The following is a 72,089-nucleotide window of genomic DNA, read 5'->3' on the forward strand; positions in this document are numbered from 1 at the left end:
AAAAGAAAAGAAAAGAAAATTGGAAAACTTTTAAATAAAGAAGGGTAAGGAGAGAGTAGAAAGTGATGGAGAGAAGATGAAAGAGACAGAGAGAGGGAGAGAGAGAGAGAACCATGTAAGAGGGCCTACAATCCAAAATATAAATATCCATAAAGATAATTGAGCCCTCCCCCTATAAAACAATATTAATTCATCCTGGAATAAATTAAAATATTAGAAAATCTGAAGGAATCTTTAAATATATTTGGGATGTACAAAGAAATAAAAGGTTTAACTTAAAAACTCATTGATTTTTATTCTTCATGTTTTTTATTCTTTTGTATTTATTATTTATTTATTTATCTATTTATTTATTTATTTTGAGACAGAGTCTCACTCTCACCCAGGCTGTATTACAGTGGCATGATCTCTCATCTCACTGCAACTTCTGCCTCCTGGATTCAAGCAATTCTCGTGCCTCAGCCTCTCATGTAGCTGGGACTTGAGGCGTGCACCACCACGCCCATCTAATTTGTGTATTTTTTGTAGAGAAAGGGTTTTGCCATGTCAGCCACACTGGTCTTGAACTCCTGACAACCAGTGATCCACCTGCCTGGGCTTTCCAAAGTGCTTGGATTACAGGTGTGAGACGCCGCAATCGGCCTCTTTGTGTTTTTAAATGAATGCATTGAAGTTTCTAAATATACCTCTGTGTGCCTCTTTAGCTGCTGACCACAAGTTTCGATGGGTAGTAATTTCCCTGTTGTTTCTTAATAGTCTGTTATTTCCAAATGTTTTCCTTCTGAACCTATGGGTTGCATAAGAGTACAGTTGTAACTTTTCAAATGTAGAGATATTTAACTAACTTTTTATAGTTAGTTTCTAATTTAATAGTTATTTTTTAGAGAAGGTGACCTCTCTTTTGATTTTGGAAATGTGTTGGAAATTCCATTAAGTCATCACTCTTTATAAATGTTCCTTGTGTACTAAAAAAGAATGCACATCCTCTTGTAGGAAGCATGACTCTATAAATATTATTAGTTATAATCTGACAACATTCTTCTTAAAATATTCTATATCCTTATTAATATTTTGGCCCCTCAATTGATCAGTTTTAGGGGAAAAGTGTGTTAAACATTTTAATTTTGATTGTGAGCTTGTCAGTTTCTCCTCATAAGTCTGCTTATTTTTTAAGGAGATAAAATTCCAAACATCAAATTAAAAACTTTAAAGTGCACAATTCAGTGGCATTTAGTACATGCACAAGGTTTTACAGTAATTACCACTATATAGCTCCAAAATATTTTCATCACTCAAAAGGAAACCCTGTACCTATTAAGCACTCTCTTCCCCCAGGTCTCTGGCAAACACTACTCTGCTGTTTGAATGTATGGGTTCACATATTCTAGATTGTTTCACATAAATGGCATCACACAATATACAACATTTTGTGTCTGGCTTCTTTCCTTTACCATGAAGTTTTGGAGGTTCATTCACGTTATAGTATATATCAACACTTCAATTGCTTTAATGGTTGAATAATATTTCTTTGTATGTATATACCACTTTTAGCATATGCATCCATCTGCATATGAACATTCGTGTTGTTTCCACCTTTGGCTATTGTGAATAATGTAGTTACAAATATTCATGTGAAAGTTTTTGCTTGAATACCTGTTTTTAATTATTTCGTATATACATCTAGGAATAGAATTTCTGGGTCATATTGTATTTCTATGTTTTCTATTTGAGGAACTGCCAAAATGATTTTCACAGTGGCAGAACCATTTTACTTTCTTATTAGCAAAGTATGAGTGTTCCAATTTCTTCACATCTTCACCAACTCTTGTTAAAATTTTTTATAATATAGCCATCCTAGTAGGTGTGAAGTGATAATTTATATTTGTGATTTTCATTTCTCTAATGTCTAATAAAGTTAGGTATCTTTTCATGTGCTTATTGGCCATTTGTGTATTAGTTTGGAGAAATGTCTATTCAAGGCTTTTACTCATTTTAAAATTAGGGTTGCTTTTCTTTTCATTCTTGAATTGTAAGACTTTGGATGTCCTGGATACTAGACTTATCTGACATATGATTTGCAAATATTTTCTCCCATTCTATAGGTCATATTTTCCACCTTTGTAATGTTTTTTGATGCACAAAAGTTAAATATTGACACAGTTTAATAAGTCTAACTTATCTGTTTTTTGTGGCTTGTGCTTTTAATGTCATATCTAAGAATCTATTTCCAGTAATAAAGAGATAGATAGATAGATAGATAGATAGATAGATATAGATAATAGAAAACATGGCAATGTTGTTAGTTGCCTTCAAGTTTATAAACTTCTAAGTTTGCTTAGAAGTTATACATTGTATAATTATTATTTCAGTTGTTAAGTTTAAACATATATTCCTATTAATTTTAGCCTATATGCTTATCAATGACTTTACTATTCTGCTTCAAACATGAAGCAGGCCATAGCACATTTTGACTACTCATTTAATAACCCACAATCCATCTTCCTACTATGACATGAACTTTTAAATTATCCTTTTAAATATGTCAAATGATACTTGTTTAGTGTAATAATTACAATTGTCAACATATTTTACCAATTTTTCTACTCACTGCTATTTCTTGGATCTCCACTCTATTTTCTAAATTTCCTATTATTTTTGTTAGAATATGTCCTTTAATATATTTTTTTTTCAGAATCTATGAGTGGTAAATTCTTCTAGCTTTGGGGATATCTTTAAAATCTCTTATTTTGACTTCATACTTGCATACTAGTTTAGCTAAGTGATTACAGTGTTTGTAAGTAATTTATTAATTTTTTTGTTAGCTTTTAAGACGTCACTTGTTTTACTGCAATACTTCTAGATATGGATTCATCTTTAATTGTTAATATAATGCTTAGTAATTGAAGGACATTTAAATTGTTGATTTTTCTATGATTCTGGGAAACTATTTACTATTTTCAAATACCACTATTCTGCCATATTTTCTATTTTATTATTTTTTCCCCAATTTTTCAGTATAAATTTGTTTCAAATATGGCAGTGATCACTAGTAAAAGCTTGTTCTTTCTTTGACATTGACTTTTACCTTTTGTTTCTTTACTATCTCTTGTAAGAGGAATTTTTGATAAGATTAAAATCAGGCACATGGAGAGGGCTATGTGTCACAATGGGCAAACACTCAGATGCTGAGTTTCCTGCATCTGTGAAACTAACACACTGTATAGTGACATACTTGCATCAATAATAATACCAGCAAAGTTATCAGGCATTCTTTCCTTTGGCGACTGTTCGTACTCTTGGAGTATCATGGATGTCGCTGGCATTGCCCCAGAAATCAGCTCCTGGCCTGTTGCTGAAGCAGTGTCCTAATAATCAGAAAGATGCTTGTGTAGCTGATGGTGTTTTCTGGACTTCACTTTACTCATGAGAGGTGTGGATATATCCTTGCAAATTCCAAAGTGCCAGGAAATCCAAAAGGGATTCGGTTGGAATCTGCTTATTACCTTATCTTGCACCCTGGCCTGGTTCCTGCTCCATGACTTGACTCTGTTGGATCTTGGCATTAACTCTGGCCAGGACCTGGTGACTGTTCCCTGTAATGACCTTCAGTTTCATTGGAAGGGGAAACTACAGATAATAGACATAGGAACCTAACAGCTCCCAGAAGCCAGACTGAGAAAGAAAAGCATAAAGGACACGCAACAGCATGATGCCTGAGGTAATTGGATTGTTGCTTTACCACCCTGGGCCTGTAACCTTTAGGAGTAAATACATAGAATAGGGATTTTATTGTACAGCATTTTGCTTGGCATATAACAGAAGAATTGAAGACATTTATTAAAGTATTTACTGAGAGTGCAAAGCACCCTAATAGTACCTAAATAACATCATTTTGTGGAAACTCTTTCATTTACATCTTACCCAAGCATTTTATCATTTACTTTGAGCAAATGTAAACATAATTAAACAAAAATAATAGCAACAAAAAATCATTTGTCATGAAATTTACATGTTTTGAATAGACCTTTAAATATGCCTAAATTTGTATTTATTCTCCATAAGTTCTTACTTTTTTTGGAATTTATTTTAAATTTGATATATATTTTAGTGAATATTTAGTGATAAATATTTTAATAAAAAAGAGATACTTTTTAACATACAAAAAATATACTCAGTTGATTTTTAAGTTATCTTATTTGCCTTCTTTAGTTGTGCAAAAATAGGCCCATCATCTTAAAACTTTGCTTGGCTTAATTCCTTAGTTATTCAATTGTCTCAACTGTTTGTGAGGTTAACAATTAGGAATGTTCAACAGAATAAGGCAAGATAATTGGGTCAATTCTACAGTTTGAGTTCCTCTTCACCCATTTGGATGCCCTTTATTTCGTTCCATTGTTTGATTGCTCTGGCTAGGACTCCCAGTACTATGTTAAATAGAAGTGGTAAAAGTGGGCATCTTTGTCTTGTTCCAGTTCTCAGGGGGAATGTTTTCAGCTTTTCCCTGTTTAGTACAATGCTGGCTGTGAGTTTGTTGCAGATGGCTTTTATTACCTTAAGGATGTGCTTTTTATGCCGATTTTGCTGAGGGTTTTAATTATAATGGGATGCTGGATTTTGTCAAATGATTTTTCTGCATCTATGGAGATGATCATGTTATTTTTGTTTTTTAATTCTGTTTGCGTGGTGTGTCACATTTATTGAATTATGTATGTTAAACTGTCATCGCATCCCTGGTATGAAGCCCACTTAATCATGGTGGATTATCTTTTTGATATGCTGTTGGATTCAGTTAATTAGTATTTTGTTGAGGATTTTTGCATCTATATTCATCAGAGATATTGGTTTGTATTCTGTTTTTGTTGTTGCTGTTATGTCCTTTCCTGGTTTTGGTATTAGGGTGAGACTGGCTTCATAGAATGATTCAGGGAGAAGTCTCTCTTTCTCTGTCTTTTGGAATAGTGTCAATAGAATTGGTACAAATTCTTCCTTGAAAATCTGATAGAATTCAACTGTGAATTCATCTGGTACTGGACTTTTCTGGTTGGCATTTTTAAAATTACTGTTTCAATCTCACTGCTTGGTATTGGTCAGTTCAGAGATTCTATATCTTCCTGGTTTAATCTAGGAGGATTGTATATTTCCAGGAATTTATCCATCTCCTCTCGGTTTTCTAGTTTATACATGTAAAGCTTTTCATAGTAGTGTTGAATAATCTTTTGTATTTCTGTGGTATCAGTTATAATATTTCCTGTTTCATTTTTAATTGAGCTTATTTGGATCTTCTTTTTTTCTTAGTTAATCTCACTAATGGTATATCAATTTTATTTATCTTTTCAAAGAACCATCTTTTCATTTTATTTATCTTTTGCATTGCTTTTTGTTTGTTTGTTTCTATTTTATTTAGCTCTGCACTGATCTTCATTATTTATTTTCTTCTTCTGGGTTTGAGTTTGGATTGTTCTTGTTTCTCCAGTTCTGTGAGGTGTGGCATTAGATTGTCTATTTGTGCTCTTTCAGACTTTTTGATGTAGGCATTTAATGCTATGAACTTTCCTCTTAGCACTGTTTCTGCTGTATCCCAGAGGTTTTAACAGGTTGTGTCACTATTATTAAGAATTTTTTAATTTCCATATTGATTGCATTGTTGACCCAATGATCACTCAGGAGCAGGTTATTTAATTTCCATGTATTTGCATCGCCTTGAGTGTTGCATTTAGAGATGATTTCCAATTTTATTCCACTGTGGTCTGAGAGAGTACTGGATCTAATTTCGATTTTCTTAAATTTACTGAGACTTGTTTTGTGGCCTATCATATAGTCTGTCTTGGAGAATCTTCCAGGTGCTGATAAAAAGAATGTATATTCTGCAGTTGTTGGGTAGAATATTCTGTAAATATCAGTTAAGTCCATTTGTTGTAGGGTATAGTTTAAGTCCATTGTTTCTTTGTTGACTTTCTATCTTGATGACTTGACTAGTGCTGTCAATGGAGTATTGAAGTCCCCCAATATTATTGTGTTGCCATCTGTCTCATTTCTTAGGCCTAGTAGTAAATTTTTTTTATAAATTTAGGAGCTCTAGTGTTAGGTGCATCTATATTTAGAATTGTGATATTTTCTTGTTGGACTAGTGCTTTTATCATTATATAATGTCCCTCTTTGTCTTTTTTAACTGTTGTTGCGTTAACATTTGTTTTGTCTGATATAAGAATAATTACCTCTGCTCTATTTTGGTGTCCATTTGCATAGATTATCTTTTTCCACCCCTTTACCTTAAGTTTATGTGAGTCCTTATATGTTATATGAGTCTCCTGAAGGCAGCAGAAACTTGGTTGATGAATTCTTATTCATTCTGCCATCCTGTATCTTTTAAGTGGAGCATTTAGGTCACTTACATTCAATGTTAGTATTGAGATGTGAGGTACTATTCTATTCATCATACCATTTGTTGCCTGAAAAGCTTGCATTTTTTTTCATTGTGTTATTGTTATATAGGTCTGGTGAGATTTGTACTTTAAGAAGTTTCTATTTTGGTATATTTTGAGAATTTGTTTCAAGATTTATAGCTCCTTTTAGCAGTTCTTCTAGTGCTGGCTTGTTAGTGGTGAATTCTCTCAGTATTTATTGTCTCAATAAGACTGTATCTTTCCTTCATTTATGAAGCTTAATTTCCCTGGATACAAAATTCTTGGCTGATAACTGTTTGTTTAAGGAGGCTAAAAATAGGACCCCAATCCCTTCTAGCTTGTAGGATTTCTGCTGAGAAATCTGCTATTAATCTGGTAGGTTTTTCTTCATAGGTTACCTGATGCTTTTGCCTCACAGCTCCTAAAATTCTTTCCTTCATCTTGACTTTAGATAACCTGATAACTATGGTCTAGGTGATGATTGTGATGAATTTCCGGGGTGTTCTTTGAGCTTCTTGTATTTGGATGTCTAGATCTCTAGCAAGGCCAGGGAAGTTTTCCTAGATTATTCCTTCAAATATGTTTTCCAAACATTTAGATTTCTCTTCTTCCTCAAGAACACCAATCATTCTTAGGTTTGGACATTTAACATAGTCCCAAACTTCCTGGAGGCTTTGATCTTTTTTTAAAAAAAAAAAATTCTTTGTTGTTTTTGTTGGATTGGGTTAATTTGAAAGCCTTGTCTTCGAGCTCAGAAATTCTGTCTTCTGCTTGTTTGATTCTATTGCTGAGAATTTCCAGTGCATTTGACATTTCTCTTAAGTGTGTTGTTGATTTCCAGAAGTTGTGACTGTTTTTTACTTATGCTCTCTATTTCACTGAAGAATTTTCTTTTCATATACTGTATCATTTTTTTAAAAATTTTTTTAAGTTGGATTTCACCTTTCTCTGGTGCCTCCTTGAGTAGCTTAATAATTGACCTTTTGAATTCTTTTTCTGGCAATCCAGAGATTTCACCTTGGTTTGGATCAATTGCTGGTGAGCTGGTATGATTTTTGGGGGGTGTTAAAGAACCTTGTTTTGTCATATTACCAGAATTGTTTTTCTGGTTTCTTCTCACTTGGGTAAGACTATGTCAGAGGGAAGGTCTGGGATTCAAGGACTACTGTTCGGATTATTTTGTCCCATGGGGTTACTCCCTTGATGTGGTGTTTTCCCCCTTCCCCTAGGAATGGGGCATCCTGAGAGCCAAACTGTAGTGACTGATTTTGCTCTTCTGGGTCTAGCCACCCAGTAGAGATAACATGCTCTAATCTGGTACTGGGAAGTGTCTGCAAAGAGTCCTGTGATGTGATTCATCTTCGGGTCTTGCAGCCGTGGATACCAGCACCTGTTCCAGTGGAAGTGACAGGGGAGTGAAGTGGACTCTGTGAGCGTCCTGTGTTGTGTTTTTGTTTAGTGCACTGGTTTTGTGTTGGTTGACCTCCAGCCAGAAGGTGGGTGCATCAGCTGCGGTCCCATAGGGAGGATGCAAACTTGCCCTAGGGACACCTGGTTAAGTATTCAGGTTTCTCAGGTGCTGGGCAAGGCCATAGAGCTCCCAAGAGATTATGGCCTTTGTCTTTGGCTACCAGAGCAGATAGAGAAAGACCACCACCAGGTGGGGGGCAAGGATAGGTATGTCTGAGCTCAGCCTCTCCTTGGGTGAGGTTTGCTGCACCTGCTGTGGGGTATGGGGGTGTGGTTCCCAGTCCCATGGAGTTGTATTCCCAGGGAGATTATGGCTGCCTCTGCTGAGTCATACAGGTTGCCAGGGAAGTGGGGGAAATGTGGCGGTTACAGCCCTCACCCCACTCCCAGACAGCCCATAGTCCCAAAGGCCAGTCTCACTCCCACCATGCCACACCAACAGCACCGAGTCTATTTCCAGTCAGCCAGTGGCCAGGGCTGAGAGCTTGCCCCAGAACATGAGCCTCTTCAATGAGAAAAAAAGCAGACTCAGTTTTTCCGTGTCTCAGCGAGCCTGCAGGGGTGACCCAGTTCCTTCAAAGGGTCTGTGGATTCTCTTCGCTTTTCTGGTATGTTCCTGCAGTAGTTCTTGGAGCAAAAGTTCATGATGTGAGTCTCCACATGCTGCTCTGTCCATGCCAGTGGGAGCTGCAAGCTACTTCTGCCTCCTATCCACCATTGTAACCTCTCCATTTTATTTATTCTGAACAAGTTTTGACACATGTTGAGATCTCTCACGCTAGCCTACATGTCTTTTAACTGAATTTTCTTATTTTCCTTTTCTGTCCCTTTATAAAAATATTTATTTATTCTGTTTGATTGGCAAGTAAAAATTGTTTCTTTGTATTGCATGTAACATGTTTTGAAATATGCATACATCTGAATGGCTAATTAACATATGTATTACCTGACATATTCATTATTTTTTTGTGGTGAGAACACTTAAAATACACTTTCTTAGTAATTATTATAAATGCTATACATAGGAGAAAAACTACACTATATTGCTGTGGGCAACAACTTTTTACATTTGACTCCAAAAGCACAGGCAACAGAAACAAAAATAGAAAAATGGGATTACATTAAAATAAAAAGCTCCTGCATGAAAAAGGAAACTATCAATGGAGTAAAATGACAACTGACAGAGTGGGATAAAATATTTGCAAGCCATTCATCTGATAAGGGGATAATACACAAAATATTTAACTAACTCAAACAAATCAATATCCAAGAAGACAAATAATCTAATTCAAAAGTGAGCAAGAGACTTAAATATACATTTCTTAAAAAATGCAAATGGCCATCGGATAGATAAAAAAAATGTTTAACATTACTAATCATTAGGAAAATGCAAATTAAAACCATAAGAAGATACTAACTCACACCTGTCAGAATGACTACTACCAAAGATGAAAGATAACTATTGAATATTGACAGGGATGTGGAGTATATGCATATACTCATATATATAATTTTTGTATGTTGATATTATATCTTTCCACTTTACTGAATTTGTTCAATACTTATAATATTTTGGTGGAATCTTTTGAGTTTTCTATGCGTGTCAGCATATCTGCACACAGGAACAACTTAACTTTTTCTTTTTCAATGTGGATACTTTTTTGTCTTTATCTTGCCTAATTGCCCTGGCTAGGACTTCTAGACCTAATATGAATAGAAGTGGTGAGAGTGGGCATCCTTGTCTTGATTCTCATCTTAGAGAAAGGCTTTCAATCTTTCACTGTTGAGTATAATGTTAGCTCTGCATTTGTCATACGTGGACTTTATTACGTTGAGGTACATTTCTTCTATACCTAATTTGTTGAGAAATTGTTTTAATCATGAAAGCAAGCAGAAGTTTGTCAAATGTTTTTTCTCCATTTATTGAGATGGTCACATGGTTTTTGTCCTCGATTGTGCTATTTTGGTGTGTCATATTTATGAATTTTTGTAGATTTGCATATGTTGAATCAAACTTGTATCCTAGGGATAAATATCACTTGATCAAGGTGAATGATCCCTATAATGTACTATTGAATTTGATTTTCTAGTATTTTGTTAAGGGTTTTTACATCTATGTTCATCACAGATATTGGTTTGTAATTTTCTTTTCTTATAGTAGTATCCTTACCTGGCTATGGTATCATGGAAATGCTGGCCTTGTAAAATGAGTTTGGGAAGATTTCCTCTTCAATTTTGTGAAGAATTTTGACAGGAATTGATATTAGTTCTTCTTTAAATGTTTGGTAACATTCAGTAGTAAAGTCATCAGGTCCAAGGCATTCTTTTTTTGATGAGAGAAGTTTTATTACTGATTTAATGTCCTTATTACTAGTCTCCTCAAATTTTTTTTATCTCATAATTCAGTCTTGGTAGGTTGTATGTGTTTAGTAATTTCTTCACTTATTTTAGGTTATCTAATTTGTTGGCATGTAATTGATGGTTGTAGCATCTTATGAGCCTTTGTATTTCTATGGTATTAGTTATAATGTCTCTTCTTTCACTTCTGATTTTATTTGAGTCTTCTCTTTTTTTCTCCTTAGTCTGAACATTTGTGGATTTTTGTTTTTCCTTTTACTAAATGAACACTTCGTTTCACTGCTTTTTCTATTGTTTTTCTATTCTCTATTTCACTTATTTCTGTTCTGATTTTTTTTAAACTTTTATTTTAAGTTCGGGGTATACGTGCAGGATGTGCTGGTTTGTAACATAGGTAAACATGTGTCATGGGGGTTTGCTGTACAGATTATTTCATCACCCAGGTATTAAGCCTAGTATCCATTAGTTACTTTTTGTAATCTTCACCTTCCTTTCACCTTCCACCATTCGATAGGCCCCAGTGTCTGTTGTTCTATTCTATGTGTCCATGTGTTCTCATTATTTAGCTTCCACTTATAAGTGAGACCATGTGGTGTTTGGTTTTCTGTTCCTGGGTTAGTTAGCTAAAGATAATGGCTTCCAGCTTCATCCATGTTCCTGAAGATGACATGATCTCATTCTTTTTTATGGCTTTATAGTATTCCATGGTGTATATGTACCACCTTTTCTTTATCCAGTCTTTCATTGATGGGCATTTAGGTTGATTCCACGTTTTTGCTATTGTGAATAGTGCTGCAATGAACATACATGTGCATGTGTCTTTACGATAGAATGATTTATATTCCTTTATGTGTATACCTGGAACCGACCCAACTGCCCTATAGGCTGTTCTTTTTGATACAGGCCTCTCATGAAAAGTATCAAAGAATCAAACCAGATTACTGCACCAGATGCCAGACCCTTCATCCACCATGATTGCTTCCTTGCCCCTCCCAAGTTTCTGTTTTGCTTACACATTGTTACATTTCTTACCTGCTATGTAAACCCCTGGTTGGATTTGAGACTGAGCTCCCATCTCCTCAGCTGCAGCACCTGATTAAAGCCTTCTTCCTAGGCAATACTTGGCTTTTCAGTGATTGCAGAAATGAGACTGAACCCCTGGTGTTTTGGTAACATACTCAGTAATGGAATTGCTAGGTCAAATGGTATTTCAGGTTCAGGTCTTTGACAGACTGTCACACTGCCTTCCACGATGGTTGAACTAATTTACATTCCCACAACAGTGTATAAGCATTCTTTTTCTGCACAACCTCACTAGCATCGGTTATTTTTTGACTTTTTAATAATCACCATTCTGACTGGTGTGAGACGGTATCTCATTGTGGTTTTGATATGCATTTCCCTAATAATCGGTGATGTTGAGATTTTCTTCATATGCTTGTTGGCCACATGTATGTCTTCTTTTGAGATGTGTCTGTTCATGTCCTTGCCCACTTTTTAATGGCTTTTTTTTTCTTGTAAATTTGTTTAAGTTCCCTATAGTTGCTTGATATTAGACCTTTGTCAGATGCATAGTTTGCTAAAATTTTCTCCCATTCTGTAGGCTGTTTACTCTGTTGATAGTTTCTTTTGCTGTGCATGAGGTTTTTAGTTTAATTAAATTCCTTTCGTCAGCTTTTGCTTTTGTTGTAATTGCTTTTGGCATCTTCATCATGAAATCCTCACACATGCCTATGTCCTGAATAGTATTGCCTAGGTTGTCTTCCATGGTTTTTATGGTTTTGTATTTTACATTTAATCCATCTTGAGTTAATTTTTGTACATGGTGTAAGGGAGGGGTCCAATTTCAATTTTCTGCACATGGCGAGCCAGTTATCCCAGCTCCATTTATTGAATAGCGAGTCCTTTCTCCATTGCTTGTTTCTTTCAGGTTTGTCAAAGATCAGACAGTTGTAGGTGTGCAAACTTATTTCCTGGTTCTCTATTCTGTTCCATTGGTCTATGTGTCCGTACTTAGGCCCACACCATACTGTTTAGGTTACTGTTGGTTACTGTAGCCCTGTAGCATAGTTTGAAGTTAGGTAGCACGATGCCTTTTTATTTTCTTTCTTCTACTAACATTGGGCTTAGTTTGTTTTTGATTTTCTAGTTTCTTGAGTTAAAACATTACATTATTTGAGAAGTTTCTTCTTTTGTGATGTAGGCATTTATTTTTATAAACTTTTATTTTACGACTACTTTTGCTACATCCCATATGTTTGGGTAGGTTAAGTTTTCATTTTGATTTGTATAAAATATTTTTGAATTTCTCTTTGATTCTTCTTTGATCCATTGGTTGTTCAGGATTATGCTGTTTCATTTCCATGTATTTGTTAATTTTCTAAAATACTTTTTCATTGATTTCTATTTCCACACCACTGTGGTTAGAAAATATACTTGATACAATTTCAAACTTCTTCAATTTGTTAAGACTTGCTTTGTGGTCTAACATGATCTATCCTGGAGAATCTTCTGTGTGTGCTTGAGAAAAATGATTCTTCGGTTGTTGTTGGATGGAATCCTCTATATATGTCTGTTAGGTCCATTTGGTCTAAAATTTAGTTTAAATCAGATATCTCCTTATTGGCTTTCTCTCTGGATGATCTGTCCATTGCTGAAAGTGGGATATTGAAGTCACCTACTATTATTGTATGACAGTCTATCAATCCCTTCAGATCTATTAATATTTGCTTTATATATTTAGGCACTCCAATATTGGATGCACATTTATTTACAATTGTTACAGTCTCTTGATGAATTCACCCCTAAATTACCATGTAATGACCTTGTTTTAAAAAAGTTTTTAAAAAGTTTAAAACACGGTAATTATATGGTAATACAGGGGTGAATTCATCAAGAAAATATAACTATTTCTTTTAAATTTTTTGACTTAGAGTCCATTTTGTCTTATATAAGTATAGTATTTCTGTCTCTTTTAGTTCTCATTTGCTGGGCATATCTCTTTTCATCTTTTCACTTTCAGTCTATTTCTGTCCTCAAAAAGTGAAGTCAGTTTATTGTAGGCAGTATATAATCTGCTCTTTTTTTTTTTTTGGCCATTGAGACACTCTGTAACTTTTAATTGGAAATATTAATCCACTTATATTAAGGTAATTACTGATAGGCAAGGACAGATTAGTGCCCTTTTTAAATTGTTTTGTAGATATCTATTCCTTTCATTCCTCTCTTGATGTCTTCCTTTTTGATTAGATGGTTTTCTCTAATGGTATGCTTTCATTTCCTACTTTTAATATTTTCTGTATCTACGTATATTTTTGCTTTGTGGTTACCACGATGCTTACATTCAGCATCTTATACTTATAATGGGCTATTTTAAGCTGATAAGCTCTCAGCTCTGATAACATAAAAGAAAATACTTTGGCTTCATCTTACCCACATTTTATATTTTTTAAAATAATTTACACCTTCCCGTATTGTGTTTTCCTTAAAATTATTGCACATGTTATTCTTATAATAGTTTTGTCTTTCAACCTTCAAACTAAAGATACAAATGATTTACACAACACCATCATGGTATTAAAGTATTCTCAAATTAACTTTTGCCAGCGAGTTTCTTACTTTAATGTGGTTTCATGTTGCTAATTAGCGCTCTTTTATTTCAGCTTTCAGAACTCCCTTTGGTACTTCTTATAAGACAGGTCAGCTGGCAATGAATTTCCTCAGCCTTTTTTTGTCTGGGAAAGACTTGATTTTTCCTTCATTTCTGAAGGACGGGTTTTTCAGTTAAAGTATTCTTGGTTGTAATTTTTTTCTTCAGCAGTTTGAATATATCTTCGTACAGTCTCCTAGCCTATAAGTTCCAGTTGAGAAGTCTGATGCTAGTCTTGTTGAAACTCCCTCATATATGGTTTGCTTTTTTCTTGCTGCTTTCAAGATTCTCTGTTTGCATTATATATTTAACAGTTTAATTATAATATCTACTGATACACTAGTTTAGATTGACTCTAATGATGACTTTTGACCTTTTTATACCTGGATATTTATATCTTTCACCAAATTTGTTTTTTTCTATTATGTCTTAAAGAATCTGTCTGGCCCTTTGTTTCACTCTACTTCTTGAATTTGTATAATTCAAATATTTGTTATTTTGCTGCTGCCCCAAATGTTCCTGATGGTTTCTTCATTTCCTTTTATTATTTATTTCTTCTGTGGTCGTGTATTTTTGAATAACCATTTTTAGTTCACACATTCTTTCTTCTAACTGAGCAATTCTGCTACTGATGATGTCTATTGCATTTTTTTAATTTATTGTACTACTTACTCCAGAATATCTGTTTCGTTGTTTTAAATTCCAATCTATTAAATTTATCAGTTTGGTCATTTATTGTCTGGCAGGCGTTATTGAATTGTTTTTTCTGTATTTGTTTAAAATTCAAGAATTAAAATAATTATTCTGAATTATTAGGTAATTCAAAAGTCTCCATTTTGGAGGGTTTGGTTACCCTATTAGTCCCTTTTCACACTGCTATAAAGATACTACCCAAGACTGGGTAATTTATAAAGGAAAGAGGTTTAATTGACTCACAGCTCCACATGGCTAGGGAGGCCTCAGGAAACTTACAATCATGGCAGAAGAGGAAGCAGTCACCTTCTTCACAAGGCAGCAGAAGAGAGAGTGAGTGCAAGCAGGAGAAATGTCAGATGCTTATAAAACTGTCAGATCTCGTAATATTCACTCATTATCACAAGAAAAGCATGGGGGAAACTGCCCCCATGTTTCAATTACCTCCACCTGGTCCCACCCTTGACATGTGGGGATTATTACAATTTAAGGTGAGATTTTGGTGGGGGCACAGAGCCAAATGATATCAGTTACTGGTGTATTTTTTTATTTGTATAAATTTCTGGGGAACAAATACAATTTTCTCACATTAATCGATTGTGTGGTAGTCAGGTCAGGGCTTGTAGAGTATTTATTACCTGAATAACATACATTGTGCCCATTAAGTAATTTCTCTTCATACATCCCCCTTACCCCCTCATCCTTCTGACACTCATATGTTTATCATTATGCTCTCTATGTTTATGTGTACACATTTTTAAAATCTCACTTATGAATAGGAACAAGTAATTTTTTTTTCTGTGTCTGACTTATTTCACTTAAGACAATGGTCTCCATTTCTGTTGATGTTGCTGCAGAAGACATGATTTCATTTTACTATGACTGAATAGTATTCCATTGTGTATCTAGACCACATTTCTTTATCCAATAATCTGTTTGTGGTCACTTAGGTTTTTTCCATATCTTCGCTATTATAAATAGTGCTGTGATAAGCATACCAGTTCAGGTGTCTGTTTGGTGCATAGATTTCTTTTCTTTGGGTAGATACTCAGTAGTGAAATTGCTGGATCAAATGATGGTTCTATTTTTAGTTATTTGAGAAATCTCTATACTGTTTGCTGTAGGGGTTGAACTAATCTACATTTCCAGAGACAGTGTATACACATTCCCTTTTCTCTGCATCCTTGCTAACATCTGTTGTTTTTTAAATTTTTTTTTTTTTTTTTTTTTTTTTGAGACGGGGTTTTGCTCTTGTTGCCCAGGCTGGAGTGCAATGGTGTGATCTCGGCTCACTGCAACCTCCGCCTCCCTGTTTCAAGCAATTCTCCTGCCTCAGCCTCCTGAGTAGCTGGGATTACAGGCATGCGCCACCATGCCCGGCTAATTTTGTATTTTTAGTAGAGACAAGGTTGCTCCATGTTGGTCAGGCTAGTCCCGAACTCCTGACCTCAGGTGATCCGCCTGCCTCAGCCTCCCAAAGTGCTGGGATTACAGGCATGAGCCACCGTGCCCGGCCCTTGAATTTCTAATAGCCATTCTGACTGATGTAAGATGGTATCTCAATGTGGGTTTAATTTGCGTTTCTCTGATGATTAGTAATGTTGAGCATTTTCTTACATGTCTTTTGGCTATTTGCATGTCTTCTTCTGAAAAAATATCTATTTAGGTCCTTTATCAAATTTTTAATAGAATTATTTGGTTTGTTACTGTTGTTGAATTGTTCGAATTCCTTGTGTATTTTGAATATTAGTCCTCTGTCAGATTGCAAATATTTTCTCCCTTTCTGCAGGTTATCTGCTCACACTGCTGATTATTTTGCTGTGCAGAAAATGTTTGATTATCTATTTTTCTGTGCAGAAGCTATCTAGTTTAATCAAGTCCTGTTTGTCTATTTTTGTTTTTATTATCTGTGCTTTTGAGGTATAGTCATGAATTCTTTGCCATGGCAAAGAAGAGTTTTCCATAAGTTTCCTTCTAGTATTTTTGTACTAATTGATCTTCCACTTAAGTCTCTAATCCATCTTGTGTTGATTTTTGTATATGGTGAACGTAGAGGTCCAGTTTTATTTAACCCAATTTTCCCAGATCTGTTTTTTAAAATGGGTGTCCTTTTCCCAGTGTATGTTCTTATTGCTTTTGTCAAAGATAAGTTGGCTATAAATACGTGACTTTATTTCTGGGTTCTCTATTCTGTTCCATTGATTTATGTGTCTATTTTTATACCAGTACCATAGTGCTGGGTTACTATGTTCTTGTAATATAATTTGAGATTAGATAATGTGATGCCTCAAGTTTTGTTATTTTTGCTTAGGGTTGTTGCAGCTATTCAGGTGTCTATTTGGTTCCATATAAAGTTTAAGATTGTTTGCTGTAATTCTGTGAAAAATGATATTGGTATTTTGATAGGGATTGGATTGAATATGTAGATTGCTTTGGGCACTATTGTATTTTATGACAAGATTAAGTTTTATAAATAAATATCATTTTAACTATTTTAATTCTTCCAATCTCTGAGCATAGAATGTTTTTCCACTTGCTTTTGTCATCTACAATTTCTTTCTTCAGTGTTTTGTACTTTTCATTGTTGACATCTTTCACTTCTTTGGTTAAATATATTCCTATGTATTTTATTTTTAGTAGGTATTATATATATGAGTGCCTGGTTGATTTTCTTTCCAACTGGGTTGTTTTGAAATATAGAAGCACTACTTATTTTTGTACATTCACTTTTATTCTGCAAGTTTATTGAATTCATTTATCAAATTTAAGAGATTTTTGCTAGAGTGTTTAGGGTTTTATACATACAAGATCATATCATCAGACAATAGGAGTAGCTTGACTTTGTTCAAATTTGAATTCCTTTTAATTCTTTCTCTTGCCTTATTTTTTCTGTCTAGGACTTTCAATACAGTGTTGAAAGTGGGCACCTGTGTCATGTTCCAGCTCTTAGAAAAAATGTTTTTAACTTTTGTACTTTCTGTGTGATGTGGGCTGTTGCTTTCTCATATATGGCCTTTACTGTTTTGAGGTATGTTCCTTCTATATCTAGTTTTTTGAAGGCTTTTGTGATAAAGAGATGTTGATTTTTTTCTACATTAGTTGAGATGACCATATGGTTTTTGTCCTTAATTCTGTTTATATAATGAATCACGTTTATTGCTTTGTGTATGTTGAGCCATCTTACATCCTGGTATAAAATGCACTTGATAGAAATGCTATCTTTTTTATTTGCTCTTGGATTCAATTTGCTAGTATTTTGTTCAGGATTTTTGGGCCCATGTTTATTAGGGGTATTGGTCTGTAGTTTCCTTTTTCTGTTTTGTTTTGTCCTTGTCTGCTTTGGGTTTCAGGGTAATGATGGCCTCATAGAACGAATTATCACTCCTCTTCAATTTTTTGGAACAGTTTGGAAAAAGTGGTACCAGTTCTTCTTTTAACATTTGGTAGAATTTGGCTATGATTCCATCTGGTCCTGATATTTTTCTTGTTGGGAGAATTTTTACTACTGATTCAATCTTGGGAGGCTGTGTATTTCCAATAGTGTATCTACTTCCTGTAGGCTTGCTAATTTTAAGCATATAGTTGTTCACATTAGTCTCTGATGATCTTTTTGTATTTCTGTGATATCAGTTGTACTTTCTTATTTTTCTTTTTGATGTTGTTTATTTGGATCTTCTACTTTCTTGCTTAGTTTAGCTAGTAGTTTATCCATTTTGTTTATCGTTTGAGCAAACTTCTCATTTCTTTCATCATTTGTATTGCTTTCCTTTTCTCTATTTCACCCTAGTTCTATTTTGATCTTTGTTATTTCTTTCCTTTTGCTGATTATGGGTTTGGTTTGTTCGTGCTTTTTTAGTTTGTTAATGTGCATAATTCTGTTTTTCATTTGTAATCTGGTTGATCATTTGTAACCTTTCTACTTTTTTTGTTGTAGGCATTTAATGCTATAAACTTTCCTGCTAGCTCTGATTTAGCTATATCTTTTAAGTTTTGGTATGTTGTGTTTACATTTTCATTTCTTTCAAAAATATGTCCAAAATTTATTTTAATTTCTTCATTGCCTAATAATCATTCAGAATAGTGATGCTTAGCTTCCATGAAGTTTCTCTTGTTATTAATTTTTTGTTTTGTTCCAATCTGGACTGATAAGATACTTGATATCATTATTTTTGAAAATTTGTTGATGCTTGTTTTATGTCCTAACATATGTCTTATCTTGGAGAGTGTTCCTCGAGATAATAAAAAGAATGTATAGTCTTCAGATTTGAGGTTATATTAGTCAAGGTTCTCTAGAGGAATAGAACTAATGGGATAGATATATACACGAAGGGGAGTTTATTAGGAGAATTGACTCACACATTCACAAGGTGAAGTCCCACAATAGGCCATCTGCAAGCTGAGGAGAAAGGAAGCCAGTCCGAGTCCCAAAACTTCAAAAATAGGGAAGCTGAAAGTACAGCCTTCAGGTCATGGCCAAAGGTCCAAAAGGCCCTGTCAAATCACTGGTGTAAGTCCAAGAGTCCAAAAGCTGGAGAACTTGGAGTCTGATGTTCAAGGGCAAGACGCATCCAGCATGGGAGAAAGATGGAGGCCAGAAGACTTAGGAAGTCAGTTTTTCCACGTTCTTCTGCCTGCTTTTATTCTGGCCATGCTGACAGCTGATTAGACTGTACCCACCCACATTGAGGGTGGGTCTGTGTTCCCAGTCCCCTGACTCAAATGTCAATCTCGTTTGGCAACACCCTCACAGATGTACCCAGGAACAATACTTTGTATCCTTCAATCCAATCAAGTTGGCACTCAGTATTAACCATCACAGGGGTAGAATGCACTGTAAATGTCTGCTAGGTTCATGTGTTCTCTAATTTAAGACGAATGCTTCTGTGTTGATTTTCTGTCTTGATAATCTGTCTAATGCTTTAAGTGGGATGTTGAAGTTCCTCACCGTTGTTGTATTGCTATATATTTATCTCTTTATTTCTAGTAATGTTTTATAAATCTGGGTGCATTGAGGAGTTTTTATCTATTATTTTATTATTAAGATTTCTAAGCTTTTTTAACCTCACCCCCCGGAATATCAATAATTAATATATTCAGTTGCTTTATGTAGTCCCACATGTCTTGAAGGCTTTATTATTATTTGTTTTCCTTTATTTTTGTCTGACTGGATTTTTTCAAAAGGACTACTTTCAATTTCTGAAATTATTTATTCTGCTTGGTCTAGTCTATTGATGAAGCTCTCAAATGCATTTTGTATTTCCTTCAATGAAATTTTCAGTTCCAGAATTTATGTTTGTTTTTTAATACATGTATCTGCTTGATAAATTTCTTATTCATATTCTAAATTGACTTTCTGAGTTCTTTGTACTGTTTTATAGTTTTTCTTGCATCTCATTGAGTTTCTTTAAAATCAATATTTTAAATTATTTATCTTGGATTATTTAAAACAAATTATTTTAATTATTGTGGGTACATAGTCAGTGTATATATTTATGGAGTACATGAGATGTTTTGATACAGGCACTCAATGTATAATAATCACATCATAAAAAGTGGGGTATCCAGCCCCTCAAGCATTTATCCTTTGTGTTACAGACAATACTATCTTGTATTTTGAGGGCTTCTTTTTCATTAGCGTCTACTGCTGTAGAATTACTGTATTCCTTTTGGGGTATCATATTATTTTGTTTTTCATTCCTCCTGTGTTTTTGATATCTGCACATCTGTTGTCATAGTTGCTTCTTTTATTTTTGAATTTACCTTTGTTCATAAGGGTAACATCTCTTTTGAAGATGTGAGTATGATATTTGTTGGGTATGGACTTTTGGCTTTGTTTCTAGGTGTGTGCAGTGATAAAGTCTCTGTAGGATTTCTTTGGCCTCAGTTTATTAGGGTGTGGCTATTGGTGGAGACTGGTGAAATTGTGCTGGGGACTGGACTGAAAGATGGGGCCTTCTGCAGGTTCCAAAGGTGGTGCTGGTGGGCTTTGTAGTCTATTCTTGTGACTTGGGGCAGTGTATGGTGAGACCTTTGTTGATGGTTCCAGGCAGGCCAATTCTTGGGCATCTGAGTGACTTTCTAAGATGCTGGTTGTAGAAGCAGTATACCAAGTGGGTGAGCAGGCTCTCATGCTCCTGGGAAGGCAGGCTGGCATAGTTGATGGTCGTAGCAGTGGTGGTTATATACTTTTCTGCTTCCCAAGTGCTGTACTCTTGTGTCGTCAGTGGTGACAGTGGTTGCAGTGGGCAGACCTCCAGGCCAGTAGGTGGCCCTTGCAGGTATGAGCCACCCAAGGTGATAGCAATAGGATGTAAATTCCTGACCTCTGTCTACCAGGAGACATGCTCAGATATCCCAGTTGGTAGATTGTGTTGTGGAACCCCACACTCTGTTTTAGGGAGAAGCAAAGCTGGGTGGATCCAAACTGGACAAGCTTGCACTCAGGTCCGCCAGTAGCAAATGCATGCACCAGCTGTGATGGAGGAGGCAGCAGGGAGGTATTCAGGCCTCAGGTGAAATGCTTGGGTGAGTTTTTACCACTGCTGCACTGAGGTCCTGCTACAGGCAGCATGTGGGCAGTCCCAGTGGCAACAGTTTTGGCCAGCGGTTGGAGGACTGTGTCCCTCTTCCACCCCGGTCCTTGTGGGGCTCCTTCACCTGTCCCAGCTGTCACAGTTGAGTTTGCTGTTTAGTCAGACCAGACAGTTTGCTTCTAGTCCATGTCTCATCCCTGTGCTATAGGAGCCCCCACCCAGCTCAAGCCCAGGCTCTGTGACACCTCTCATCCTGCTCAGTTCATGGGGATATGCTAGCAGCTGGGGTGCATGCCATGTTTGCTTCTTAGTCCTGGTTGTGAGATTCCATCCTCCACTCAAGCCCAGGCTTCATAAGCTGGTGCTCAAGTTTTTCTAATGCCTGGAATAGCACCACTGGTTCCCTGGACCATACAGAGTTTGTTAACAGCTAGGATCAAGAAAAATGTCTTACTGTAGCTGCTTAGGTTTCAGGGCATGAGCCAGCCACTCACTAAGTTAGATTCAGGGTTGAAAGAGTCAAGTTGCATTCTGGTGGCTGGATTTTACAATTCCCCAGGGGAAAAGTGGACTGCAGAAAGACACTCACTCACCCTCTCTCATAGTGGGGATTCACTCTCAGTTCCTGGTCTATCATGGTCATATAAGCTGCCTGTTTTTTTTTTTCCCCTTCTTTCTCAATTTTGGAGATTCCTTTGGCTTTTCTGTTGAATTCCTATGTTCCCTCTTGGATAATATATTCAAAGTGTGATTGCCTACCAACCATTTTCATTTTTCTAAAAGGATGAGGCATGCTAGAAATGCTTCTAGGCAGCCATCTTGGGAAAATTTTTAAAAAATTGCTGTTTTACTTTGTTTCTTTTGTTGTGTAGTGCTTCCCTGATTGGTGCTAATCTTTGTGGCTGTGTGCTGGTGTCTGTGGATTTGAAGAAGTCCCTATTCTATCTTTGCAGACTGGCTTTGCATGGGAAAGCCCTTAATTAGTCAGACTGTCTGGAAATTCTGGGGCTGCCATCTGGCCTGGTCCATGGATGGGCTTGCTGCTGGAGTTCAGGCAGGTTGACCTGGTGCCTAGGGCAGCAGCTTGGTGGGCCTGGTGCGTATTCCACAGGATTGGGTCTGGAGCCTGGATCCACTGTGGTGGTACTGGTTTGCAGGGGAGGGCCTGAAGCCTGTATTCATGAGGGCTGTCTTTAAACCTGTCAGGCATGGGCTGACCTGGCACTTGAGTAGGCCTTAAACCTGAGTCTGCAAGGATCAGCCGGGCATTGAGATTGACCTGGAGCCTGAGTCCATGGGGCCTGGCCTGGCATGGTACTGTGGTATGCTGGAGACTGAGTCCATGAATGTGAGCCTAGTTCCTTGGTCTGTGGGGAAAAAGACTAACCTAAAACCTGGGTCTTCCTGGGTATACCTGGATCCTAAGTGCTTGGGACAAGACTGGCTCCAGGGTCTATTGAAGTTGGCCTGGACTTTTGGTTTGCTGAAGCAGGCCCACTGGCACCTGGGGCCATGGGGATCAACCTGAAGCCTCTGGCTGGCCTGGTGCTGAGGCAGGTGTAAAGCCTGGGTCTGCAGTACTGGTATGGAGCTTGAAGTTACTGCTGCTGGTTGGCCTGATGCCCAGAGCCATGGGGGCTGGCCTGGGGCCCTGGGGCCATTGGGATAAGCCTAGAAGCTTGTTGTGTGGGTGCTGGTCTGAAGGCTAGGTACACAAGGGCTACCCTGGGTCCTAGGGCTATGGGAACAGACCTGGAACATGAGTCTACATGGGCAGTCCTGCATCCTGTGTCCATAGGGGCTGAACCAGCACTGGAGTCTACTGAGATGGGCCTAGCTCCAGAGTCTGCTGGAGGTTGGAGCTATAGGGGCCAGCCTCAAGAGTGGTGCTGCAGGGTCTCACATGACACTGGGCAGGCCTGGAGTCTGTGTGCATGAGTGTCAGCCTCATGCTTGAGGTCAGTGATGCCAACCTGGTGCTGGGGTAGACATGAAGTCTGGGGCTGTGAGTTAATATAACTCTGGACTGGTCTGGAACCTGGGTTGGTCTTGGAGTCTGGGGCTACAGGGCTTGTCCTGGTGCTAGGTGGGCCTGGAGTCTGTATCGGCAGAGGCTGGCCTGAAGGCTGAGTCTCCAGGTTCTGCTAGGGCTGAGTGGGTGGGACTAGTGTGGAGTGGGCCTGAAGTCTGGGGCCATGGAAGCCAGCCTGGTGCTGGGGACAATCTGGAGCCTGGGGTTTTGTCTGGCAGTATGTCAGGCCCTAAGACCAAGTCTGCCAGGCATGTGTGAAGCTCAGGGCTGTGGGATCTGGCCTGGCACCAGGGTAAGCATAGAGGCTCAGTCTACAATTACAGCCTGAAGTATTGGGCCTTGGGTTTGGGGTCTGCCAAGTGCTGAGTTTTACTGGCGCAGGCCCAGTGCTGGGATCTGAGGCAAAGTCCATTGTTCACTTGCATCTTCTTCCTTCACACAGAGGGTATATCTCTCTAGAATATGTTATCCAGGATTTAGGGGAAGTATGATGCAGACAATGTAAAACCGTCTCTCCTACCCTCTTCAATGCACTTTTTCTTATTTTTGTGCTACACCCAGGTGCTGTAATCTCTTGTGTTTATGTTTTCTGAATACCTATTATAGTTTCATTTCCACTCGTTTTGATTTTCAATTACTTTTTCTTTTTTAACTACTATAGCTATATTTATCTCTTCAAGAATGCAACTAATACATTCCATTATTTTGTCTTACTATTTAATGAAATGAGTTTTATCTGGAATAAATTTGTGTTCTAATTATTGGCTGACACTTCTAATATTATTTCATATGATTTATAATTTTTGTTTACACATTCATTTTGTGTGTGAGGTTTTATGTTTATGTTTTTTCCCTTTCTAGATCTACTTTACTCTTTCTAAACATTCCTTCCTTTCCAGTCATTTTTGTGTTTGCCTCTGCATGGCTCAGACCTTCAGTGCAAAACCATGTCTTGTAATCATTGTTAATATTTCCATTCTTGTAGTGATATTAAATTCCATAAATGAACCAGTGAAGAGTGTGATTTACTTTCTGGAACTTTACACATTCCCTATACCCATAGCTTCTAATCAAACATCTATCATGTCAAAAAGAAGTTTCTCAGCATCTTTGCATCTGTGAGGGTCCCTACTTTGTCTCCTGGCTTCAGGTATGACTGGCTCTAATATCCATATCTCAGATGCAGGACAGTATTTTTTCATTTCCCTGCAGAAACCCATCTGTTATAGGTCTGTGTATTTAGCCCGATTCTACATTATATTTCCATTCAATTTTTTTGTCATAAGGATGCTTATTTTACTTTCAGTCATAATTATGCTTTTTTAATTTTAAAAATTGTGTTATCCATGTATGTGAGACTTTTGTGTTGCTCAAAGCAATAAATATTGTTGTCTTCACCTTTTTCAATGCCTCAGCAGCTTTCATTAGATTTTGTTATTCCTCCTTTCATACAATACTTACCTCAGTTTTTACCACATACATGCCTGATTTTCTTCTCTCTCACTAGCTACTCCTCCAGCTCTGCTTTTGGCTTCTCCTCCAAAAGACCTCTATCATGTTGGAATTCCTTAAGATACAATTCTGGGTTTTCTTCTCTTCCCTAGCTATTCTCTTTCTAGGCGTTTTCAATAATTTCCACAGCATCAATTACTAACTATATGGAGATTCAGTTTTAAATGTATATCTCCAGCCTAGAAATTCCTCCTGGGCTCAAGATACCTATATCCAATATCTTATTTTACTATCTTTTATGCGTCTCACAGATATTTTAAATTGGATGTTAAAATTAAACTCTTGATTTCCTCCAAATTAGTTCCTCTCCAAGTCTTACTAATCTCAGAATGCAACAGCACCCTTCAATTACTCCCTCAAGCCAGAAAATATGAAGGCATCTGTGTTTCTATTATTTTCCTCATAGTTCACACACATATATACACACACGTACATACTTCTAACTCATCAGAAAATCCTAGTAATTCTACCTTCTAAATAGATTTGAATCCATATACTTTTCTCCGTGTCCAGTGTCACACTTTAGCACAGGCCATTCTTATCTCTTATATGGGTTGCCATGATAGCCTTTAATTGGTCTTCCATTTCTATTCCCCCTATTACCACCAGTTCACAGTAATTCATTCTAGACACAGTAACCAGGGTGATCTTTTTATGTAACCATGTAAATCTAATCATGTTACATTCCTGGTTAAACCTTTCAATGATTTTCAAATGCACTTGGAATAAAACTGAAAAAAGCCTTACCATGATCTACAAACTCTGAATAACCCTGCCCCTAAGTAACTCTTCTGTTTTACTTAGTACCATTCATTCCTTCATTCATTATATCCTTAATATGGCTTTTTATTTTTAGTTCCTAAGAGAAAACTACATCAGGGCTTTAGTTCTTGTTCTACAATCTTCCTTCAAGATTTTTTTTTTTTTTTTTACCAAGGAACTTGTATAACTGCTTCTTCTTGTTATTCCTGCCTCAGTGTATATGCTACCTGTACAAGGAGCCCTTTCATTTTAAATAATACCCCCCTTTATTCTGTTATAAAGCATCTTTGTTTTCTTCCACACATTTGTAAAATGCTGTTATTATTTGACTCACATATTTATTTAGAAAATTTTCCAGTCTTGTTCTTCATTATTATTGAATTCACACTGACCTCTAGCACTAAAATATCAAACACTTTCTATATAGTTTGAAAGCAAGTAATTGGTGACATATCATTTATATAAATAAAAAAGAGAAGCCAGTGGGTAAGCACCATATGAGGCTCCAAGTCCACACTCAGATTGTCAGAGAGAAGGTATGCCTAATTTCCAGGGAGACTTGCATGCCAACAAAAGAGAATATCCATTTTACATTCCTGTTTTCAAGACAATGTTTTATAGGAAGACTATTCTCATTTAAAAAGTTTATTAAACCATCGAACATTTGTGTCTACATTAACAAATATAGCATGCATGGCTACATTCAACATTATCTACTAAGTTTTGTTTGGGGAAAAATGTCCTTTTAACTCAAAAGACTATGCTTATATAACTGCTGTTATTATACACACACTTGACGTCTCTAAGAAATAAATTTAAATTCCTCTTCTTGTAATAGGTCTTTACAAAAACTTAATGGTACTTAAACTAGTAAATGACTTCCCAATATTTTGATTACTATGATTAAAATACCTGGCACACATAGCTTTAAGGTCAGTCAGTATCAAACTGTGAGCTGTGCAAGAAATATAGAATAGAGATCTATACGTGGACACTTTTTGTTTAATTGTCCTTTGAATAACATTCCAATGGCAATTGAATAGTGCAGCTGTTTGTAATCAACTTAGTACTGTGATCTCTTGAGAATGTATGATTTGTAACTGCTGCTGAATTTTGCATTTATGTTGGTCTAAATCAGGTTAGTTTATTTAAAAACTAGTGTGTTTTATAAGGGCAAAATATAAATAATAGCATTTATTAAAACTGCCTGTGATTTGTGAGCAATGTTATTCTAGAATTCCTTCCCACTCATCTTTCTGCTCAAAACAAGCTATTTTAAAATCATTTCCATGTAGCTAAACACGATGCTACTAACATGCTATCTGCAATATTCTAACTTTCCCAATTGAAGAGATGAACTTAAATGAGTCACATACATTCGATCAACTGGTGCTTTCTATGACCAAAAGCTTGCATTTGCCATATGTGTTGGGACGGGGAGGGAAGAGTAGAAAAAGTGAAACATCTATAAATAAAAGCTGTGATAGAGGCTGAATAAGGTTATAATTAACTTTTCTTAATCAATAAAACCACCTGTGAGTAAATATTATTGTTATTCTCATTTTAAATGTAAGGAAATGGAAACTAAGAGAAGTGAAATGGCTTGTACATCATCACACAGCTATGAGAGGCAAAAAGTTAAACCAGATCTGTTTCACTCTAAATCTTCACCTTTTAATGACCCTGCTATACAACTTCCCTAAGCTTTCAGAAGTTTAATGCATGTTTCTCACAAACATAAGACAAAAGTGGACAAGAAGCCAATATGAGGAATCCTTTTGGAAACTATTATATTATGCCAGGTTTTGAACTAGGGTGACCACAGTAAGAATGTTATATTTAGAAAATGAAGGAAAAAAATGGCTGATGGGAGGCAGGACTAACTTGCAGCTCCCATTCAGATTGACAGAGCAGCATGTGGAGACTCACTTTATAAACTTTTGCTCCAAGAACTACTGCAGAAACATTTCAGGAAAGCCAAGAGAATCCACAGACCCTTTAAAGGAAGCAGCTGGCTGCTACAGGCTCCATGAGACAGCTAAAAAACTGTGAGTGCCTGAAGTGTGAGAGAGGGAATGTCTGACCCTGAACACACAACCTCACTGGGGAACCTGAAGGTCCAGATCACAGGAGAAGGACCTTACCTGGAGCTGAGATGAATTTAGAGAGCCAAGTGAAATACAAGGGTAGAGGAAGCAGCAGGAAGAGCCCTGTTGGCACTCTCGTTCCCCAGGGAAGCCATTCCTGACTTTGTCTTGCAGGGCTCCTTGGGAAGGGATGCCAGTGGAATTAGGAAAAGACCACAGGGAGAAGGAAACTTCTAGGTGAACTTCGTAACAATTTTGACTAAATGCAAAGTTTCCTGGACACAATCTGGGGTAGGGAGTGAACCAGGAGTGCAGATATGAGCATAGAAACTGGTAGGTGGGGAGGCACAAAACCTGAAAGCCCTGCTTTCTTTCTCAGCAGGGAGGCTTGTAGTCTGGGGCAAAGTTCTCAGCCCTGCTCACTGGCTGCCTGGAAATAAACTTGGTGCTGTGGAGGGGCAGGGTCAGAGTGAGACTGGCCTTTCAGGCTGTGTGGGAGCTGGGTGAGGCCTGTCACTGCTCTTCTCCCACTTCCCTGGAGACCTCTATGACACAACATAATCCTCCCGGGGATGTAACTCCATTGGCCTGAGAACCACACACCTAGCCCCCACAGCAGCAGTACCAAGCCCTGTCTAAGGAGGGTCTGAGCTCAGACACACCTAACCATGCCCCCACCTGATGGTCTTTCTCTACCTGCCCTGGGAGCTAAAGACATAGGAAATAATCCCTTGGGAGCTCTACAGCCCTGCCCACTGCCTGAGAAACCCAAATACTTATCCAGGCAACTCTAAGGAGAGCTGGTATCCTCCCTATACTACAACAGCTGATGCTCTCTTGAAAGTGCCACCTCCTGGCTGGAGGCCAACCAACACAAAACCAGTGCACTAAACAAAAACACGACCAAGGACTTACACAGAGTCCACTTCACTCCCCAGCTACCTACACAAGAGCAGGTGCTGGTATTCACACCTGAGAGACCTGAAGATGGATCACATCGCAGGACTCTTTGCAGACACTCCCCAGTACCAGCCCAGAGCCAGGTTGCTAGCCACAGGGTTGCTAGACCCAGAAGAGAAATAACAATCATTGCAGTTTGGCCCTCAGGAAGCCCGATCCATAAGGAAAGGGGGACAGCACAATGAAGGAGCACCCTGTGGGACAAAAGAATCTGAACAACAGCCCTTGAGCCCCACATCTTCCCTCTAAGATAGTCTACCCAAGTGAGAACAAACCAGAAAAACAATTCTGGTAATATAACAAGACAAGGTTTGTTAACATGCACAAAATATCAAACAAGCTCACCAGCAATGGATAAAAACCAAGAATAAATCTCTGAATTGCCAGGAAAAGAATTCAGAAGGTTGATTATTAAGTTACTCAAGAGGCAACAAAGAAAGGCTAATATCAACTTAAATTAAAAAAAGATAAAAGATGTGGATGAAAAAATCTACAGAGAAACAGATAGCATGAAACAATCACAACTTCTTGAAATGAAGGACACACGTAGAGAAATGCAAAATACACTGGAAGTATCAGCAATCAAAGAAGTAGAAGAAAGAACTTCAGAGCTCAAAGAAAAGGCTTTTGAATTAACCCAGTCTGACAGAGACAAAGAAAAAACAATTTTAAAAAAATGAACAAAGCCTCCAAGAAGTATCGAATTAAATGACTGAACCTAAGAATAATGGGTATTCCTGAGGGAGAAGAGAAATCTAAATGTTTGGGAAGCATATTTGAGGGAAAAATCAAGAAAACTCCCTGGCTTTGTTAGAGATCTAGAAGCTTAAAGACCACTCCGGAAATTCATTGCAAAAAATCATCACCTAGGCACATAGTCATCAGGTTATCTAAAGTCAAGACAAAGGAAAGAATCTTAAGAGCTGTGAGGCAAAAGCGCTGGATAACCTATAAAGGAAAATCTATCGGATTAACAGCAGATTTCTCAGCAAAAAGCCCACAAGCTAGAAGGAATTGGGTTCCTATTTTTAGCTTCCTTATATAAAACAATTATCAGTCAAGAATTTTGTATCCAGCAAAACTAAGCTTAATAAATGAAGGAAAGATACCATCTTTTTCAGACAAATGCTGAGAAAATTTGCCAGTACCAAGCCAGCTATACAAAATTGTTAAAAGGAGCTCTAGACTGGGCGTGGTGACTCAGGCCTGTAATCCTAGCACTTTGGGAGGCCGAGGTGGGTGGATCACTTGAGGTCAGGAATTCAAGACCGTCCTGGCCAACCTGATGAAACTACATTCTACTAAAAATACAAAAATTAGCGGAGCGTGGTGGTGGGTGCCTGTAATTCCAGCTACTTGGGAGACTGAGGCAGAAAAATCGCCTGAACCTGGGAGGTGAAGGTTACGGTGAGTTGGGATCATGCCACTGCACTCCAGTCTGGGTAACAGAGAAAGACTCTGGAAAAAAAAAAAAAAAAAGCTCTAAATCTTGAAACAAATCCTTGAATACACCATAATAGAACCTCCTTAAAGCATAAATCTCACAGGGCATATAAAACAATAACACAATGAAAAAAAAGGTATTCAGGTAACAACTAGCATGATGAATAGAATACTACCTCACTTATCAATATTAAAGCAGTACAAATATGGAGCCAGCCCAAATGCCTATCAATCAACAAGTGCATAAAGAAAATGTGGTATATATATATTTCATGGAATACTACTCAGCCATAAAAAGGAACAAAATAATGGCATCCACAGCAACCTGGATAGGGTTGGAGACCATTATTCCAACTGAAGTAACTCAGGAATGGAAAATCGAACATTGTATGTTCTCACTCATAAGTGGGAGCTAAGCTATGAGGACACAAAGGCGTAAGAATGATACAATAAAGGACTTTGGGGACTAAGGGGAAATGGGTGAGGGGACTGAGGGATAAAAGGCTACACATTGGCACATTGGGTAGAGTGTACACTGCTCAGTGATGGATGCACCCAAATCTTGGAAATCGCCACTAAAGAAATTGTCTATGTAAAAAATACCACTTGTTCCCCAGAAACCTATTGAAATAAAAAATTAAAAAAATAAGTAAAATTAAAAAAAATCTTGTTTTAACAACAAAAAAAAAACACCAAATACATTCAAATATCCTTAAAAGAATAAATAAAATGAAAAACAAGCGAGATTACTAGAAGAGTACTTAGTGACTCATTGGACATAGAAGGATTGGACTGAGTCAATGATAAATGGGATAATGATAGTGACACTAGCAAAAAAAGTGAAGTCAAAAAGAAATGACCCTTAAATATATGAAGATATATTTATCACATATAATTAAAGAAATGCAAATTAATAATACACTGAAATACTCTGCTATCAGATAAGCAACAATTTGAAAATATGCCAAGACTCCGGTTTCAGCAATGACATGTGAAAGACCTTAGAAGTTGTCACTCTCATCCTTACAACAAGCAAAAAAAACCTGATAAACTGAAAATTAATGATTTTTCTTGGAACCATTAGAGAATTGAAGTAACGGAGCAAGTCAGCATCTGGAAATCTCTACAGATGAGAATCCAGAGAGTCATAGCAAAGATCTGCTTACCTAAAGCAAGAGTGGCTGGAACCATAATATGGTAGGACCACTTCAATGGTAATTTTGACTGCATTCATAGAGGATAAATGAAGAGGTGCAATAGAAGTGAGAATCTTATGGCAGCCCAGCTTTACGAAACTCCTACAAAATAATAATTTTACCTTCAGAAACCCCGGTAGGTTCTCACAGTAAGAATTCTGAGGAGTTCCCCTCCTGGCTTTAGCAGGAGAAGAAGAGTAATCATTGTGAAATATTCTCATGATGTCCTCCACAACAAAGAGCTGTTCTACAAGGAAAAAGACTACCAGAGCCTTATTCCGGTTGGCAGAAGGATATTCCTTTCGCTCCAGCCTTCCTGTCTCACCAAAGGACAACATGTGGTGGGAGGAGGTATACCACTGAATAAACACTTGTGAGGAGACATTTGGCCATTAAAATGTTGAAAATTAATCAAAATATTCTGGAAAGTTGTTCCTCTTTCATACCTAACACCACACTAACAAGGCCTAGAGAATAATTTATAGCCTTAAATAAATATATTAGGGAAAAAAATCTCATCTTAATGACCTAAGATTTCACCATAGAAAAATAACAAAAAATTTTAAGTAAAAAAAGGAGAAAATAGTGAAATTATAAAAATTAGAGCAAAAACCAATGAAACGGAACACAGAGAAACAATAGAAAAAAGAATGAAAATACAATCTGTTGTTATACAAATATTAATAAAATTGATACAAATCTAGCTAAGCTAAACAAGAATTTTTGACTTCACTTTTTTTGCTAGCATCACTATCTTAATGGGTCATTATTACTGATTGCATGTATTTTAAAAGGATAATAAAGAAATACCATGAACAATTTTTTACCACAAATTTGATCATTTAGATGAAACTGACAAATTCCTTAAAAGACACAAACTACCAAAAGTAATATAAGAGAAAAAAATAATCTGCAAGACTTGTATCTATTAAAAATTAAATCAATAATTAATAACTTACTAAAAGAGAAAGCAACAAACCCAGATAGTTTTGCTGGCAAATTCTATCGAATACTTACTGAGGAAACAGTATCAATTCTCCACAATCTTTTCTAAGAGATAAAAGAAGTAGGAACACTTCTTAATTCATTCTACGAGGCCACCATCCCCTTAATTCCAAAACCAGACTAAAGACATTACAAGAAAGGAAAACTATAGGCCAACATCTCCCTTGATCAGAGATGGAAAAATCCTCGACAAAATAGGAAATTGAATCCAGCAATGAATATATAAAATTATATACCATCATCAAGTAGGATTTCAGTTGTGTAACACTGGCTCGAGATTTAAAAATCAGGCCGGGTGTAGTGGCTCACACCTGGAATTTCAGGGCTGTGAGAGGCCGAGGCAGGTGGATCGCTTGAGCCCAGGATTTCAGGACCAGCCTAGGCTTTGAACAAAGCGAGACCCAGGCCCTGGCATGGTGGCTCACCCCTGTAATCCCAGCAATTTGGGAGTCTGAGGTGGACAGATTGCTAGAAACCCGAAGTTCAAGATCAGCTTGGGCAACATGGCAAAACCTCATCTGCACTAAAACTAAACTAAACTAACTAAATAAATAAATTGGACTAAATTTTAAAAAATAAATAAAAATTTAAAAAATCAATCTGTATAATTTCCTAAATCAACAGACTAAATAAGAAAAATCATACAATCACATCAATTGATACTGGAAAAATACATGACGAAATTCTTAAACTATTCATAGTTTTAGAAAATTTAATAAACTATTAATATAGTGTATTTTTTTCAGTGTGATAAAGAACATCTTCAAAAAGTTTATGGTTAACAAAGTACTTGATGGTAAGAAACTGGATATTTTTCCCTTAAGGTCCAGAAAAAGAGAAGGATATTATCTTTTATCACTCTTATTCAGTATCGTCTTAGCAGTGCCACATATTGCAATAAGACAATAAAATGAAATTAAAGTTGTATACATTAAAAAAAATAAAATGCCTTTGTTTACAGATGACATTATTGTACACGTAGAAACTTTTTTAAATCGACAACACGAAAATCTCCCAGGACAAATAAAAGACTATAACAAGGTCACAGGAATACAAAGTTAACATACAAAAGTCAATCTACAAAACTGTATTATACTCAGGTGACGGATACCCTAAATGCTCTGACTTTGATGACTATGTAATATATATATATATAAAGTATTATGTATTAAATACCTTTATACAAATAAAGGAAAGAAAAATAAATAAGAACTGATGGATAGATAGATTAGAAAGAAAGCTAGATTGATAGGTGTGTGTGTGTGCGTGTGTGTTTGTGTTAGTATATACCCACTCTGTATACCGTTTGCCTTCAGCAAGCACCTCAGTGGGTTGTGTTTTTTATTCGTGGTGGAGCGACCCAAACATTCATTCCTGAAGGGTCTAGGTCATTTGTAGTCCTGCCTGGATTTGGCTGTTGTAGTTTCCCATTGACCTGAATCACAGGGCATGGTAATACTAAAAGATGCCCTAAAGGATTTCCTGTATTCTACACATACTCTTCCTTACTTCCATTGCGGAGTAGTAGACTGATTTCATTTTGATAGTCTGGGTCAGTCACTCCAACCAACACTGTAACTCCTTTCTTAGCCTGTTGACTTAGAGGTAGGAGGAGCCCAAAGTAACTAGGTGACAAGCTTAACTTCAAGTTCAATGGAATCATTGTGTCTCCTGATGGCAGCATTCCCCCTTCTGGTACTAAGATGTCTAGGCTAGCAGAACATAATGTGGTGGGAACAGGAAGCAAAAATTTTGTTAATGGGTCATTAGGGGTGATGGTGAGTGGTGCCACTTCCACTTCCACCCCTTCATTAATGTACCCATGAATCCTGACTATGGGAGAAACAGTACCATATATTGGACACAGATTCAGGACATACACAGCCTTCTGGAGAACTTTGCCACAGCACTGCAAAGTATTGTCATCTAGTTAGCATTGTAATTGTGATTTCAAAAGGCCATTCCATTGTTCTATCATTCCAGCTGCTTCAGGATGATGGAGAACACAGAAAGACCAGTGAATTCCGTGAGCATGAGTGCACTGTCACACTTCTTTAGCTGTAGACTGAGTGCCTTTGTCAGAGGCAATGATCACTGTGAGCATTGGTGCCATATCAAAGGCTCAGTGTTGGTCTCTGCTGCCAGTAAAGAGGGCACTCAGTGGTGGCTGTAGCCAGATCAACCTTGGTGAGTGGAAGTCCATGTAGCTGAGCCCATGGGTAAACTCCATCCCTGCCACCATGGCCACTTTGTTCATGAGCCTATTGGGCAATGACAGGGGTGGCTGGGGAGAGAGACAGAGTGCTGTCCATAGAACAAGTCATCCTATCCGTTTGATTATTAAAATCCTCCTCTGCTGAGGTCACACTTTGGTGAGCATTCACATGAGATACCAATATCTTCACAGTTTTTGACCACTCAGGTCCATCCACATACCTCTTCCCCAAATTTCTTTGTCACCAATTTTCCAATTATGCTTCTTCCAAGTCCCTGACTATCCAGCCAATCATTGTCTATAGCCCATGAATCAGTATATGATCGCACAACTGGCCATTTCTCCTTCCGAGCAAAGTGAACAACCAGGTGCACTGCTCAAAGTTCTGTCCACTGGGAAGATTTTCCTTTGCCACTGTCCTTCAGGGATGGCCTAGAAAGGGGCTATAGTGCTGCAGCTGTCCACTTTTGGGTGGTGCCTGCATATCATGCAGAACCATCTGTGAATCAGGCCCTAGTCTTCTCTTCTTCTGTCAACTGATCACAGGGAACTACCCATGTGACCGTCGGTGCAGGCTGGGGGAGGGCAGGCAGATTGGCAGGAGCGGAGAACCTAGGCATTTGAGCCACTTCGTCATGTAACTTACTTGTGCCTTCCAGAACTGCTCGAGCTTGATCACATATATACCGCTTCCATCTGATGATGGAATGCTGCTGTGCATGCCCAATTTTATGAACAAATGGCTTAGAAAGCACCCAATTTATGATAGTCAGCTCAGGTCATATGGTGACTTGATGACCAATAGTCAAACGTTGTGTTTCTACTGTAGCCCAGCAACAAGCCAAGAGCTGTCTCTCAAAGGGAGAGTAGTTATCTGCAAAGGATGGCAAGGCTTTGCTCCAAAACTGGAGAGGCCACCACTGTTATTCACCTATGGGGGCGTGGCAAAGGCTCCAAACAGCATCTCTATCTGCAACTGACACCTCAACCACCATTGGATCCGCTGATCATATGGCCCAAGTGGCAGAGCAGCTTGCACAGCAGCCTGGACCCCTTCTGGAGCCTTCTCCTGTTCTGGACCCCACTCAAAACTGGCAGCCTTTTTGGTCACTCGATAAATGGGCCAGAGTAACACACCCAAATGGGAAATGTGTTGCCTCCAAAATCCAAATAGGCACACTAGGCCTTGTGCCTCTTTCTTGGTTGTAGGAGGGGCCAAATGCAGCAACTTATTTTTCACCTCAGAAGGAATTATCTCGACAGGCCCCACACCATTAGACCCCTAAGAATTTCATTGAGGTCGAAGATCCCTGAATTTTAGTCAGATTTATTTCTATCCTCTGGCACTCATATGTCTCACCAATAAGTCCAGCGTGTTTGGGACTTCTTGCTCACTGGATTCAATCAGCATAATGTCACCAATGTAATGGACCAGTGTGATATCTTGTGGAAGGGAAAAGTGATTCAGATCTTTGCAAAGAATATTATAACACAAAGCCAGAGATTTGATATGCCCCTGAGGTAGGACAGTAAAGGTATTGCTGGCCTTGTCAGCTGAAGGCAAATTGCCTCTGCTGGGCCTTATGGACAGGAATGGAGAAAAAGACATTTACCAAATCAATGGCTGTATACCAGTTACCAAGAGATGTGTTAATTTGCTCCAGCAATGAAACCACATCTGGTACAGCAGCTGCAATTAGAGTTACCACTTGGTTAAGCTTATGATGATCTACTGTCATTCTCCAAGATCCATCTGTCTTCTGCAAAGGCCGAATAGGAGAGGTGAACAAAGATGTGGTGGGAATCACCACCACTGCATTTTTCAAGCCCTTGATGGTGGCACTAATCTCTGCAATCCCTTTAGGGATGCGATATTATTTTGTATTTACTATATTTCTAGGTAGAGGCAGCTCTAATGGCTTCCATTTGGCCTTTCTCACCATAATAGCCCTCATGCCACCAGTCAGGGAGCCAATGTGAGGATTCTGCCAGCTGCTAAGTATGTGTATGCCAATTATGTGTTCTGGCATTAAGGAAATGACTACAGGATGAGTCTGGGGACTTACTGGACCCATTGTAAGCTGGACCTGAACTAAAAGTCCATTAATTACCTGACCTCCATAAGCCCCTACTTTAACTGGAGGACCACAATGACGTTTTGAGTCCCCTGGAATCAATGTCAGCTCAGAGCCAGTATCCACTAGTCCCTGAAAAGTCTGATCATTCCCCTTTCCCCAGTGCACAGTTACTCTGGTAAAATGCTGGAGGTCTCCTTGGGGAAGGATAGAAGTATTAACAGCATAAATTGTTGGTAGTGAAGTGGGGTCCTTCCTCAAGGGGACCCAGTCTCCCCTTGATTCAAGGAGTTCTGGGTCTGTAAACTGATTCAAGTCTAAAAATTGATTGAGGGGCTGTAATTCTCTATTTTTATAATTCAAATTACTCTTTTGTACAGTCAAACTCGAAGTTTTCTGCTTATTCAAATTAAGTAAGAATGCAGTAGGTTTCCTGTCAATTTCACTTCCAGGAACATCATGATTAATTAGCCAACGCCAGAGCTCTACACGAGTCAGACTATTCTGATTGCTTCTTTGCCTCTGCTGTCCATTATGGTAACTGTGCCCACCTTGCCTTTGACGGTTGAGTGCTGCCACTTGGTCCCTGCTGCCTCAGAATCCAATTATTCTCATTGCATTTAAATTTTCTAATTGAGTTACTGTGGTTCCCATTGTTAGATCTGGCATGCAGAGAAGAGCAATCACAGCAGAGCTCTTCAAGGATCCAGATGCTCACCTCATAAATATATTTCACAAAGTATTAGTGAAGGTTATGTCTTCTGGATGCCCCCCACCGGAACGAATAGGTCTGAAGTGACTAATCCACTTCAGCATCCCAATCTCCCTAAGCCTTTGGATCCATCCCTTCCCCTACATTAAACCACAGGAGATCAGGCATTTTCAGCTCGCTCACATGGACCATCTTTTGATCCATATTTCAGCTAACCAAGCAAATAAACTATTAGAACCTTTTTTAAATCCCTGAGCTGCAACATTAAATGCAGGATCCCTGCTTAGTGGGCCCATATCAATACATTCAGCCTGATCCAACTTTTGTTCCTTCCACCATTATCCCACACCTTTAATATCCATTCCCATGCCTGTTCTCCAGATTTCTGCTCATATAAATGAGAAAATTCAAGCAATTCTTTTGGAGTGTAGTGTACCTCCTTGTGGGTCACACTCTGTGTTTCACCTCTAGGGGCCTGCTGGGACTTTAGTTATAGGTCAAGAAGCAAACAAGGGTGTTGGGGGGCAGATCCTGAGGAGGATCAGCATTGCCTTGCTTGGCAACTGCCTCAGGGGAGGCCATCATGTTGCTTCAGGCAGTGCATGGTTAATCTCCTCAGACAAAGGTGCAAAGGCTGATGGCAGCCTGGACGGGGGAAGGGATGTTGCCACCACTGGGTGTGACGAGGCTGTTTCCTCTGGCAAATAAGGCTTATCAGAATTTAGGAGCTCAGTGCCCACAGCCTTATCAGGGTCCTCCCATACATCTCCATTCCAAGTTGCAGGGTCCCATTCTTTTCTAATCAATGCCCTCACTTTAACAGTAGACACCTCCTGAGGCTGATCATGCACCTTTTGTTGCAGGTCAGCCACTCTCATGATAAGAGCTTGTGTTTGATTTTCTGTAATTTTTTCCCTTTATCTACAGGAGATAAGACTCTCGCTCAGGGTAACCTTAGAAAGAATTGAGGCTCAGTAGGTGCTTCTGGAGCTGGGAGTTATTATCCCTGAGCTCATCCTTTTCTTTCTTCACTTTGTCCAGCAAACCTAGGTGCAACCAACTAACTTCATTATATTCCTTGGTTCTCCACATAGGGCCAAAGGTATTGTGTATAGAGCCACTAAACTTCTTGCCTCTCACCAGCGGTGAATCAGGAGTATCAAATGCATTTATTTTACATAACACTCTAAACAGTTCATGCCAAAGACTATCAGTGTTCTCCATACTATTAGAAGTAGAGTTCTTAGCATTTTGGGGTCTAATCACGTTAAGTGGCCAACTCCAGAAAACCCAAAACCAACTAAAGAAATCCATCCTTAAAATTCTCTTCCTTTAGAATGACTCCCAGTACCAAAATCTGTATTAATCAGGGTTCTCTAAAGGGACAGATAAAGTAATAGATGTATATATGAAGGGGAGTTTATTAAGGAGTATTGCCTCACAGGATCACAAGGTAAAGTCCCACAATAGGCCATCTGCAAGGTGAGGAACAAAAAAGACAGTACATGTCCCAAAACCTCAAAAGTAGGGAAGCTGACAGTGCGGGCTTCAGTCTGTGGCCGATGGCCCAAGAGCCCCTGGCCAATCACTGGTGTAAGTCCAAGAGTCCAAAAGCTGAAGAACTTAGAGTTTAATGTTGGAGGGCAGGAAGTATCCAGCACGAGAGAAATATGGAGGCTGGAAGACTGTGCAAGACAAGTCCTTCCACATTCTTTTGCCTGCTTTATTCTAGCCATGCTGGCAGCAGATTATTATGAGATAGTGACAACCCAGATTGAGGGTGGATCTGCCTCTCCCAGTCCACTGACTCAATTGTTAATCTCCTTTGGTAACACCCTCCCAGACATACCTAGGAACAATGTTTTGCTTCCTTCAATCTAATCAAGCTGACATTCAATATTAACTGTCACTAGGGAAAACTGGGTGTGAAGTATATGAGAATTTTCTGCACTATCTTCACAATTATTGTGTACATTTTATAACTCTTCTAAAATATGCAAAAACATTATTTAAAAATGTATGACAACTCATTCTATTAGTGAGGCTGTGAGGAAATATGCACTCATACGTACAGATTCACATTCTGGTGGGAATACAAATTGCTATAACTCTTATGAAGGGGAATTGGACGATATCTAACAAAAATATACATGGGTTTATCATTCAAGCCATCAGTTCGTCTTCTAGGAATTTACTCAGAAAATATACTTTCAACAGTACAAAAATACACAAGGTTATTTGAGGCAGCAATGTTTTGAAATACATAATGCTGAAAACATCCTAAATGACCTCACTTAAGACAATGGTTGAATACATTATGGCGCATCCACATAATGGGTTGTTATGCAACAGCAAAAAAGAATGAAGAAGAATAGATAAACTGCTATGGAGTAACATTCAGGATATATTATTAAATGAAAAACTTAAGTGCCAAGAGTATCTATGTTATGCTACTTTTGTGTAATAATTACATGAAAGTAACAGAACATTGTGCACAGATATCTGCTCATTTTTAGAAAAAAATAGGAAAGATAAGTTAGAAACTAAAAGGATTAGTTACTTATGAGGGGCGAATAAAGATAAAAGAAAGAATGGTAGATAGGAATGAGTTAGAAGGGATTGGGTGCAAGTTAGACTTTTCTAAGTATATCTTTCTGAATAGTTTTAATTTTTGCAACCAGGCTCATGTTTTACATACTAATAAATAAGTAGATATATGAAAACATAAACAAAAAATATATACATACATACATTTAACAAGGATGGGAGAGAGACTTGGAAATGAAGTACAAGCAGAAATAAATTAGACTGTTTGTCACATAAATAACATAAGCATAATCACATTGAAGGTAGGTAGGGAGATGGTAATTTACCCAAGTAATTCTTGAAGATACTATTTTGACTCTACAGCCTCAGGTTAAAGACATACAGAATGGTAAACAAATATTGTACTCCAAATAAGTAGGTTGACTTTTCATAGGAGCAAAGGGTTAGCAATTCTTAAACAAATTTATACATGTTCCAAGATTAAGCAAATCAGTTAATACATTGTGAAGAAGGAGAATCAATTTTCTCACTGTCTTTGAATGAATTACAAATGAGGAAACAAGAAAGGCTGGAATGAACCTTGTGATATTGGATTAGAATCAGTATGAATTCAGCATTTTAAACATATAAACACATAGCTATAGAAATAAAGATGTACATGGGTAAGTATATATATACTTATGTTCCCTAGCTCTGTCCATTAAGAGGGCCTAGAAGCAAGGATACTCTAGTACCAATGAGCACACCAAATGCCTAAGGAGGCTGAGTCTCAGCCTAGAGCCTAGCATAGTGCTTAGACCTGGATGTTCAATAAATGATAAATATCATCATCATCATCATCATCTCACTTTAGTATCATAAGGAAAGTTGACTGCATGTACAGAAAAACTTTAAACAAATGAAGGCAAGAGAATGAAGACACAAATAAAGAAAGGATAATTGAAGGGCCACACTTCTGATGGAGTAGGAAGGAATAGCCTTCCCTATGTAAGAAATTTTCACCTTGGAAAAAAAGTTACTTCTGCCTCTAAGAGAGGAGGGAGGAGAAGAAAATAATTGAAGACATATGTAGACATGTTAAGATTGAAAAGAAAATACCTTTAATTGCCTCAGAAAAAAATATGACTAAAGCCATCTAATTACAGCAAGGAATGTGGATGGAGAAGGGAATATTGGACAAGGTCAGGACCGCCACTTCTAGAGAAATGTGATACCGGGACAAGATATGACTAAAAATGTCTGCAGAGCAGCAGAGAGTGCCTACCTCAAGTTAAGTAACATGAATTTGCGGTGAATTCAGTGCATTTCATAATACTAGAGTTATTATTAAAAAGACACTGTTTATTATTTAATTGGTTTTGAATTGTTTCTTATGAATTAACTTTGTCTCTCCAATTATAACTTTCTTAGGCAAGAGGACATTTCTGACATAATGTTTATATCTTCCATTGCACTTATTACAGTGCTAGCGATATAACACATACCCAGCAGAAGGTTGATAGCATATAAACAACTACATTTTCAACTTGGCCTTTATGATGTCCCTGCTTCTGGATTTTGTTTAGTTCTTCTGCTATTTTCCAGGTAGGCCAGAGAGATGCATTAATTTCCTTATAGAAATCGGTTGATTACCAACAAAGTTCAGAGAGAAGAAAGGACAGCACAGACACTCTTGTGTTTACTAACAGTGGATCATATGTGGCAAACTCATCATGGGATAGCATCCGATAGTCCATGAATATATAGGATAATAAAATTTATTCAACATCCTCCTAAGAATAATGTAATTAAAAAAGAAATCCACTTCTCAAATACCCCAAATTTTACCCCAAAGTCTAATTGGCATTTGAATTATTCACTATCTTGAGTTACTCTTATCACCACTTCCTATCAGGGGATATCCAAGATATGACTACACCTTAAGTGCCAACCACTTCTCCAAGGTTGCGGACTAGTGATACCAGAGAAGCAAGTGCTCTCATCAGAAGAGGACATTTTGAACTGCAGCTTTTCTCCAGGCTCACAAGTTTAATTTCAGCCTAACAGCTGCACTGCAGTCCATGAAATATTTACATTGTTTCTTGCAAAATTATATACATTATTTACCATACCATCTATTAAATATTTACCACCTTTCCAAATACGTCATGTAGCACACTCCACTGCTCTTGTTTCTTTTAGCATTAAAATAGAAAAGGCCAAGCCCTGCAGGAGCCTGGAGAAAGTAGCTATGACAAAGAAGAAAGCAGAGGAGGAAAAATGTGAAAGGAAGCAGAAGGCAGCTATCTAAAAACAGGCTCAGTATTACACACTCCCTATTTTCTTCACTTTGCCTTCCCCTAACTGGAATGATCATTTCTTTCACTTGGAGAAGGTATTTTTCCCCCAATAATTTATATATACAAACAGCCTAATAGAAACTGTTCTGGAAATAAGCTATATTATCTTCAGGAGCCATATTCCAAAATAGCCAGGTATGTAAAATCATCTATTAAGAAAGGCTTATGGTGATATCAGAAGTCAAGACATCATCCCACCTTATTCAGAACTCTTCCCTACAGAAAACAGAATAATTGAATTAATTCGGTATAATATAATATAATATAATATAATATAATATAATATAAATGAAATACATTCAGCACTCCCTAAGCAATGCGATCTTTCACTCTCTGGTAAATATGAAAATTACTAATAGATGTGTTGTCAATAAGACATATATGGTACTTGTGATCAGTAAAAGGTGCCCAACTATGAAAACTGTTGATGGTGTCAGGGATGCAAAACAACAAAAGAACTAATTGGTTTCCAGTTAAGCAAGATTTTCCTTAACTTGCTCATTGTCCCCAAAGTAGGCTTTTTAGAGATTGCTAGTTAGCTACCAACTATGTATTCTCCTCTACTGAAATTAACAGAAACTTGATGTTTACAGGTACACACCAAAAGACCGTATTTTCCAGTTTTCCTGGCACCTGCAGGTAGCATATAAATATGTTTCCACCAATAGAAGTAAGTGGAAATGCTGTGTGAGACTTCCAGAGGTGCCTTTATAATGGAGGGATACATAGCTTGCTTGCTTTCTTCCTCCGTCCTGCTGTTTGAAAGCTGAAGATGATGACTGCTGCAGCAGTAGCCATCTTGAATCATAAAAATAAAGGCCATATCATCGGAATCAAACTGATAAAAACTGGACAAGTCTGGCGTTCTGATGATGGTGGAGCTGCCACACCATCCCTTAATGGTCTACCTCAACACTGGTTTCACATGAGAGAGAAATAACTCTGTCACATTTAAACTACTATAATTTAGGTCACTTCTACATGTAGCCAGACTTAAACTATACCAATACAACTAGGTGTATGCACTATTTCTCCCTCTCAACCATTTCAACCTACAAGTATTGTGTATCCTTATGTAGGTCTATTTGCTATCAATTTTTTTCTGAGCACAATTACTTACATCTTAGTGGTGCAAGTACTATGGGTAATTTCAGTCATGGTTATCTGTCTACTCAGCATGAAAGACTGTCTTTGTTTCTACTCATCTGAAGTCAGAGAATACCCTTCTATAGTAATTATGAACAACCTAAATTATTTTTCCTCCAATTTAGATTGGACTGGGTTACAAATGGGTTAGTGCTGCCAATATGCTGAAACATATTATTTATGTCCATATCCTTGGAGCTGTCAAGACCTTGCTGGTTAATTTTCATTTGTTGGATTGAGTAGTTATTTGCAACTACCATGCAGATATAAATGCATTAATACATTTGACTTAGACCCAGAAATTAAATTCCTAAAGCCTCATTTGTTTCCCATACAAAATAGTTTGAAAATTTTCTTAAACTACACTTCAGGTCAACAAACAATTTTTGGATGCTTATCATATGTTACCATATGTTAGGAAATATAAAGCATGCTTAGATGAGATTCAACAAGTCCAAAACACATAAGTAGAATCTCAAGAGGGAGAGGGGGCAGACAATTTGTTATTATTATCATTTTAATTGGTCAATAATATTGTGTGTTTTTATCACGTACAACATGATGTTTTGAAGTATATATATTGTGGAATGGTGCAATATCTCACACAGCTATCATTTTTGTGTAACATCACATAGCATCCATTCTCTTTACATCTTAATACACTATAACATTATTAACTATAGTCACCTTATTATACAATAGATCTCTTGAAATTTATTTCTCTAATTTAACCGTAGTTACGTATTCCTTGACCAATATCTCCCTATCTCTCCTCCCAACCAGCCTAGCTTCTAGTACACAGCATTCTACTCTCTACTTCTATGAGATCAACTTTTCTAGATTCCACAAATGAGTGAGATCATGCAGTATTTATTTCTCTGGGCCTGACTTATTTCATTTAATATAATGTCCTCCAGGTTCATCCTTGTTGTCACAAATGACAGGATTTCATTTCTTTTTATGGCTGAATAGTATTCCATTGTGCATATATACCACATTTTCTTTATCAATTAATCTGTTTATGGTCATTTAGGTTGACTCTGTGTCTTGGCTATTGTGTATAGGGCTGCAATAAACATGGGGGTGCAAATATGTTTTAGAGATCCTGATTTCATTTTCTTTGGATATATACCCAGAAATGGGATTGCTGGATCATATGGTAGTTTTATTTTTAATTTTTTGAGGAACCCCCATACTGTTTTTCATAATGGCTGTGCTAATTTACACTTGCAGACAGTTTTGAAGAAAGCATTTGAATTAAAATTATCCTTAAATGAATGGATACTGTAATTGCATTTTTGCACCAAATGTAGTCATCTATGGCATCAATACCTCTTTTTAAATTTTCTAGATTTTCTATTTTGCTTTTCTGAAATACATTGAATCACTTCATATTGCAGCTGGGATTTCCTGAATTCTCTACTTTTTAACATTGAAATTTCCCAAAGTGCATTGCAGGTGTTTTTATAAGAAGGATACTCTTTAAGATTGGATTGAATAGATCATAATAGCTTTTGATTAAGACAGATGGTTTCATAAACGTCTCCAAGACTATTTCTATACTAGCAACATCTTCGGAAGAATCAAGTAAATATCATTGACTTTGATTATTTTGATGTTTAAGGTGAACAGGTCTATTTTATGTCATTAATAATATAGACAATTGCCTGAGTTTTCCTCTTTGCAAGAGCGAGCAAAGCAAAAGTGTTCTCAAGGCTGCATTCATAAATGGTATACTGCTTTGTAGTTAACCAAATGCTGCAATATAAAACAAGATTGGTGAGAACATTAGCAATGAATGGCATTATTTTTAGATCTTGGCCAAATGTGATTTAGTTTGGTTTTGTTTAGCCTAATTTCTTGACTTAGACTGAGCAAGTCTTAGCTCTGTGCCCTCTTCAGTGTGGAGTTGGCCTTTATGCATTTGCATGTCACTTTTATAATTTTCTAATGTACAGACTTAATAGTTTCTGGCTCCCCATTGACTACTTTGGGAATGGGGACTAACTATCCAATCCTTGAATGAGAGTGTTAGAGATTCCAAGTCTACTTTATATATGTGAACACTGTTCTATTCTGTACCCCTTAATTGTATAACAGGATAGGCTGATGAAGGAAATACGGAACTTCGAATCAACTCAAAAGCCCAACCCAGTATACATTATACAGATGGTTTGCTGTATTCCCAGCCTGACCTCTGTTCTTGTCATTTGCAATCAATTATGAAATTGTGAATTACCTTACTTTAAATCTAGTGAAACTTACTTTAGAAAATCCATACATAGATCAGTATATTTTTGTTCAAAGAGCATCAAAAATACAGAGGATTTTCTTCTAATTTAAAGTGAGCTGTCATGTCACTTGATTCAAGTTTCTAATTGTGGGATGATTTTAAAATAAATTTTGGGAATTACTCAGTCTCCAAAAAGTATTCATCCAAAAGGATTGCAAAAATCCAATGTCTAAAATGCACTGGAATGGTCATACTCTCAAGATGAATTACCTTTCTTTTTATATCCTAGTTGTTGTGTCTCTGCAGTTCTTCCTCTCTGCACCAATATACTTTCAATTGTACCTACTTACAGTGTTTTGGAGAGGATCTGAAGAGAGAGAGAGCTGAGGTCTAAGGTTTTAATGGAGATTTTGTCCAGACTGACTTTTTTTTTACTGATATTTTACTGCTTGAGATTAGAAAAGAGAAATATCAAAGGGCAACTCTTTTCATAACACTATTTTTCTTACAGTTTATCCTATATAGAAATCTGCTCAGTTCACTAATTTTAGGCAATTTTAAATCTATTTTCTACATTGGCATTTAGGAGTTATTTGAGTGCCAAAGTATAAAAGGGGGAATTACGTTCCTATATGTAATATAGGAACATAATTAATTAAAACACAAGCTTTATCGGTTCATCCATAGAAAACAAATTTATTTTAGAAAATAAGGAAATCAAGTGCTATTTAAAAGTACAAGAACAGTTTAATTTCACCAAAGAAATAAACCAACTCTGGCATTCAACCAACTCCACCAGCTTCCTTGGGGACTAAATTCTGTCTGCACATCAATGAAAGAATCAGTATTTGAGACACGAAGTAACTTTTGGCAGACATTGAAAAAGGCACCAAATGGTCTCTGTCTTTGCTGTGATCAACTGTGAAATGAAAACCTACCATTTAAATCACTTCTACTGAAACCTAATTCGTTCTCCTTCAGCACAATACAGAATAAATCTCAGTGCCCTCTGGCCCATGGAATTTTTCTTAAAATAAAGCCAACAATATGAAGTTTCTGTGGTTGGAACATCGTCCCAATCTGCACGTATACTTGATATCTCAACCATAGTTTGAAATCTAGTTTATCAGTGCATTGTCTGGTGTGTACAGTGCCAACCTCATTTAAGTGCTGGTTCTACCACTAGCTACCTAGTCAGGTCATTTTTCTTCTATGGCCTTCATTTTCTTCAGTGATAAATTTTAAAAAATCAAACTAATTTCAAAGATTTCTTTCAGCTTTTACTTTTTAAACATTTTATTTTTATTGCTACATAACAGATGTACATGTTTTCCTTCCAGCTTTAGGGGCCTGTGAGCCCAGCTGATTTTTCACTATATAAAACAGTTATTTGGTGGTATTTAGTCATGGATTTAAATTGTCTTTCCCTCCTCTCTCCAACTTTCAACTATCAAACACAATTTTACAAAAGAATTTAGCTACTGATATGTGAAATAGGACTGGTCTTACTTATTCAAGGAGTAGATATTTACCTTCATAAGGCAATATGCTCGTACTTCATACAAAAGCCCTCTGCAGAGAAGCAAGCCTCCAAGACACTTCATATTTGTGTTTCTTTGTCTTATGATAATTTTGTCTACATGCAACCTAATTCTTGGAAGTAAAGTATAGGATCTCTTACTGAAAGCAAGTATATTTTCAATGTGGTTTGGCAACTATAATAAAAAGTATACTTGGTTATTAAATATAACTATGGACTCCACAGCAAAATAATCTTATAAAAGAGGTGAAAACTTCCACTTGTAAAGATGAATGTGGTCATTGGACTTTAGGAGACATTGTATATACCTCTAAATGAGGGAAACCTCTGAAAACTACATTTAGGGTCAAGCAACAAAGGAATTTCAATACTAGGGAAAAGCAGGTGCTTAAGTTGATCAAATATTCAAAATTGATCAAATGCAATACAACATCACTGGAGTATCAAAATGGTTATGAAAAACTTATTTACTTCCTTAAACTAAAATTTATTTATTACTAAATTTATTGAGGCACACATACACACATATATATATTTTTAATATATATATATTTAATATATAAATTTTTAATATATATATTTAATATATAAATTTTTAATATATATATTTAATATATATATATTTAATATATATTTAATATATATATTTTTAATATATATATTTAATATATATACTTTTAATATATATATTTAATATATATACTTTTAATATATATTTAATATATATTTTTAATATATATATTTAATATATATTTTTAATATATATATTTAATATATATTTTTAATATATATATTTTTAATATATATATTTAATATATATATATTCTGTTGGCTTCAGATAAACAAGTAATCAATTTTATAGAAACATTTATGAGAAAATAGAATTCAATTAACAGAAATGTATTCAATACAGCCTTTATTAACAGAGTACCTCTACTGCATCTAAACAGGTAAATTTACCCAGAGTAAAAGAAAAGTCTTACTTGAACTGCATTTTGAGAATATGTAGTACTTTTGGGGAGAAATTGGATCCTCTTATGCCTCATTCTTTGCTAGGAATGTATTTTTCCTCAATATAACATATTGAGTATTTCATATTTCCTTGTGTTCTTTTGACCTATGTTCCCTAAATGTTTGATGTACTAGGCTCCTACACTAAGAGGGAACAAGACTTGATTTTCACTGACAAACACTGGCAGAAATTATTAATTATTCATGAGAAGCCAAAGTTAGGCAAATATGCACCAACTGTTCTATAGCTTCTGAAATAGAAAAACGGCTGACCAAATTAAAGAGTACACAGTGCTGTGAGGGCAACACAAACCCACTCAATGATCCAAAATGTGTTTTTTCTCGTTCATCCTCATTTCCTGTTGGCTTCAGTGCCAGATGTTGTAGAATTTCAAGCATATTGACATCCTCCAAATAGCTGTGTGAGTAATTGAAGAGTATGTTGATGTGTCTGTGTGTCTGTTTTTTCTTGGTGAGGTTTTTCTGTATCAATCTCTATATTTAAGTCTAAGAATATAGAACCTGAAATCAGTAAAAAGCGGTTTTGTTTGAAGTCAGGCAAAACTGGGTTTGAATTTACCTGTAAATTCTCATTTGTGTGACCTCAATTAGGTTGCCAAATTTGGTGTCTCAGTTTTCTCATCCATAGAAAAGGAATAATAATCGTGCAAATTTCATAGGGCTGCCTGATAATTAATTTATTTATATAAAGCACCTAGCACAATGCCTATGACAAAGAAAACATGCAGTAAATAATGATTATGACGTCAAAGATTCTTGAAGGTTGGAAGTTTTTGGAGAGACTTCAAAGTAAGAGAAAATACAAAGAAATGGCATTTTCCTCATGGGTTCAATATGTACTGAAATTTATATTACTTCACTTTTTAGGTGGCAAAGCAATGTAGTTCTTAAGAACTTGATCTCTACAACCAGATAGATTGGAGTTCAAATCCTGGCTTTACCAGCTGGTAATTTGGACAATATATCTATTATCTCTGAGGTATCATATTTTTGCATATAACAATAGTGGTTATAATAATTTCTACCTCACTGTGTAACGATCACTAAATGAGCACTAGATTCATATGAAGCATTTTGAACACTCCATATCATATAATAAGCAGGCAATAAATGGTAGCTATCATCATTATTGTCATGATGTTCCTCAACAAATTAGATAATTGTAGCAGTGCAAGAAACCTTAGTTATCGGGCTGGGCGCGGTGGCTCACACCTGTAATCCCAGTGCTTTGGGAGGCCAAGGCAGGCGGATCATGAGGTCAGGAGTTAGAGCCCAGCCTGGCCAACGTGGTGAAACCCCATCTCTACTAAAAATACAAAATATTAGCCAGGCATGGTGGCAGGCACCTGTAATCCCTGCTACTCGGGAGGCTGAGGCAAGAGAATCACTTGAACCCGGGAGGCAGAGGTTGCAGTGGGCAAAGAAAGACCACGCCACTGCACTCCAGCCTGGGCAACAGAACGAGACTCTGTCTCAAAAAAAAAAAAAAAAAAAAAAGAAAAAAGAAAAAAGAAACCTTAGTGATCATCTGGTCCACGAATTGAAAACCATCCTTTTACATATAGGGTAAATTATCCCAAAGAAGGGAAGTGAACAGACCTATTTCAATCATTTAGTAGTGACAAAGCTGAGTGTGAAATCTAGGTTTCTTGTCCCACAGTCAGTACTATTACCAGCCTATTGGAGATAATTGTAGAAATGTAGCGCCAGAAAGATTTTCCAAGCAGCTTTTGTGGGTTGCCATGGGTTCAGTCTCTAAACCACCTCTTGGGAATTCTTCAAATGTTATATCATCTTTTGATTTTCTCATCCTCTTTTGTTCTTTCATTAAGGATCCAATTATACCATATTCTTCTTTGCCCTAAGTAGGAGCTAAATGCTCCTGTTTTTCCGATAGATCAGAGGGCGTTCCTAAAGTTTTCAGTCTCACTACTGTGGTTGTTGGTTTAATCCTCTTCACTACCCCACTTCTGCCCCTAACAACTTACAACAAACACAACCTTAACTTTTATATGCATGTATTATCAATTCCTTTTGGTTTCTCTCTCCTATAAATTTTTTTTTTTTGTTTCCCTACTCCTCTTTTTTCTAAATAGCTCCTTTGAAGTTTTTAGTAGTTCAAACTAAAAATGTGTGGCTCTAAAACTCATCTTTGTTTGTTCTTTGAAGAACATGGTTTCAGAAATGGTTTGGCTAATTTTGCTGTCTCTGTGATTTGTTGAATTTTTGTAGTGAAATGCTTTGATTCCTTTCTCTTTATCTTTAGTGTATCTACTAGAGGCTTTTTCTTTGTGGTTACTGTGAGGCTTATATAAAACACCCAGATTCCCCAAATTGCAATATGGAATTATTTATTTTAAATTTGTGGTTAGTAGAAAAGTTGGAGTCAATGGACACATGGGTACCAAAAAAGAACCAAAATGATGGGAAAACCTAAAAATCCCTCTTAGAATCCTAGAGTTGGAAAACCTTTCCGACACTGTTAGTTCAGCTTCTCAGAAAAGAATCCTTGTTAACCCTGCCTATAAAACAGTCAGTGAATTTCAGGTTAAAAATCACAGCAGCAAGGATGCCTAGAGGTTATTTAATTTGACATAAGCATTTGCTAGATAAGAAGACAGAGGGAAAGAAGAAAAAAATCCACCCTCCAGGCTTCCAGCTCATTTCTCTAGACTGAAACAAAATAGGCAAAACAGTGGTTTTCTTCCTATTGAGTTTTTCTTTGGGGATTAAAGCATAATCAATGATTTATGTTTCCTTCGTTTTCACCAATACAGATTGATTGTTTCTGTAACATTTATCTAAGGTCTAAGCCAAGATGTTAACAGAGTAAGGGTGGGAGGCGATGTTAGATGAGATAGGAATAAGACGAAAAGGGAAATGTTTAAAGAAAGAAACTCTGAGAGTTTATATTGCCCAAAAAGCAACAATAATTATTAGGGTAACTTTTTTTTCCAATTGCTTTTCTTGGTTAGCTATTACTACAGAGCAGTGCGGTCTAATAGAACTTTCTGTGATTATAGAAATGTTTTATGTCTGTGTTGTCCAAAATAGGACAACAGTGGCTATTGAACACTTAAAATATGGATACTATGAGAGATTTAATTTTTATTTTATTTTAATTAATTTAAATTTAAATATCCATATGTGGCTAGTGGCTACCATATAGGACAGAGTAGTTCTAGAAGTTAATAGCAACAGCTTTTTCATTCATGCCAGATAGTTTTCCCTGTTTTATGTCAAGAAATTGCTCCTAAAGAAAAAACATATCTTTTCCTGACACATTTTATTATGACAAAAATTCGAAATGCTACCTCTCAGTTACCACAATATCTTAAACAGGATGTTTTTCTCTCTCAGAATACCTCACCTATCCCTATGCCAATGATCTGAATTGTAGTTTAAGTTGCATGGTAAGTATAATCTTAATTCATGTCTGATAGCAAGGCTTAGTTAAGCCCAGACTGCCTTTCCTTGCAGTAACTCTTTTCTATGGTATAGACTCTATCTGACCTATCTCTCAGAACCAGTATGAGCATCTACAGAAATATTTAGTTCAGAACAATTTTAAATAAAGTGTTATAAAAAAGATAAAGCAGGAATTATCCACATTTGACATATGAGGAAACTGAAGCCTAGAAAACGAAGTGACAAATTACGCTGATCTATTAGTGGTAGAGTCTGGATGAGAACACAGGCCTTTTGAATTCTTTCCCAGGGAATTTATAACTAGTGATTTCACATATTGCAATAGAGTGACCTTGTACATCCCACACATTTTTTCCCGTAGGGCCAAGGAAGGGGAAGGGGGACAATGCTACAAGTAACCACAGTAGCGGAGTTCAAATGGATATTATCATTTTCAATTGCTGATGTGGGCACTACAGAATCACAGTACAATTATAAAATTTCCTTGCCTACTAACACAAGTTATTCTAATATCACTTTGATATGGTTTCTATAAACAAATCTTCAATGTTATTTTATGCCATTGGGTAAATAATTGTGTTGCCCCATCATTTTTTATTTTCTAAAATGTGCACAAAAAGGTTACCCAACATATTTAAAATCCTATATTCCATTACTAAAATGGTTGAAAAAGTTTTTAAACAGATGCTTTTTTCAAGATTGTTTCTTTCCTGCTCAGATATAATTCAAGACAAATTAATGCATATTTTATGGCTAATCAGTACAGAAGTACATCTTAGAATTAACACATTATGCACATATTGCATAATTGGTGTTAGCTAGATTCTCCCTGCCCCAGTACTGTTTAAAAATATAGTTGAAACTTTGCAAAGCTCCCAGATGCGCCTCTCAGGCACCTCCCTTAGTTCATAAATTTAGTTAAGTGGTCTGTAACAAACAAACAAATTAAGCCCATATAAAATTTTTAGGAAAACAGACCAGTAGGTCTTAATCTATCTCATAGTACTCTGCTCTTCCATGTAACAAGGACTACTGAATGTTTTACATGATTTTTTTGCCTCTCTTTTTACGTATCACCATTGTTGAAGCATCAGTACCAGATAATTGTGTTCTCTTATTGGAGAAAATGTGTTGACAGCAGAGTAAGTCCTCAAACATCCTCTGCCGTATCTGGTTCAACTTGTCTTCACTACAGTGAATTTGCATTGTTTTTAACAGAGCTTAAATTTTTACTTATCAAAATCCTAAACTTTTTAGGTTTTGCCAAGCTGTTGTCAAATTGTCTTCCTCTTTCATCAGCCAGGTATCAAATATTATTGCAATATTTCTTAAAAGGGGGCCCATGGGACATCTACATAAGAATCACCTGAGAGAAGAAATTCATAAAATGCAGATTCTTGACCCACACTTTAGGTGAAAACCACAGTGATGTTTGGGAACCACTGCTGTAGGGAGAGCCTACTCTTTGCAGAGCAATCTTCTAAGTCTGGAGAAGAAGAAAATGACAATAGATAAGTATAATTCCTTAGATATGTAAGAAGTTATAATCCTCTGGCCATGACTCAAAAACCGTATGTTACCTTCAGATTTAAATTAATTTACAGCAGTAAGCAAATAAACAGAAGATATTGGGAAAAATTGTGGCAGAACCAAAACAATATTTTTAGCTAAAACAAGCATGTAACAGCTCTATATAGTTCATCTGATTTATTGCTACACAATGGCCATTAAAATTTCCGATCCAGGATACTATGCTTCAATAGTTTATATTTTTTTCATGGCCATCACAGCATTATTAACTTCATAAATTAAACAAAACATTACCACATACCAACTATATTAAAAGTACAAAATCTGGCACCGTAAGTCTAGGCTGAATATTAGTTCCTATGGAGGTGTCGGTGAGAAAGGGCTTGTGTCTTCACTTAAGATTTACCTGGAAATAGAGTATAATCAACCTACACATTTAACTACTACTAACTCTGTAATCTCCTTGTTTTTTCAGGAACTACTAGGTTGGTGCAAAAATTATTGTGGTTTTTGCCATTACTTTAAATGGCAAAAACCGCAATTACTTTTGTGCCAACCTAATATTAGGCCAACAGGGCCAGAGAATAGAGCATGCAAGTTGAATCTCTCTCTCTCTCTCTCTCTCTCTCTCTTCCCGTGTGTGTGTGTGTGTGTGTGTGTGTGTGTGTGTGTGTGTGCATCAAAGTAAAGTAACATATGCCTGAATCTTAATAAGAAACAAAATGAATTTTTAAATATTCTCCTATGGGATTTGCTTAAGTCTGAATTCTCATCCTTCGGTAGCAAATAAATCCAATGATTACAATATTCTGTACGCTTGTGAAGCAACAAATGTGAAACCAATTTACCTCTCATCATTTTAAACGTTTTTGAGCAGGAATAATTTTGAAAGAAGTTAACTTACGCCTACATATATACGTTATAAATGAAATTGTAGTTAGTTTCTTGAAATTAAACATATTTATTCTGCCTCCTAATTCAAATGTTTGATGTACACTAGTGCAGGAAAAGTAATCATTCCAATTTCAGTCCAGAATAGGACTCAACACAACTTGGACAAGAAAACAAGACTATCTCTATATTTAGAGGTATTCCTGTTTCTGCGTATCTTCATACAACAGCACTTACTTTCAACTAAGTCAGAGCATGATGATTGCCAAGACAGGTAATATCAAAGAATTAGACTTTATTCTATCCATCAGTGGGCTCTAGTCTAGTTTGGGAAGATAAAACCATTTCTATGGCAAAAATTTGATGTCTACAGGGCCAATGACAAGCAAATGGAAACTTATATAATCCGTACCATACATAACACCTAAAGAAACCATTGCTACAACTGCTAAGTGTCTGAAGAGATTAACCTGGAAGGGTTTCCTGGAAAGGTTTCCAGAAACTCATTAACTATATGCTAAGCACTGAGGATACTGAGACTATAGTAGTGAACAAATTAAATATGAGTTCTGACTTCACAAACCTTAGGCTGTGGAGAAGACTGACACTGAATAAGTAAAATAGATGTGAGGAATATTAAAAATTGTAAATACTGGTGCTATCGTGGCTCTAAACCAGTTTTGAGGCTACAAAAGGCCTCTCTGAGGAACTGAAGGCCTTGACACACAAATGAGCATCATGTGTCCCAGGAACTGACAGGAAACCAGCCAGACTGGAGCATAGAGCTTAAAGTAGAAACAGCAAAGAAAAAAATTAAATAGAATAAAAGAGAGAGAAACTATCAATTCACATGAATTGCAGTGAAAATAGGAGGTAAAACTGAAAATTGTGTCTTAAAGTAAAAATTAAATATGCAAAATGGAATCAAATGGCACTTTTCATATTAAGTGACCTAGAATTAAATGAAGATAACAATGTTTTTTCCTTTGTCCTGCTTTATTCTATTATGTAACTTGTGCAAGAGAAACTGGGTCCTATGGATATGCATCCAAGGGATATATATGAAAGAACCACCGACATTTACTGATCTCTGGATTTTTCCTTAAAAATTATGGTTAATATTATTTTTGATTGATAAATCATAATAGTATACATCTATGGGATACAATGTGATGTTTTAGTATATGTATACAATGTGGCATGATTAAATCAAGCTAATTAACATATCTATCGCCTCACTTAGCTTTTTTTTTTTATGGATTTAAACATGATTTCCATCTGTCCTGAAGGTTAAGTTGTTCCAGCATCTGCCAGATTATTTAGTCAATACATTGTAACTTATTTAAGATAATATTTCCAAATTTTTAAATCCAGAGTGTAAACACAGTCATTTAAAACTATTTAAATGTTTAATAAATAAAATATCAATGTTTTAAGATACATAATGCAATATATTCCATCAGTGATGTTTGGAGATCATTTAGTAAAGGCATGAAAGCTAAACTGTAAAGACTCACAAATGTTGATCTCATCACTTACATCTGACAAAAGACATTTCAGCAAAAGCACATTTGTATTTGAACATTTTCAATGACTTAAAGGAGACATAGCTAAGTTCTACAGACATCACCATGTGCCAAAATGTTGGGGAGGCAGGATATTTTTAGCAGATGATTTATAGATTGATTTCCTTCCAAGACAGATAAACAAGAGTACTGGGGCCTGAGTTGTTTTTCACAGAATATATGGTGGTTAGGTCACCAATGGGCCAAATTTGGAAAATAATACACTTTGAATCTGCAAGCTGCTATATAGGCACCCAAAACTAAAATTTTCAAAACCAGTTGGGTTATTAGGAATAAGTATTAGAATTCAAGCATATGATCCTTGGATAACTGTATACTATATTTTAGCCTACATCTTTGGCATATATCATATTAAAAGATACTGTAGAGCAAAACACTGAAAATCTGCTGGAATTTGCTAGATACAAGTCCAAATATTATTTCCGTTTACCTCTTTCTAATGATGATTAGTCTATACAATCCCTTTTAATATGACTCATATTCATTTCTTTCACATTTCATAGCAAAAATATCTACCTTTAGTTCTTCTATGATCATTATTCAAATGGCATAAGCCACATAGCCAGTCGGAACTTCAGCACCTTGTCATCAGAGAAGGTGGGGACATCTGCAACTTTATGAGATAGGGATTATGGGAAAGATACTTGGTTCATATAAATGCATATAAAGCATAGAAGTATGGGAGATCTGCCTGTGGTTTGGTCAAGCTTTTGTATCAGGGGAGGTCTGATATAAATGGTAAGTCACAGTAGCTTGATAGCAAATATGAAAAAGATAATGGACAACAGTGCCGTGACTCCCATGTATTGTCTCATCCTCAGTAAATGTGAGTTGGTTACTATAGGTCATGGAGTAAAAGAGTAAATATGGCTCCCTTAGGGGAATTGTGCTGCTAAACAAGGAAAGTAAGGCATATGGATGACGTTTAATTCCTGGCCCCCATCAGCTTGTGGATTGAGACTATTAAAATCAAGTTGTAAAAACATGAATGAACCTGGAGGACATTATGGTAAGTGAAATGATCTAGACACAGAAAGAGAAATACTACATGATCTCATACTTGGAATCTAAAGAAGTGGAACTCATAGAAGCCAACAGTAGAAGGTGGTTACCAGGAGTCACAGGGTGGAGGAAACAGAAAGATGGTCAAAGGGTACAATTGTGCAGTGATAAAATGAGTAAGTTCTGAAAACCGAATGCACAGCCTGGTGACTATAGTTAATAATAATATGTTGTATACTCGATATTTGCTGAGAGAAGAGATCTTAAGTATTCTCACCACAAATTAAGATAATTATATGAGGTGATAGATATGTTAATTAACTTGACTGTGATAATCATTACACAATGTATATGTATAGCAAAACATCACATCATACACATTAAATATATACAATTTTTATTTTTCAATTATACCTCAGTAAAGCTGAAAAGAAAAAGATCAAGGGACTTTTTCGCTAGTCAGAGCTGACTTGGTTGGACTAAACAAGATACCAGGTGTGGTGGAAGGCATTGTGTATAATGGGTAGGCCATGACACTGTAAATGCTTATCATGCCCAAAGGGGCATAGTATAGAAAGTGTCACTTTATGTAAAGGCTTTCTGTCTGCTGACCTTAACCACACTTAACCAACTGTTTAGAACACACTAGAAATCAACTTATTCCTAGACAAACCAGAGAGTTATAAGACTTTGCTGGGTACAAGAATTGTTCAGTTGAGGTATTCAACATTGGACAGTGACTAATGAATCAGTCAAATACTCAAATACTTTGTTTTGTGTAGCTTGCATATGAGTCATATACCTTAGAACTTCCTACCATTCACTGGCATGTCTGTGTGCCTCTTCTCATCATCCCCTTAACTTGGAATACCTTTTAATCTTCCTCCCCATTGGTAAATTTTTAAACCTTTAAGGCTTATTTCAAAATGTTATCTCCTCTGTGAAGGCTTTCCTGAACTTTCAGGTAGATTTGGTCCCATCAGTCTTTGTTTACCTTTCTGAGTTGCTCCCACAGACTGCACATTCCTTGAAGACACAATTAATCTCTTAACTATTCTTATTCCCCAACACTTAACACAGCATTTGATATATTAATAACTAAACTTTAGTAAAGCATACTGTATGCCAGAAACTTTTATAAGCACTTTAAATATATTAACTCATTTCATCTTCAATAACAACTCTATCATATAGTTATTGGAATTATATAATAGATCAAGGAACCAAAGCACAGATAAGTTAAACTTGATTCGAGGTCACACAACTTACAAGTTGCAAGCAAGATTTGAATTCAAGCAATCTGGCTCCAGGATTAGCAGGTATTCAGTAAATATTTGTGGAGGGCAATAAAATGTAATAATAGAAAGGGAATTTAGAAATCGCCTTAGAAATTCTCTTTTCATAAATGGAGAAATTGAGGCCTGAAAAGTTGGCAAAGATAGTGTTAGCTAATTAGTGGCAAAAGAGAAATTAGAATTTGGAGTGTTTAATTTTTCTCTGCTCAATGTTGCTCTCCTCAAAGGTTATTTCTAAGAAAGTTTAAAAATAATTTCCAAGAATTCATCAAAATTATCTCTCATTATCTGACTGAATTCAGTTCTCTTTACCTAAATTAAATTTGGCAAAAAAGGACGGGGAAAGAGATTACCTCTATTCATAGAAGCCAGGTCCTTCTGTCCTTGTTCTATCACTTATTGTGCATGTTTTTATTCAAATGCAAGTTAATGCCACTTTCTAAATCACAAATCCATTTAAATGGATCATTAAACCAATTCCTATGTTTCCACAGTGATGGATGATGCCCCTCTCTCTAACTTGCCCCCATAATGACCAACCTATATTGTGCACCTATTTTTAGTAGGCTCTTCTACATGACCTTTCATGCATATCCTCCAATTGTTTCTCTTATTTTTTTTTTTGTCCACTTCTCTGTATGCCTAGACCTGTGCATTCCCCTGAAATGCCAATCTCAGGGACCTTAGTGTTCTATTCAATTTATTCTAAATTTGACATTTGTTATCTATGTATAACAAGAGTCATTTCTCATGCTCAAGTGACGGGGTTGGCAGAAAGTTTTCTCCTTTGTGTGCAAAACTGACCGAGTGAATTATTTTCTTTTCCCCCTTCAAAAGAGGTTGAGAATGAGTGCATCTCTTAAAAAAAAAAAAAAAGTAAAATCTAATGGGTTGCCCTGATGGGCATATATTTCTTGTTAAGGTCTGGCTGACTCTCAGAGACTGTGTATGTGTAGTAATTTTTTTTCCTTTTATTTTGCAGGTAGAAGTATGATAGTTGAACTTTATTGTGCTCTAGAAAAAGCAATAAACCCTTCTGCAAACTTCATAAGATAGCACAGTAAAAGGAACTCTACACCAAGAGGACATTTTCCCTTCAAAATAACAAAGCAGAACACAAAGTAAATCAAAGCATATAAACGGAGAAAGGAATTCCGTTGCCTTTGAAATTGAACTCCAGAAATAATTTACTTAAAAAGAGTTCCTCAGATATAGCTTGAAGTCTAAAGACAATCATTGATCATCAACTGGTATTCTCTTACTCCATCAGCACTCCAGATACAAAGCAAGAGAAAACCCAGAGTAAAAAATTTAAATGGACAATATTTCATCTGCAACCTGGAAAGTCTTCTATGCTTGCTGTTGTATTGACTTTCCTACTTATCTCAGAAAATTGTGCATTTAATCATCTCTCTCTATTTTCTTTGACTCTTTTCCAGTGAGAGAGTATAAGATTGTTTACCTAAAGACCTCGAAGTCTAGCAAGATAGGAAGCAAGTTGTTACTTAAGCAGGTTGGGGGGGCATTATGGGCACAATGAAAATTAATCATTGGTTCTCTTTGCCTATCAAAATACATCGTTCACATAGGACCCCTTTCCCCAATAAATTTAGATCATGCCTACTCTAGAAAAGGAATCACAGCATTGTCACTTCTTGATGTTGTGAAGTAATTTGTAATGCGCAGAAATGATTTGAATACATGTCCCAACAGAGCTTTGTGAAGGAAACTCAAAGCTATTCTGACATAATAGCAAATGATAGCAGAGAAGGGACTGAAGCACTGCAGCAAACCCAAAATTGTTCCAATATTCAGCTGCTAGAACAAAAAAGAAAAGCCTCACTACTGAACCTTTTTCATTTCGTATAGCTGCTCAAAATTTAGAAAACTCATAGACCATAATCCATTAAAACAGCATCTATTACATCAAGTTCTAATTGCTAAACTTGCTGGTAAATCCTTGGGGTAAAGAGATTGGAACTCTTCCATTTTCAATAAAGATTATTTGTAAAACTAAAAAAAAATCCATGAGACAATCTGATAGATGTCTCATTATTCCTGATCTGTGTTCTTTTTTATTTCTTAGCCCTACCTCTACAACCGATTAAAATGCTTAGCCTAAATACTTTCACCATTTCAAAGAAACCACTACAAAAAGTGCTATTTTTTGGCCGGGCGTGGTGGCTCACGCCTGTAATCCCAGCACTTTGGGAGGCCAGGCGGGCGGATCACGAGATCAGGAGATCGAGACCATCCTAGCTAACACGGTGAAACCCTGTTTCTACTAAAAAAATACAAAAACATAATTAGCCGGGCGTGGTGGCAGGTGCCTGTAGTCCCAGCTACTCGGGAGGCTGAGGCAGGAGAATGGCGTGAACCCGGAAGGCGGAGCCTGCAGTGAGCCGAGCACGCCACTGCACTCCAGCCTGGGCGACAGAGCGAGACTGTCTCAAAAAAAAAAAAAAAAAAAAAAATGCTGTTTTTTTCCTGGATTTTATGAGGATAAAATTTAGATAATCTTTTAAAAATATGTACAATATACCAAACTATTTAAATAGACATTAGCATTTTCTGTTAAAGTACTGACATAGTATTTGCAACTATTTTTTAAATCATTTTTCTACTCTTGATCGTTTATAGTCAGAATTTCAGTCAAGTTTAGCACTATCCAAAAAAATCAGACAGGATGTGTTGCTTCACAAATAAGAAGCTACATGTAAGTCCTGAAGCACAAGGTTTAAGGAAAGGATTTCAGCAATGACTTATTCAGCAGATACTCATCATATTTCCTCTTGTGAGTTCTGTTATATAGTCCATATTCCTATGCTTAGAGCAGGGATTATTCTGCCTCATTGGCCTTAAACTACATCAGCCCTATAACCTCTACTTCCCCACAGGTTTCAGTGATCTCCCAATTCTGTCGCAGAAAGCTTTTCCAACAAAGTACACATTTATATTACAACCACACCCCATATGTCCTCCATGAACTCTTATTAATTCTCCAATACACATGCCATTTTATTGCTCTGTGAAGTCTTCCATGTTTTTTCCACGCATGCTTTCTCTGCTGGCCTCTGTGTATACCTCTATTATATCATATAGTTCTGTGCTTATCACGAATTTTTGATAATGCATTTCTGGCAATAAAGGAGAATAAAACAGACCCTCCAAAGAGTTTGGATGAATTAGAGCAAGGTGGCTTACCATCAGCATAAAATTTCTTCCTTAAAGATTAGTTTAATTTTATTTTAGATATAGGGGTACATGTGCAGGTTTGTTATATGGAAATATTGCATGATGCTGAGGTTTGGAATATAGATCCCACCACCAGGTAGTGAGATGCTACCAGGTAGTGATACAGATGCTCCCACCAAGTAGTGAGCACAGTACGGGTTAAGTAGTTTTTCAACCCATGTTTCCCTCCGCCATTCCTCCTCTACTAGTCTGCAGTGTCTATTGTTCCCATGTTTATATGCATGTGTGTTCAATGTTTAGTTCCCACTTATAAGTGAGAACGTGTAGTATTTGCCTTTCTGTTCCTGCCTTAATTCACTTAGGAAAATGACCTCCAACTGCATCCATGTTGCTGCAAAGGACATGATTTCTTGAAATCATATGTTTTATCCGGTAAAAATACCTTAAAATATTTCATGCTATGCCATTATGTGTCCTTTTAAATTATTTGTCATTAATAAAATTGAAGTTTAAAATTATTTCTAATGTTCAGCCTTTGTTTTGTGTTCTCTTTGCATTAGCACTGTACACATTCAGTTTAAGAATCACCTTTTTAGATTCCCAACAAATGGAAAAGTGATATTTGTATAATATATATATTTTGTAAAACACAAAACAATATGCAGCAGAAAAATTATTGCACTAAGCACATGTATTAGAAAAGAAGATTCTCAAGTAAATGACATCAGCTTCTACATTTTTTTCATTATACTTTAAGTTCTGGGATACATGTGCAGAATGTGCACGTTTGTTACATAGGCGTACACATATCATGGTGGTTTGCTGTACCCATCAACCTGTCATCTACATTAGGTATTTCTCCTAATGCTATCCCTCCCCTACCCCCACCCCCAACAGGCCCCAGTGTGTGATGTTCCCTCCCTGTGTCCATGTGTTCTCATTGACAACTCCCACTTATGAGTGAGAACATGCGGTGTTTGGTTTTCTGTTCCTCTGTTAGTTGGCTGAGCAAGATGGTTTCCAGCTTCACCCAAGGACATGAAAACATCCTTTTTTATGGCTGCAAAGTATTCTATGGTATATATGTGCCACATTTTCTTTAACCAGTCTATCATCGATGGGCATTTGGGTTGGTTCCAAGTTTTTGCTATTGTGAATAGTGCTGCAATAAACATATGTGCACATTTGTCTTTATAGTAGAATGATTTATAATCCTTTGGGTATATACCCAGTAATGGAATTGCTGGGTCAAATAGTATTTCTGGTTCTAGATCCTTGAGAATCGCCACACTGTCTTCCACAATGGTTGCTAATTAAACTAAAGAGCTTCTGCACAGCAAAAGAAACTATCATCAGAGTGAACAGGCAACCTACAGAATGGGAAAAAATTTTTGCAATCTATTCATCTGACAAAGGATTCTGGATTCTGTAGATCCAGAATCTACATGGAAGAAACTGCATCAAAATTGGGTGAAGGATATGAACAGACACTTCTCAAAAGAAGACATTTATGTTACCAACGAAAAAACAAACAAAAAAAGCTCATCATCACTGGTCATTAGAGAAAAGCAAATCAAAACCACTATGAGATACCATCTCATGCCAGTTAGAATGGGGATCGTTAAGTAGTCAGGAAACAACAGGTGCTGGAGAGGATGTGGAGAAACAGAAATGCTTTTACACTGTTGGTGGGAGTGTAAATTAGTTCAGCCTCTATTTTTAACAAAAAAAGAAGGGCAAATTAAACCCAGAGATAAAGGAAGAAAATAAACAATAAAGATCAAAAGAGGAATTAGTGAAAAAGAAAACAGAAATTTAGAAAATCAATGAAACTAAAATTAGTTTTATTGAGATTAATAAACAACTAGCCAAGAAATGGAAAAAAATGACAAAATATCAATATGAGAAATGACAGAGATGACATGACTATAGATTCTATGGATATTAAAATAATAACAGAATATTATGACAATAAATTTTAAAACTTAGATGAAATGGGTGAATCTTTTGAAAGACAGAAACTAACAAAAAGTCACTCATAAAAATAGAAAACCTGAATATCTTCATATCTATTAAAGAAATGTATTAATAATTAAATATCCTCTGAAAAAGCAAATACCAGGCCCCATGTAGAATCACTAATGAATTCTATCAAATATTTTGAAAAGAAATAATATTAATTCTTCAAGAACTTTAACAGAAAATTTGAGAAGGGAAAATATCTTCCAAATCATTTTATGAGTCCAACTTTAACCTAATACCAAAACCATATAAAATATTACAAGAAAATAATACTATGGACCAGTAATCTTCATGAGTATGGATAAAAAAACCTTTAACAAAACTTTAGCAAGTTAAATAAAACAATATTTAATAAAAACAATATGTTATAGCCCAATGGAGTTCAGTCTAGCAATGCCAGGTTAGTTTAACATTCAAAATCAATTAAATGTAATTCATTATGTTAATGAATTAATAAAAGACACAATCATCTCAATTTATGCAAAGTATTTGTCAAAACCAACATCTATACATCCATTTATAATAAAAAGTTCTCAACAAAACTAAAAATAGACGGAAATTTTCTCAACATGTAAAGGTTATCTATGATAAACTTACAGCTAACATCCATCATACTTACTGGTGAAAGACTAAATTATTTTCCCTTAAGATTACGAAAAAAGCAAGTGTGTCTGCTTACACCATTTCTATTCAACCTTGTACTGAATGTTCTAGCCAGTGCAATGAGGCAAGAGAAAAAAACTAAAGACATTCAGATTGGAGAGGGGAAAGTAAAACTTTCCTTATTCTCTTATGAGAGAATCACCAATGTAGAAAACCTGTGTGTTCTACAAATATTAGTTCTAGAATTAATAAGTAAGTTTAGCAAGCTTGCAGGATAAAAACCAATGTAAAAATATCACCAGTATTTTTATGAACTATAAATAAAAAAATAGGAAATTAAAATTTAAAACTCTTGCAGGAAGTCAGGGACCCTAAATGGAGGGACCAGCTGAAGCCATGTCAGAAGAACATAAATTGTGAAGATTTCATGGACATTTATTAGTTCCCCAAATTAATACTTTTATAATTTCTTATGCCTGTCTTTACTGCAATCTCTGAACATAAATTGTGAAGATTTCATGGACACTTATCACTTCCCCAATCAATACCCTTGTGATTTCCTATGCCTGTCTTTACTTTAATCTCTTAATCCCGTCATCTTCGTAAGCTGAGGAGGATGTATGTCACCTCAGGACCCTGTGATGATTGCGTTAACTGCACAAATTGTTTGTAGAGCATGTGTGTTTGAACAATATGAAATCTGGGCATCTTGAAAAAAGAACAGGATAACAACAATGTTCAGGGAACAAGGGAGATAACCTTAAACTCTGACTGCCGGTTAGCCAGGTGCAACAGAGCCATATTTCTCTTCTTTCAAAAGCAAATGGGAGAAATATCGCTGAATTCTTTTTCTCTGCAAGGAACATCCCTGAGAAAGAGAATGTGTCCCTGAGGGGAGGCCTCTGAACTGACCGCTTTGGGGACGGCTGTCTTTTACGGTCATAGCAGAGGGATGAAATAAGCCCCATTCTCCTGTAGTGCTCCCAGGTTTATTAGGACGAGGAAATTCCCACCTAATAAATTTTGGTCAGACCGGTTGTCTGCTCTCAAACCCTGTTTCCTGATAAGATGTTATCAATGACAATACATGCGTCAAACTTCACTAGCAATTTAAATTTCACACTGGTCCTGTGGTCCTGTGATCTCGCCCTGCCTCCATTTACCTTGTGATATCTTATTACCTTGTGATATCTTATTACCTTGTGAAGCATGTAATCTCTGTGACCCACACCCTATTCGTACACTCCCTCCCCTTTTGAAAATCACTAATAAAAACTTGCTGGTTTTACGGTTCAGGGGGCATCACGGAACCTGCCAACATGTGATGTCTCCCCCGGACACCCATCTTTAAAATTTCTCTCTTTTGTACTCTGTCCCTTTATTTCTCAGACTGGCCAACACATAGGGAAAATAGAAAAGAACCTATATGAAATATCAGGGGCTGAATTTCCCCCGATAAAAACATATCGTTTATGGTAACATTTAAGCACATGAACTATGGCACTAGCATGAAAATAGGCACATAGATCAATGAAACAGAATAGAGAACTCAAAAAGCCACATATCTACAGCCAACTGATCTTTGACAAAGTTGACAAAAACATACACTGGGAAAGGATGTCCTTTTCAATAAATGGTGCTGGAAAAACTGGATTTCCATATGCAGAAGAATAAAACTGGGCCCCTATCTCTCACCATATACAAAAATTGACTCAAGATGATTTAAATGTAAGAACTGAAAGTATTAAAATACTAAAAGAAAACATAGGGAAAACTCTTCTGGACATTGGTCTAGATGAAGAATTCATAACTGAGAACTCAAAAGCACAAACAACAAAAACAAAAATAGACACATGGGATTTAATTAAACTAGAAAGCTTCAGCACAGCAATAGAAATAATCAACAGAATGGACAAACAACCTAGGGAATGGGAGAAAATATTTGCCAAATACACATATGGCAAGGAACTGATATCCAGAATTTATAAGGAACTTAAACAACTCAACAAAAACAACAACAAAATAAATAACCCCATTAAAAAGTTGGCAAAGGACATGTATAGATTTTTCAATATAAGGCATACAAATGGTCAAAAAGCATGTGAAATAATGAACAACTTCACTTATCATCAGAGAAATGCAAAGTAAAACTAATCATAATGGCTGTTATTAAAAAGTAAAACAAAATAACAGATGTTGGTGAGGATGTGGAGAAAAGAGAACACTCATAAACTGTTGGTGGGAATGCTAATTAGGGAATCCTCTATGGAAAGCAGTATGGAGATTTCTTAAAGAACTAAAAATAAAACTATCATTCAATCTTGCAATCCCATTACCAGGTATCTACCCAAAAGAAAACGAATCATTATTTTCAAAAGATAACTACACTCGTATGTTTATCATGGCACTATCACAATAGCAAAGATATGGATTCAACCTGTACCCATCAATGGATTAATGGATAAAGAAAATATAGTATACATATACATACATAGAATGAAATACTATTGCACCATTAAAAATGAAATTGTATCTTTCACAGCAACATGGATGGAACTGGTGGCCATTATCTTAAGTAAAATAACTCAGAAGTCAAATACTGCATGTTCTTACTTATAAGCGGGAGCTAAACTGTGTGTACACATGGATGCAAAGTGTGAAATAATAGACATTGGAAACTCAGGTGGGAGTGTGTGGGGGAGTGAGGGATGAGAAATTACTTAATGGGTACAATGTACACTATGGCTCCACCAAACACCCAGACTTCACCAATATGCCATATATCCTTGTAACCAAAAAATAAAACATAGAAAATAATTAGGCAAAAGATGTGTAATCCTTGTACACTTAAAAATGCAAACACATTACTGAGATAAAATAAAAGCCTGAATGAGTGTAGAGATATCCTGTGTTTATGGGTTGGAAGACTTAATATTGTTAAAATGTTAGTTCTCAAATTGATGTAGAAATTCAATACAATCCCAATCAAGATCTCAGCAAGTCTTTTTGTAGAAATAGACAAGACAATTCTAAACTTCATATGGAAATGTGAAAGATGTAGAATATTCAAGCCAATTTGAAAAAGAATGAAGTTGAAGGAATTACATGGCCCTATTTCAAGACTTACTATAAATCTACAGCCATAAATATAGTGTGTTATTGGCATAAAGACAGACGTGCTTATTAATGGAACAAAATTAAGTACAGAAATAGGCCGGCTATAAAAGGTCAATTGATTTTTTATAGAGATTCAAAGGCAGGTCAATGGGGAAAGGATAGTCTTTTCAAAAACAAATATACTGGAACATTTAAATATTCATATTCGAAAACAAGAATGAACAAAAGAAAGAAGTCTCAATCAACACCATGCATCATAGACAAAATTTAACTCAAAATGATCATAGGACTAACTGCAAGTGCTAAAACTATAAACTTCATAAAAGGAAAGATAGTGTAAATCTTTATGGCCTTGGACTAGGCAATGGTGTCTTAGATACAATAGCAAAAATATCATCTGTAAAATAACACTGATAAATTGGAGTTTATTAAAGTTAGGAACTTATGTTCTCAGGTAAGAAAAAGAAATGACAAGCCACTGACTTGGGCAAACATTTTTATTTCACATAATACTTAATTTGTATCCAAAATATGTAAAATAATCTCAAAATTCAATAATAACAAAATAAATAATACAATAAATAACAGACAAAATATTTAAACAGATTCAGCACCAAAGAAGATGTAATAAGCACATAAAAAATGAACAATTAACCATTGAAGATGTACAAATCAAGACCACACACTTATTCGAACAATAAAAATATAAAAATGTGTGCTGTGTGCTCATACTAAGTGTTGGTGAGGATGTGGAGGACCTGGAACTCTCATATATACTGCTGGTGAAAAAGTGAAATTATACAACTATTTTGGGTAAGAGTTCCATAGTTTCCTAGAAAGTTAAATATCCTAAAAAGTTAAATATATATCTGTCTTATGATCCAGCCGTTCTACTCCTAGGTTTTTTACTCAAGAGAAATGAAAATGAATGTCTACACAAAGACTTGTACATGAATATTCATAGAAGCTTTTTGTATAATACCCGAAGGCTGGAAGCAAACCAAATGTCCGTCAAAGGGGGATTGGATAAATAATTGTTGATCCATCCACACATGTAATATTACTCATCAGTAAAAAGGAATGCATTATTAATACACACATCAACATCGAAGAATCTCAAAATAATTTTGCCGAGTGGAAGAAACTAGGCAAAAAAGAGTGTATATTCTGTGATTCCGTGTATGTAAAATTCTAGAAAATGCAAACTAACCTATATTAACAGATAGAATGTTTGCCTGGAGAGGGGATTTGTGGCAGGAGTGACACAAGAAAACTTTGAAGGTGATGGATATGCTCAGTATCTTGATTGTGTTAACAATTTCACAGATACATAATTGTATCACAACATTGAACTATACACTTTTAATAATGTGAAGTTTACTTTAATAAAGCTTTAAATACTCCATGAAAATGGTGCATACTATTTCATTGTATGTTAGTTATTTATAAGAACTAACATATTTTAAATTATTTTCTACTGGGTAAAAGTGATGCTCAAAATATTTTTCTACATTTAAGCCTGTGATTTTGTCTTCCCTTTGTAATACTGCTCCAGGCATCCAGTTTGAGAACCATATTCTTAATTCCCCTACTAATCACAAAGCAAGAATTCTGTCATAATACAAAGTGAACTTGAAGGCAGTGACTGGGTTTGTTTTACCTCTTTAGTCTTAGCTCCAAGCACAGTACCTGGATTAGTTGAATGAACTAGACTTTGATACACTGTCTCTTCTTTGTCTTACATTTGTCACATCGAATGACAATCATTCATTGATATTATAATGATATTACAGATACAGATATAAAATCAGAGGAAGTATTTTCCTCTTGGGGCTTATCTTCATTACATTACTTGCCTCATTCCCTCACCTGCAACGCTCTAACATACTTCCTCCAAAATTAGATATGGAAAAAGCTTGGATTATCTCAGATTGAACTCTCCTCTCTGACACTTAAAGCAATGTAGTCTAGAGTAGTTAACTTGGCATCTCCAAGTCTCAATTATTTCATTGTAATGTGGAGAAAATAATGCCTATTTTTAGGGTTGTATATACAATTCATAAAATGAGGCTCACAAAATACCTGAGCCATAGTAAACAGCCAACCAGTGCTAACTTTCTTCCCCTTGGGTTCCCACTATACATAACTCCCACATTAAAATTTTTCCATCTAGTGCTTTATCTGTTTTGGACTCTGTCCTCCTGTAAGTGAGTGCTATATATTAGTAAACAAATGCCTAATAGTTAAGCAACTTTTTCCAGATAATGGAATCCTTGTTTAGAATTATAGGGTGGGGAAAATGCAACACTATAGCAGGCTTTTGTGGATATAGAGGTTGGAGAGGGGAAGATGAGAACATGTTTTTGTCTACCCTAGACATTACACCACATAGACTGATGTTCATTATACCTATGCTCAAAGCTGGCCTTGACTTCTGCACATATCTCATGCTCAAGGTCCTGCTTCTTGCCCTATAGCCTCTCACGTCCAAAAAGCTATTTTTCTCCTATTAATATAGCTCAAACCTAAACCTTCTCATCCTTGAATAGAAACATATTTCCTAGACTAGTTCTACTGCAAAGAAATAACTTTTCTTAAGCTTAGTCTTGAATTTCTTGGCACATACAGGCAGGTGTTCTGTTCCTTAAGAATTTATCATTTCACTTTTTCTGGAAGAAGCAATAAAGGAAGAAAATAAAGACTTTTTTTTTCTTTCTACCAGTAAGTTCAGAAGATACCACAAGGAGTAGTATAAAACCCCCTAAAGGAGTAGTTGTTTAAAATGAGTAGATAAAAGGATTTTTCAGTCACTCTCACAATCCTAAAGCTCTGTTTAAGCCCATACCATGACAAACAGCTGAAACACTCGTAACCACCAATGTTTATTGACCGTTCACTCTGTACCAATACTATCTTAAGAATTTTATATGTAATGACACATTTAATTCTCAAAATAACTTTCCAAATTAGATACTGTTATCATTCTCCTTTAACAGATAAGAAAATGACAGGATAACAAGGGCTGAAATATAAATCACATTAAATCATATTGCTAGGAAGAAGCAAGGCAAGGAATTGAGCCTGATTAAGAATCTACACCTTTAATCCCTATAGTTGAACAATATGCTTGATTAAAGTAAAATTTCATTTAATCAGAACTCCACTAACTGAAGAAGTTCTTAAGTAAATGTCTTTTCTTTTAAGGAGAAAGAAGTACATCGTAAAATTTAAGCTCATGTTGTAAACTTTGTTTAAATCCAAATTTCTAGAAAAACAGCATATGATCCTTAGTCAACAAGCAACGAGTTAGTGGTAACTAGACTTTATTTATTAAGGGGATAAAATAGATATTGACACTTTAGAAAAATATCTACTAACAAAAAAGTAAAACAAATGAATTTTTGTTGTTGTTTCCAGCATATTAAATTAACAAGAACCACCATTTCTTATGCAATCTGTTTAACTGAGGTTTTCCTGTATAATGCCACTTCTATATATCTAGATGTCAGATTCCAAGTAGGCAAAATATCTGGCTATCTGAGTATTTTCCAATATTTATCTGGAAGGAAAACATAGCAGACAACTTTTCTTCAGAAATAAGGTATAAACTTGATATACAATGAAACATTACCTGTATATGTGTTTTGTTTAATATATTAGATATAATTAAACATATAATGAATATATGATATATATTGAAATATATAGGAAAATATATATTTTTCAATATAAATATATATATTTCAATATAGGAAAAATATATATTTCTATATATATAATGAAACAAAACATATGTAGAGATAATATATGACGTGATCACTATTGAATAGAGACTATCACTTGCTAATGCAACCTGCCACTTCAGAGATTAAAATTCTCTTAAAGAGAAAAGAGAGACTATTGTTTATTGATCAAAATTCTAAAGTTCACATCAAATATTTATCAATATGCAGAGAAAGTTTTCATAACAGAATGACTCAATGTGATGTAAAAGATAGTTTGATAAACACTGTGAAATAATACAAGTATGGACACTTGAGTACTGAAGTATTTAAAAGCACTAAAATTGGACTGTTAAAGTCAAAATCCTTGATGAGGTGATTTCACAACTGGCATTTGAACTAATAAAAATATTATGGAAGGACAATATTATCAACTTGAAATGCATACACTTGCCTTCCCAAGACGCTTTCTGTCAATTATTTAAAGTACAGGCTAGTTTGTGGCAAAATATCTGCTGTATGTTCTGGAAAAGTGACTTGGCAAAGGACTAGGCAAGATATTTATCATAAAACACGTATACATGAACAAAGTCCACCTCTAAAATGATCTTATAAAATATCTCATCTAATGATTTTAAAAGCTTTCATTATATTAATATGTTGTCTTGGAAAATTCTTATAGATGCTCATCTCTGCATATAGTCCAGCTTCTGTTAGAAAACCACTGGCCACAGTTTTCTTATCACGTATCAACTGATCAAGTATGCTCATACTATATTTACATCTTTTTTTTTTTAAAATTTATTTATTTTTATTATACTTTAAGTTTTAGGGTACATGTGCACATTGTGCAGGTTAGTTACATACGTATACATGTGCCATGCTGGTGTGCTGCACCCACTAACTCGTCATCTAGCATTAGGTATATCTCCCAATGCTATCCCTCCCCCCTCCCCCCACCCCACAACAGTCCCCAGAGTGTGATGTTCCCCTTCCTGTGTCCATATGATCTCATTGTTCAATTCCCACCTATGAGTGAGAATATGCGGCGTTTGGTTTTCTGTATTTATTTACATCTTTCTCTTCCTTTACATTTGTTTTCTTTCACACACTGTCTTTACTATATCCAAAAGTGGTAGTTTTCATAAAGATTTAGGATGAAGATCATCCACCTTCATTTTCTTCAGGTCATTCCTGAAGAAATTCTATCTACTAATTCTTCTATGTCATTTACTTCACTATATTCCTTTTAAATATATTTCTTTTGAATGCAGACATGCAAGCAACTCTTGTCATTTAAAAAATGAGAAAATGCTTGGTTGCATGGTCACAGAGATTTTCATGACAATCTAATTTAATCAACCTATATTTGAGTGCCTATTTTTTTTCCCAAGAAGGAGTTGATCATGCAGTAATTCAAAAACATTCATCTAATTTTTCTTTTACCTGCTCTAATTTCTACCAAATTCTGTTTAAAAATGTATTCTATTCTTCACTATCAAAAACCACTAGACTGCACACTTTAAATAGGTGAATGGTATGGCAATTATATGTCACTGAAGCAGTTGTTTAAAAATCTACTCTGTGAAAATTATTGCTATTTATTGAGCATTTCGCATATTTAGCATATGCTAAATGTTTTGCATATGTTGAATCATTTAATGTGGCACTCATAACCTATGTATCAGTAGAGTTTTTAAATCTATTTCCACAGATGAGCTGAGATTTCAAAATATTAAGTTACTTTCTAAAGG

The 72,089-nt window shown here is 36.1% G+C and overlaps 1 long non-coding RNA gene across 2 annotated transcripts; it reads left to right on the plus strand.

Moving 5' to 3' along the window:
• The first annotated feature begins 3,662 nt into the window (after nucleotides 1-3,662).
• On the plus strand, nucleotides 3,663-59,738 carry LOC101928359 (uncharacterized). 2 transcript variants are annotated; one of them, XR_001755950.2, is made up of 3 exons: nucleotides 3,663-3,718; nucleotides 40,799-40,922; nucleotides 58,659-59,738. It is a non-coding gene; the product is annotated as an uncharacterized LOC101928359 (long non-coding RNA). The 2 variants fall into 2 exon arrangements; XR_001755951.2 differs by lacking the exon at nucleotides 40,799-40,922.
• Nucleotides 59,739-72,089: the final 12,351 nt, after the last annotated feature.

This window comes from Homo sapiens, chromosome X (genome assembly GCF_000001405.40).
Source record: "Homo sapiens chromosome X, GRCh38.p14 Primary Assembly".
NCBI classification, from domain to species: Eukaryota; Metazoa; Chordata; class Mammalia; order Primates; family Hominidae; genus Homo; species Homo sapiens.